Raw genomic sequence first — 61500 nt, 5'->3', positions numbered from 1 at the left:
TTTGAGGAGGATTTCCCCCCAGTCCTTCAAGAATTTTACATTCTACATTCCCAGAGAAATTAAACATTACATCCTGAAATTAAATGTTAAATCTTGGGTCCCCCTGAGTATCTGAGTACATAGAGAAAAGAAAAGTAAAAGTTTGGCAAAGTTCTATCACAAATAGGCCTACAGTATTTCATCGTACTCCTCAAAGGGGTTAGTCCTCTTAGCCTCCTGCTGGTCATAAATGGTACTGAGCATAATAGTGTTGAAGGGAAATCTCTTCACATCACTGCAAATCCCAAAACCGACATTGTTTCCTCCGTCCCCTGGCCTTGTGCCTCATTGGCCACTTGGATATAGACATAACTTTAATATTTCAAAATACATGATATATCTGAAAAAATATTCCTTGTGGATGAGGATATTGGTCTATGTTCCAGAGTGGATTTCATAAGGGTTTTCAAATACATCAGGCTTGGATTTTGAATGATAAATTAATATGAAATGGACTTCACCCAAATCCACGAGAAATGCACATTAATGGTGAATAGTAAATGGTAAATGGACTGCATTTATATATAGCACCTTTCCACTCCTTCGAGCACTCAAAGCACTTTACGTATGCCTCACATTCATCCATTCACCCTCACATTTACAGACCTGTGGCAGTGGCTGCCACGCAAGGTAGCGCTCTGCCACCAGGAGTAATTTGGGTTAAGTATCTTACTCAAGGACACGTCGATGGGGTCACAGGGCAGGGTTAATGTGTTGTATAAGGAGAAACAAGCCATGAAGGAAACAACGCAAATTTGGGGAATTGGTTTGGTGTGTTAAATTATTTATGTTCAATTGCAGCCTGGTAATTTATAGAGGCTCTAATTTCCTCTCTGATGTCTTATGCATTCACAACTGTTATTATATGGTTGTGACGTCATCTGTCGAATGCTCCATTCATTTCAACGGGGCTCCCCAACGTTCGGACGTCTGTTATTTTTCGATAACGGACGGGTTGGTCTATAACAGACCGATGTCAATGGCAACAAGACTTTTCACTGCTAAAGCGACTTTTCAACAAGACTCTAATCAGCTGCTGTGATAGACAGCACCCGTTGTCCTGGCTACCGCTGTCAATGGCAACAAGACGTTCACTACTAAAGCCACTGGCTTGTATACAAGTCAGTGGCTAAAGCGAATGTTTCATATCACTCCGCAGGGGGTCCGGTCTTTTGTCACTCTAATCAGCTGCTGTGATAGACAACACTTGTCCTGGCTAGCCTACCTAGCTGTTGCCTAGCGGTGTTCCACAACGGCACTGTTTTGTTTTGCGCAGCAACAATCTTAACATTAAATAGGTCTAAAGAAATGTCCCCGCATGTGTGAATCATTTAAGTATATCCATATAATAAGCGGGTTAACTTTCGGCGAGTCGGTCGCTTTGTGGAATAGCAGCACTTCAGAGAGAACAAGACCCCTCCGCTCCGCGTCGGGGTCTAAAGATTCTCTCTGTCGTGCTGCTATTCCACGGTAGCGACCTTCTCGCCGAACGTTAACCCTTACTTAACTAAACCCCCTTTTTAGATGCAATCTGTTAAAAGTAATGTTGCAGCTTAATACAGCAAGGAAAGGCCCGTGCATGGATCTTTCTTTTTATTTTATTTCTACTATGAATAATACCAATTGTATTGTGCATGCTACTAATACTGATGAAGATTGTTTATTTTTTCAGCACACACATAACTTTTTACAGTCAAAGGAATTGTGATATGCAGTAGCTGTCCACTGCACTGTCATACTTGCCTATATGTAGTGGTAGTCTGTGGTAAGTACTATGTCGTAATGTGTCTTACCAACATAATAGCATAGAGGAGACATATGCAGCATCACTAAATGGACACAATGTTTACTATGAACTACAATTGCACTGTGGATCTCATCCCCTATTTGTAAGATTCACTACAATTGAAGGCTATAAGCGTCCCAGTGTAACTGTGCAATATCAGCAAATGTGCAATAATTTACAATAGGAATAGGCTACCTCTTTTAACCATGTCTTCAGGGTGAATCATGTCCATTCACATTCATATGTTTTCATTGACTTTTTTCCCATGTATTCTATGTTGTAAACAATATAACACATGTTGAATGGCTGATTGAGATGCCTGATTGTCTTTGTATAATTTTATTGTGCAGTTGTTTAGTGAAAGTAAGGCATTCTAGCAGTATTGCTTTCCGTCCTATTCTAATCTATTCAATAGGTATTATTCAAACCAATCTGTTTGATTCTATTCTATTAGGCCACGCAGGGGGACTGGATGTCATTTTTTAGCATGCACAGCTAACGTTGAGTTGATTCTAGTCGATTCTATTTGTTTTGTAACAACGTTGCCAGAGGTGAGAAAAGAAAGTACCTAGGCCAAGAATGAGGAAACGTGCCATCTATAATTAACTTCTGGACTTTGATAACTTTACTTGAAAACAGAAGTAATGACCACAATTTCAACGTCAAGAGGGCACAAAGTCATCAAGGCACATCTGTGCTTAGGCCCAATATTTTTTTAAATGGCTCCCAAGAGCAATTCATCTACAATAGGCCTAGCAATTGCACCAAATATGAATCCTATAGCATTGAGTGCCTCAAATGATTCAGGTTTATCAAGCCGACAGGGTTTTCCACCATCCTGAGTGATAGAGGTTTGGTATAGTACCGTAAGCACAAGCTACTGTGCTTCAGTGCAGCATTGCAAGAGTTACTCTGGACGAATCAAAACACAGCTGCAGAGTAGAATGGAAAAGTGGGGAGACTGATTCAACACTTTAGAAAGGTGGGGAGGGAAAGTGTGTGTGTGTGTGTGTGTGTGTGTGTGTGTGTGTGTGTGTGTGTGTGTGTGTGTGTGTGTGTGTGTGTGTGTGTGTGCGTGCGTGCGTGCGTGCGTGCGTGCGTGCGTGCGTGCGTGCGTGCGTGCGTGCGTGCGTGCGTGCGTGCGTGCGTGCGTGCGTGTGTGTGTGTGTGTGTTAGGGAGGGGAGGGGGGTATAACTGTTAAAACCATTGCACAGATTTGATATGCTCCACAATGTAGGGACAGAATTATTAATTTGAGAAGTGGGCCTGCTAAATCTATCAGTCGGTTATTCTAAGAGGAATTGAAAGAACATTTGCAGTCTGCGAGTACAGGAGTGAAGGCCGACCTGTTGTTTTAACAGTTGAAAGTGGGTTTATCATCCGTTTTAAGAAGGGGGAAGTGTTACTGCAGCAATGTGGCGTAATAGTCCTTCTCACCAGAGCAGGCAGCCACAGCGCCACACAGTGGACACCTACGGGGCCTGCAAGCCCCAGGAAGGTGCTCTGCAATCTGTTTGGTGCTCACTTGAATTTTTACATCTTGAACATCATTTTTTAAAGTATTTTGGGGGGCTTAACAAGCCTTTATTGTTTTTTCTCAGACAGGACAGTGAAGCAGAGATAGGAAGTGAGTTGGGAGAGAGAGATGGGGAAGGGCCGGCAAAGGACCCAGGCCGGGAATCAAAACCTGGTCGGCCGCGTACGAGTGCCCTACCATATCTGCCACGGTAGGGCCACATCTTGAACATCTATTAAAAAAAAAAAACGTTATATTTTCCATTTCACTCCTATTTCACTTTTTTGAATATCGTATTTTTATGTTATATTTTAACACATATTGCGTTTATGTAGCCTAACCATGTGCTGTACAAATAAAATTAGACTTGATTCGACTTATAGTGGATCCACTGTGAGATCCTCATGTGTTGCCCAAAAGGTTCAGCTGGACATGGAGGTTTTGGAACTAAAAGACACATTTTACAGATGAAAACCTGCATTTGCCAGAAAAAAACCTTTAAACCTGTTTACAGTAACCAAATTAATCATTATTAAACATGACCTACTTTTTTGGCATAATTCAAGGGAATACAAATATAGCACATATAACTCATGGGCTTTACAAGGCCAATACAATAGTCTAGTAAACTAGACAACCCGTAGCAGCAAAACATTTACCTGGTAGGTTGGTCTGGCATGACACCATAGTTAACCCATTTTAGCCATAGCCCTTTTTGGGAAAAGGTGCCCCCAGCCTTTTAAAACCTAAATATTCCAGCCTCCGAAGCACATAAAAACAAAACAATGAGTTGCATTTAAAAGCTAGGATCCTCATTTTGCATTGGAATGTGTTCATTCAGCGCTAACATACCCACTTTTGAAATAAAATAACTCAAATCTCACCTAAATGCAGCGCTCCAGGCTACAATGGGTTAACCCAAGTACACAAGTTCTGTCCTCCAATCACATGCTCTGTGTCTCAGAAACCATTTAATTCCTGACCCAGTGTATGCATAATAAGTTTGAACGGCAACCAAAATATTCAACATCAATGGAGCAGGTTCATCCAAAGATGCAAGGAGTGTAAGGGAAATGTGCCAGGAGTGCAAGGGGAATGACCAAGACAATTATATTAATGCTAAAAGTAAAACTAAATTGACACTCAGAAAATGGGAACCGCCATTTCTCTTTCTGATTATAAATGTAGACCTTAAATTAGGCTATGTTCTATCCAGCAACGGTGAATGATGAAAAGAAATCCTGAAAACTAGGCCTACTAATAGGCCTATTGAGCAGCACAGACACGGCAGTCTATTTTATTCTCTCTCTCTCTCTCTCTCTCTCTCTCTCTCTCTTATGTCTTTATTTTATTTTTAGGCTGCTTTTTATTGTATTATTATGCTTTAAATACTTGTTTATTGTGAAGAATCTTAAGAAAGAATGTGCATTAAATTAAGTTTGAAAGTCAAGAAGACCAAACCAGACCAGACCAGACAATGCTCTCTCTCTCTATCGCTCTCTGTGGCAGACTCTTAATTTGAAGGACAGCAGACAGATGACGTGGCTAAATCAGCTGAAGGCTTGGGAAGCGGAAGACGGCCGAGAAGGAAACGTCACATTTCCATCAATCGTTCTTCCACAGCAAATAATAACTCATCAACACTAACGTATGTACATAATACTACTTTTTAATCTTACTTTCTAAAATGTTTTTAAATGCGTTGTGCCCATCTTCCATGCGTTATATCCGTTGTAATGAGCTTTGACATGTAGGCTACTGACCTAGCATAGTTAGCGCTTGGGTAGCCTACTGTTACTGATGCAGACAGGGCCTATTCTTGCACAAAAATTCCTACATTGTGCTTACAAAACATAACACTAAGACCGTATGCATCTCCATGGTTGACTGGATGTGTTAAAGTTATGCCTTTTTCAGAGTGATCTTGCAAGTTGCAACCAAGGTGTGACTTGGCGATGCCATTCATTCATGCTTTCTCGTTTGCCTACTGTAGCTGCCTAATGCAAGTGAAGAAGAACCTGTCTAAAATCAATCGTTATTTGATGTTGAAGGTCGTTGCCAAAAGAGATTGTTGATTTGATTTAGTAGTGGTCTCAAATTTGTGTTTCTTCCCCGTGTAGGATGGTCACAGACGTCCAGCTAGCAATATTTGCCAACATGCTTGGCGTGTCGCTGTTCCTGCTTGTGGTGCTATACCATTATGTGGCTGTGAACAACCCCAAGAAGTTAGAATAACCCCACTGCACATCCAACTGGTAAGGAAAGGCTCTGTTCTTCTCACTTTGTAATAACCGCAGTATCCCACACGTGTTTTGACGCATGTTCTCTTTCCTGATAGATCATGGGACCATCACTGCGCGCGACGGCAAGACGGAATCTTGGTGTGAATGTTTTTCAGAAAATGTTGTGAATAAACTTCATGTTTTTCTTTATATCTTTTTCATTCATTCGTACATCAAACACTGCACTGTACATTACACATATACACTTTATTTTATGTGGGGAGAAAACCTATAGCCTGCGTACAATCTTACCACAGTGGGAAATGACAAAATCAACCATTGAGATTACTCTCAATGGAATCAACAAGGAATCACAGGAAGATGTCAAACTACTGCTGTCAGAGGGTAGAACTCAAAGCATAGTAAGGGACAGACTTAACAGGTAACCGCACACAAAATAAAAACAAAACTGTCATGCAACCATTATTGAAAAGCCAAACAGTCAAATTATAACAATGAGTATCTCAGTCTGCATTTCTTTTTATGGAGGCTACTATGGTAAAGTTATAGAACTGCAGTTAAAGGTCCTGTTTCGGCTATTCAACGGCTGGCCTGTGCAAGTTTCAGCAAATCAAAGAGTTCACCTTCTTCATGTCTTCATGAAGCAAAATAATCTTCATGTGCAAAATAATAAGGGAGTGTAGTATATTGAAAAGGTGCATTGATTTTGGGGTATATTCCATGAAGCCAAAGCACATGGTAAAATGGAACACAGTTTTGTGCTCCTATAATGTCCTTTGACTAATAAATCTAATGTATAAATCACACAACCAGTTCCCTAGAATACGCCAATGTGCAAAACTGCATATGAAAAGCTCTTTTCCTAAACACAATAAAAGCCATTTAAATACAATTTTCATACATCTTTTTTTTTAAGACGGCATCAAGGCAACTTAAACTGGGTTAATGTTTTCTGATATTTACTAAATTCAAACGTCAACATACTTAAATTATATACATCTTATTTAGATAATCAGTAGTTAAAAAAAGGAATATTTTTTAAAATTGCATACAGGTTAAAAAATGAGAACAAATTCTCTGACTAAGGCACTGCAAATTAAAATGTCTATATCAATTTCACAAGTCCTACATGGACATATTAAAAAAAAAGGGCCCTGAAGGCGGCGCTCATGCCACTACGTGTGGGCCTTGTTTTTAATATGTCCATGTAAGACTTATCAAATTGATAAAGACATTTTAATTCGCAGTGACTTAGATAGTTTTTTCTCATTTTTGAGCCTGGATCTACAAAAACCTTAGACTTAAGAGCACCCAAACCCAAGAAGCCTACAAATAATCTGGATAAGAGCATGCCATACATGTTCTAACTCAAAGTATCCTGGGTATATCGCATTTCGGAAAAGAGCTCTTCATAATATCTACTGTATGTGAAAGGCGGGAAAGGGTTTATGAAGTCCTCTGCTGCTGCCGCTGCAACACCTCCATCTGTACCAGTGGGTTCCCCAACAGCATGGTGGCTGATGGCCTATGCCTCAGTCACCAAAGGCACATTCCCACACAACGCTGCTGGCTCTGAAGACACCACGTCAGGGATGATATCCTGCAAGGACTGATAAGAGAAGAGACATATTACCCCTCATTAAAGGAGGATTCCTGCCAATTTCAACATTTTGTATTGCTCACACGGCCCTTGACATTGTTGGTAGTGCCCGTCAATGCAGCTTTTTTCTCTCTCAGACGATTCTGAGATCGAGGCCAAAAAGATGCAAACCATGTCATCATTAGAATCTCATGCCCTCAACCAGAATCTCTGAAAGAGCTGAGCAAAAAAATAAAAAGGCTTGGTCATCGAGTATCGCCAAGTCAATAGTATTCTGAGCAGGATTTCTTCTTTGAGGGCTACCATAACAGGCAACTGATAACTTGTCTGGCATCACTGTGAACTGGGAATTAGGGCTACATGTAAGCTATCATGCTGAATGGACATTGAATGTGGGACAGTAATTCTACCCGGGTGCATTAGTTACCTGGATGCTGGCCACCTCCACCGTTGTATCTGCTCCTGTGTTGTCCGAGTACAGATAGTTGTGTGCAGCAGGGGTCCTGATGAGGACTCTAGATGCCAGGCGCAGGGCCGGACCCTCCTTCACAGTCACACCTGTCCCCAGCATACAACATACAGTACATACAGTCAGTTTGATGACATCTCGCATCGGTACCAATTCAAAGAAGTCTAATGTGAAAGGAACATAGACTAAGGTGATGACGATCCTGACTATAGAAACGCTTTTCATTTGACCCATTTTATGAACCCGGTCATTGTAGAGCCTGCATATAAAATACTGCTAGATTCATTTCAGTCCAACCAGAGGGGGTTGGGCTAGGTATTGCAATGACCTTGTCTGTCTGTGTCTGTCAGTCTGTGTGTTTGGCCACCTGCCGTGTGTGTGTGTGCGCGCGTGTGAGCGTGCGCACGTGCGTGTCTGTGTAGGTTTTGTGCAGGGGGCGCCACACGCACAACATCAAGTGCATCAAGCGTTGGTTAGGGGGCCAGTTTGCCATCTCTGACAGCTCTTGTTTTTACTGTCTGAAAACTAGGTCCTGTCTCTTCAGTTGGCGTTCAGGCTACTGTAAAAGACACACGAGTGTTGTGGTGGTGGTGTTGTCTTACCTGTAAAGGACAGGTGCTTCTTGATACCAGGCCTGATCAGTTTCCACACCTTCAGGGTGGCGCTGCTGGTGCTGCTGTTGACAGTGGCGTTGGTGGCTGAGTGCTTGTTTTTCTTGGGTGAAGAAGATGAGCGTGTCGGTAAGGCCAGCGTGTCATTGGATCCGGCCTGCCGCACAGGTATCCGGCTCGGTCTCTGCTTCAGCTCGCACCTAAGGTCATGACCGGAGGGCCCAGAAATGCACAGGCACAGTCAGGGCAGGATGAAGATGGGCTGGGGCCCCTAGGCTACAGGTTGCTGTGGATCCCCATAATTATGTGCTAGGAATTAAGGATCAATATTGTATCTTTCAATTCTATCAATCTATCAATTCTTCACTTTTGAGCAATCAGGGGCCCGCTGGCCTGTAGGGGCCCCTAGGCTGCAGCCATATTGTATCTAGCCTGTGCATGGTCCCTGGGCACAGTGCAACTCATTTAGCCTACCGTATTGCATGCAGTCATGTTGCGCATGCAGTAAAGCAGCGGTAATCTGGAATCATCGAAATCCAAATATTTTTCACATGTTTACCGTTTTAATTAGCTCAATTAACTGACTTGTCTGTGACCAGTGACGGGCACCCTGGATTCATTAGTTTACAATCCAATGGCACATATTCCAGCTGATCAAATAACCAGGTAATCAGCTGGTTGAATTGGGACAGGTAAAACCAGGTCCCTTGGAATATGTGGCATTGGATTGTAACTAATGGGTTACCCATCACTGTCAATAACATTCTAATATAATATAATCATCTATATACATGTGCCTGTGCAACACCATACAAAACGTAAACCAAAGCATAACGTGTATATTTTATAATTGTGCACATACAGTATATACAGTACATTTAGTATGAAAAGTCTGCAAAAATATTATTACTTGGTGAATTCAATGGAGGACAGAAGGTTGATGGGTTCGGTGGTCAAAGAGGTCTAGAGACAGAGAAAACATCAAGATAAGGCACACAACATGGTCCACTGACCCACAGACAGAGGGGTGAGGCATAGTGGCAATAAGCATTCTTACATATACAGCACTTCCTCAATTTATAGTAGCCTGCCTTTTATTAGTAGTCTGGAAAGGCCAAGGGCTACAGTACAATTTTGTTTTTCACAGAAGTATAATGGCTGTGTTTTTGTTACTTTTTGTGTCAAACTTGTAGCCTGATCTTTGTAGCTTGGTCCAAGCTGAGTTTTTGTGAATAGTAGACCCGGCTTTATGGGGAAATATGGTAAATGCCATGCAGGACTTCCTGTGCTGTGATTCACCCAAATCTGGGGAATGAATAATAATAATAATAATAATAATAATAATAATAATAATAATAATAATATAAAACCATATAATATATTATATGAGTGACGCTATGCAACATGAAAGAAAGAATGGCTGAGAGAACAGAAGAAAGGTAACAAAATGAGCAAATTTCCAGAAATGGTGGAAAGCCACTTTAACAATGATGCCGGACGCTGGATGCTGTGTATTACAACATTGACCCTAGCACCTGAGGCTGCATGACGCAGCATTCAGGCTCATGTTGGTATGTTAGAACTGAATGAATAAGTTCTAATGCAAGATGAGGGTCTTAGCTTTTCAATGCAATGTATTTATTTTTATTATGTGCTTCAGAAGTTTAGATATTTAGGTTTTTTATAGGCTGAGAGTACCGTTTCCCAAAAAATGGCTCAGGTGCAATAGCCATTAATTGATTAAACAGATAATTATTAACCTGGTCGTTGCAGGCAATTGGTATTTTTGTAGCTTGAGGACGTTTCGTCTGCTTGTCTGTGAGATTGTGATTCTGATGGGAATCAGTTATTTTTGTGTGATATTCAACTGTAGAGAGTGGAGAAGTTACTGTAGGCGAACCCCTTTCCACATGACAAGGTCTCATGTGCTGCTGTAAATTAGCTTGAGAGTCCTTGAGGTGGCCACACAATACTGAATTCAAGGTGTGAATTTTATTTTATTGTACCTTCTTGGTTGCAACCTCAAAGGAGCATGGTGCATAGCAGATGGAACGAAACGTCTGCAAAAAGAAGTCCATTTGCCTACAAGTAAACTCCTGTGACTATGATGGCCTGGATAAATGAGAATCTTCATCAACATTATGAACCTGTTTTTTGAGTGGGCTCCGCCTCTGTTGTGGTGTGTCGTGGTGGCCCGCGCCCGTCTTGACCCCTCGGCCGCACCTCGGGGTGGTGCCAGCGCGCGGCGGAAGGTCTTTGCCTTGTGACGTCGAGCCGAAGTCAGGACAGCTGTTGCCTGGGTGATGAATGATGTCACAAACAAAAATTGGGATGAGATGCCGGACGGGGCTGGATGAATTTGTTATCACAAGCTGACAATAGACTACACAGGACTACACAGATGCTGTATGGGGAGAAAAGGTTTCAAGGACTTTTTGATGCTACACTGTACTGCTACATCAATGATGTCAGCCTGCCTGATCTGAGGAATGTGAATCACAGGGGTTTAACGGTGGTGTATTGTGGTTAACGGTATTTGCTGCTAACCATATCTACAGTACATGGGCATGGGCAGAAGAAGAGTTCAATAAATTGACTTTTCTGTGATATAAAATAAGTTGACATGGGCCTGTACGGTGCCATACAAAACATAAACCAGGGCTAAACATATGGTATATATTATGCTAACCATACCTATACATATGCAGAAGGGGAACTTGACAGAGAATTTTCAAACACGCTCTCATTCATTCTTCATTTCTATTGGCTTAGGCCTTGATGACACATATGCAGATTTTTTTTAAAATGGCTATTTCTTTAACCATTTTCTAGATAGTTTGATCATTTGATCCTTGGCCCCCCTTAAGACATGGCCCCTGGTTATAAATTAGCTGTTACCTGAATGGCAATAAAATAAGTCGTAATGTATTTACCAAAGTGCCCTGCGCACTGTCATAGTGGTGTGTAGTACTATGGTAGTTACGTATTTTCAGTGACTAACAGCATGTGGTAAGGGCCTACAGGGCATGTGGATAAAACAAATCATCATTGTGACAGGTGCACTGTAGAAATCTCCACTTAAAAGTTTGGTTTTAAAACAATGTATAGAAATATAAAAATATAAAGCTAAAACTTTAAACAAAAGGCTTAAGCGTATGTGTTAACAAAAAATATTCATAGCCTACACGTGTTAACAGTGTGCTCGACTAGAGGTACAGTACATTATCTTTAACTCAATCTACTGTATGCCTGGCCCCACACTGGCTAGAAGCTACCAGCCTAAACTTGACAATTGTAATTATTACAAGTCCCAGCAGGTACTCTCTTTAACTAATAATTTATGCTTCATCAGAACCACTGGGGTGCCCCCCCCCCCAAAAAAAAAAAATATATATATAAAAAATGAACATGAATGTACATGAACAGAAGTATGAAGGAGTTTGAAGTTCTCAGTCTTACATTACCACTCACCTCATCATGGTGCAGTAACACATTAACTTATTTGAGTTATCATTGAGATAGTATTTGGGTTTCTACCACAGTTACAGCAAACAAATGATTACAGCTGAACAGTTTCAACTCTATTATCTACAATACAAATATACAGTAGGTCAGAGAAAGAGTTGACCATGGATTTAAATTTAAAATAACATGTATTTTAAAGAGTTGACCATGGATTTAAAATAACATGTAGGTAACCAGATCTGTCTACTGAAGCTAGGGGGGAAAAAGTTTAAAAATGCTTTAGCTAAAAGACCAAAAATGGGGACAAAGTAGGTTTTACAGGAGTCAGACGACCCTAAAAGATTATGTATTATGGCCTGCTTCTAAGAACTTCAACATAGAGTTGACCATTTTAGCAAGCCAGAATAAGCCAGCCAAATGATCTCTCTTGCATATTTCATGGCTGGAACACTTAACTGTTCAATGAGAGCCACAACAATCCCTATCCCAATAGATTGAAGTGATATGAGAAACGGGAGGCTCACGTTTGCCAGCCTGATCACGGAATTCTGAGAGATGATGTTGCAGCACTTTGCACATTGTCTAAGATGAAATATAATCCAATGTTGTGTGTTTTTTTTCTACCAAAAGAAGTATCATTACAGTACAAGACTATTTTTCTCAACTTTTTGCACATGGAAGCGTTTTTTCACAGAATGATCCTACAACATATCAATCCTGTACCCTTGTAACACCAATACAGGTACCATTTTTGTGGGACTCCCCGAACAACACAGCATTTCGCTTGGATGGGCACAACCTCCAAATCTAATGTCTTGTCCTATTACGTCACTGTCACTGCAAGCTTTAAGCTTAACCTAACTGGCAGCTTTGTCCATGTGCATTCTACACCCTGCTACTCTTAATGTGATCCTTCTCTTCAACATCAGGATACAGTTAGGGTAAGCAGTGTGTGTGTGTGTGTGTGTGTGTATGTGTCTGTGTGCTACTACTGCTGCAAAACAATTGCCCAACTGGGACAAATAAAAGCTACTTGAACTTGAACTTGAACAGTTAGGGTAAGCAGTAAGGGCAGGGGGCTGGTAGGTAGGTTGACAGATACTACTAGTGACATGAGCGATGCAGGACATGACAAGACCTTAGACTGTGAAGTCCCCTCCGTTCCAAGCGGAGCCCTCTAATCTTTCATATGCCTCTTTTCCACTGTTGCTTTTATGGTAGGCCTACAGCTCAACACACAGCGACTCGGCCGGCACTTTTTTATTAAGCAAATAGTGGCGGCCGAGTCGCGCTATGTCGAGCTGTAGGTCAAACGGCAGTGGAAAAGAGGCTTTCAGCTACCTAGTCCTAGTCTTTCAGCTAATATCCTTTTTTTTGGGGGGGGGTCCTTGGATGGCTCATTAGATGTATTGCTGATGCAGAAATGAATAACAAAAAGATTTACGAAATAATAAAACATGCAATGGTTCAATAGCATAATCAAAGCCTTGATGTGATTTCATCTCAGGCCTTTGAAGAGTATGTGAGGAGGAATCAGGAGCAGACTTCAGGGAAAAAAGGGGAATTCTTGCATAGTCAGGCATTGCCATGCAATATCATCCATGACAGACTAAGGAACATTGTAAGATGTCCACGTAGACGTAAAATTGTTGTTTTTTTCCCTATCACTTCTGCATAGCGCCATGCCTTTCTTTGCAAACAAACTATGTGCTTGTTTGACTTGGCTGTCTATAGACTGTTTGGCAGCATGACTACAAGACATGAGTTCAGATGAAATTTGTGAAAATTGTGGATCGATAGGCATCAAATCAGTAAGCAACTGGCAACACTTTATGCCTGCAGCTTACTGATTTGTCAAAAAAGCGAATCCTGTCCACCCTCCTTTCACGTCATTTTAGAGCAGCCAGTCCAAGTCAAACGAGCCAATTAACACTACAGGTGACACACAGGAAAATGATATCAGAGAAACTCACCACACACAGGAAGGAGATTGGAGGAGGGTTTTTAAAAAATGCAGAAAAAAGAGTGAAAGTCACAAACCACTTCAGTTCAACCATTAGAGGAATATTTATTAGAGAAAAGATCAGACATCTGAAATGTTACTCCACGTTACATTATCAAAGTTTCTATGTTGTATATATATATATGTATATATATATATAGCCATATGCATGTGTATAACAATAATAAAGATGTGAACGACATTGACAAGCACAAATGTGGTAAGTCGCACTTGAGAACGGCGAATAAGGAGTTGTGCAAGTTTTACTTCATGAAATGCATTTCATCTTCCAAATCCCAACACTACTAGAGACCTTCTGAAGAGTGTGTTTTTTCAAAAGGCATCAAATAATCTAGAATGTCTTTATATAAAATACATGTGAAAATAAACACTAGACAAACGACAAGTAGGCACAGCATGGACATACATCCTTTGTTTATATTACAACAAACACGCTAAATATAACTAGCTCTCCCCTAACACATCATTGGTGTATAAAATGGCGACCACAATAAGGTGGGCTATACGACCACAAGACTACTATAACCGTACTGAATGTCAGAACACCTGTATTGGCAAACATCACAGACCACCTACACAACACTGAGCCAGAGCCCAAACCGTTTCTGCAGACTCAACTTCAAAAGCAGCGTCTTTAGTACATGTTATTAGGATGTTAGATACTCCGCCCTCTAACTCCTAACATTTATGTATGCATTAACGTGTTCGGCAGTATGTACGTTATCTAACCTGTTGGATGCGTGTCGGGGGGCACCACTTACCTGGGGAATCGGGCATCGGTGCATCGATCGCAGATGCCGCCAGCGCAAGCGGTTTCCCGTCGACCTACGGGCTTTCCTCCACGTTCAAAGGTAAGGGGGGGAAACACGGTGCACTCCTGGAAATCCCGTAAAGTCCATTGTACCTGGGCTTAATCCCAGACCTGAGTTTTCCGGCGAAAGATCTTCTGCGTTGCCAACGCTCTCAGGCTAACTTCTGTTAGCCTACCTGCCGACCCGGAAAGGTCTAGTTCGCTGACCTTTGACTCACCCCGTGACCCCTTTTATGGGAGCCACATTCCAAACGGTCAAGCAGTGCCCCCGTGTGGATTGAAAGGGTTAGTGTGATGTCTAGTCTGTGACCTAGCATCTTAACATCCTTCCCCCCTTACAAGAGAAAAAAAACAAAAAAAATAAATCTACCCCCTTTTTTTTTTTTTTCTTCCTAACTTTTGTAATTTTTTATTTATTTTTCCCCTTTTTCCCCCCAATCAAAAGACTACTATGCACCTAGGTCCTGAGACCCATCAACACCTCAAGTATCTCCCTTCGGAAGCAGCCTAGACAAGGAATCGGCCACCACATTTGCCCTACCAGCCACATGCTTGATGACCAGGCTAAACGGCTGGAGTACCAAGCCCCACCTAAACACCCTCTGATTTGCAGTCTTGAACTTGGCCAGAAACGTAAGCGGGTTGTGGTCAGTATAAACCACCACATCTGCAGGCGACCCCGACAAGTAAACCTCAAAATGTTGTACCGCCGACACCAGAGCCAATGCCTCCTTCTCAATGGTAGAGTAAGCTCTCTGATGCCGGTTCAATTTCTTGGAATAGTATGCGACAGGCTTGTCCAGCCCCGCTGAATCAGCTTGCAACAGCACGCCCTATTCCCACGTCACAGGCGTCCACTGCTAAACTTGAAGGGAACACTGAAATTCGGGGCCGCCAGCACAGGTTCACATGACAGAATAGCCTTAATCTGATTAAATGCCTTCTCACACCCCACTTGTCCACACAAACATCACCCCTTTCTTCAAAAGACTCGTCAATGTTCTGCCACAGTGGAGAAATTTGGAACAAAACGTCGGTAAAACCCACACATCCCCAACACCTGCATCACTTGCCGTCGTGTGTTAGGAGTGGGTAGATCCACAATCGCCTGAATCTTTGCCCTTCTCGGCAGCACCTGCCCTTGCCCCACTACATGCCCCAAATAGGTGACCTGAGCCTTCCCAATCTCACACTTCTCGAGATTCGCCACCAACCCCGCCTGTTGTAGCCGCTCCAATACCTGCTGCAAAAGTCCCACATGCTCGGGCCAGCTGTCACTGTAGGCCACAGCATCATCAATGTACACAACCACATTGGTTAGCCCCGCTATAACCCTCCCCATCAACCTTTGAAAGGTAGCGGGTGCATTCTTCATTCCAAATGGCAGAACATTACACACATACAGACCGTCTGGGGTGGTGAACGCAGAAACTTGCTTGGCCGACACAGAAAGTGGTACCTGCCAGTAACCCTTCAGTAGGTCAATCTTTGACACGTACCGAGCCTGGCCTATGCGGTCAATGCAATCCTCTAGCCGAGGTATGGGAAAAGCATCAGTCTGGGTTACCTGATTTACCTTGCGATAATCAATACACAACCGCCATGATTGATCCGGTTTAGGAACCAGCACCACCGGTGAACTCCACTCACTCTGCCCTGGCTCCACCGCCCCAATCTCCTGCATGTATGTCAGCTCCTCCTTAACCAGTGACAGCTTATATGGAGAGAGCCTATATGGATGCTGTTTGATAGGCACCGCTCCACCCACCTGAACCTCATGCTCGACCAGAGCAGTGCGCCCGGGCGATCCCTAAAGACGTCACTAAACTGGCGGAAAAGAGTGCAGACCTCATCTCGCTGGTCAGAAGACAAATGCCCCAGGTTCTCTTCCAGCTTACTTAAGGCTGCCACATTACCCAAGTGTGCAGACACCGGCTCCACCTCAATCATGTCGTCTTCTTCCCCCCCCCCTAGGTCCGAAGACACACACACAGCCACACTTGCCCCGTCCCGGCCATGGTAGGGTTTCAACAGATTGATATGGCAAAGCCTCGTCTTCCTGCGACCATCAGGAGTATTTAGGACATAGTTTCGATCCCCTACTTTCTTCGCCACAGTGTAAGGCCCCACAAACGCTGCACCCAGACCCCCTCCTCTCATCGGTTTCAGCACTAACACCTTTTCCCCCACTTTAAATGACTGACATACTGCCTTTCTGTCATATTGCTCTTTCATACGGGCCTGGGCCACTTCCAAATTCTCCCGGGCTACCTCACATGCAGCTGTCAAACGCTCCTTAAAACAAGATACGTACTGCAACAAATCATCCTCCCCTCCTGCCCCAAGAAACTGCTCTTTAACCATCTTTAGCGGCCCCCGCACCCTCATGCCCGTAAAAGCAGCTCAAAAGGAGTAAACCCTGTAGAGACATTTACAGAATCCCGGATGGCAAAAAGGAGAAACGGAATAGCACAGTCCCAGTCACCCGGGAATTGTACACAGTAAGCCCGTATCATTGCTTTCAAGGTTTGATGATATCTCTCAATAGCCCCTTGGGATTGGGGATGATAAGCAGAAGACAAGACCTGCTCTATTCCCAACTCCACCATAGCCTGCTGGAACACCCCTGACGTGAAGTTTGTGCCCCGGTCCGACTGCACCTCTCTCGGTAGTCCAAAACGCGAAAAAAACTGGAGCAGTGCCTCCACCACCGGTCTTGTTTTAATATTCCGCAAGGGCACTGCTTCGGGAAAGCGAGTGGTTGCATCCATGATCGTAAGCAAGTATTCATTTCCCTTTTTAGTCTTTGGTAAGGGCCCCACACAGTCGATAACAACACGAGAAAAAGGTTCGACCACAACAGGTAAAGGGCTAAGGGGTGCAACAGGTATCTTCTGGTTTGGTTTCCCCGACACCTGGCACGCATGACAAGAACGCACAAACTCAACTACATCCCTATGCATGCAAGGCCAATGGAAATGTCTCATAATTTTCTCCTCCGTTTTCCCCACACCTTAATGTCCAGCCATAGCAGCTTCATGAGCCAGACGCATCACCTCCTTACGGTACCTAAGGGGCAGCACTACCTGCTCGACTACCGTCCAGTCCTCTGAGGCTGGCCTGCCTGGGGGGCGCCACTTACGCATCAGGACATCGTCTTGTATGTAGAATCCTTCCGCCATCATCTTAATTTCTTCAACATCTGCAGCTCCCTCCCTTAACTGAGACAGCGCCAGGTCCTCCTTCTGGGCAGTGATAAGAGCTGTCGCACTCAACTCACAAGGACCAGGTCCATCTTCTTGAATCCCTAGCACGCCGCCAGATTTTGTCTCGACCACCTTCGGTGCGTGCTGCTGCCTTTGCCCTGGCCCGCGTCACCACACATGCCGGAAACACAGACGGAAAACTCCCTCTCCAATGCCTCAGTTTCAGGGCTAACACAAGGCGAGACACATACCACCGCGCCACCCTGACCTGACTACCCGCTAGGTCATTTCCCAACAACAGTGTAACTCCTTTAATTGGAAGAGAGGTCATTATCCCAATTGTAACAACACCAGTCACCAATGGGGACTTCAGAAACACCTATGAAGTGGGACGGCACCATATTCCCCGCCCACTCCTCAACGAGGACAGCTGCCTTCCAATGATGAGCTCTCAGGTAATTCCAGGACCCCGCAAGCAGTAAAGACTGAGCCGCCCCAGTGTCTCTTAGTATAGTCACCCTTGACTCAGGCTCCCCATCCGCTAGCGCCACTGAGCCTTCAGACACAAACGCTTTGAACAGAGGATCGGTTACTGTTGACACCTCATTGCTTGTCTCCTCCTGTTTCTGCATGAGCCTGGCAGGACGAGAGTCACTGGTTTACCAGTACCTTCCTCTTTCCTATACAGGAGTGGGCAGCGTGACTTAATGTGGCCCAATTGCTTACAGTAATGACACCTGATTTCGTCAGTGGCAAACGACGCCCTACCAACCGAGGGCTCACCTGTGTCCTAGCAGAGCCTGGTGGGTCAATCCTTGGCCGAGCTGCCGAAGCACCAGGCCGCCACGAAGCTGCCCCCATGAACTTCTATCCTGTCCCGCCTCCCTATGGATTAACACATTAGTTATCTGCTACCTCTGCAGCCTTAGAGGCGTTGTTACCATCTGCTCATTGAGATGTACTTCAATATGGCGTGGTACACTCGCTTTAAATTGCTCCAAAAGCATAAGCTGCCTAATCTCCTGATAGGTGTATACTTCACTTGCTCTGAGCCATTTATCCAACAGCAATTCTTGTTGCCTGGCCAGGTCCCCATTACGTATGCCCAGATTGTAATTTTTCAGACCTAAATTGCTGCCTGTAAGCTTCAGGCGACAAGTTCATATGCTCGCAATATAGCTTTTTTCACGGAGGCATAATCGTTCACAGTAGCATTTAACGCTGCATATGCTTCTTGGGCCTTACCCGTAGTTCTCTACGCACCAATGTTACCCACTCGTCTTCGGGCCACTGTCGCTCTGCCGCAATGCGTTCAAAAGTATCAAAAAATGCATCCACTTGCTCAGGACAGAACCGCGGCATTAGTTTGAAACATTTCTCAAGATCGAACCTGACCTCGTGTGCGCGCTGACGCTGACTTTCCTGCTGCTTTATTTTGGAATGTTCAATCTCCATTAGCACTAATTTTTGTTTCTCCTCTCTCTCCCTCTGGGCTAGCTCAAACTCTCTGGCCCTTCGCTGTGCCTCGCGTTCCAACCGGGCATCTTCTTCTTCGCGTAGTTGTTTTTCTCTTGCATATTGTTCTTCACGCAACAGTTTCTCCCTTGCTGCTTTCACTTCCTGGTCGTCCACTCCAAACTCCACCAGCAGTTTATTAACAAGATCGCCCTTCCGAATATCAGGCTCAACTTCAATTTCGTAAAATTCCGCCAGCTTCAGCAATTTCGGCCTCGTTAACTTAACCAGTCTTGGTCGCGACACATCTTCCTCCATAAAGGCCTCCGCGTCAAACACGGACATTTTCAAATGCTTTTCCTCTGGTACTCAACGCACCCACGCTCTAGTAACCAAACAACAACAATAACCAGGACGTAACCGCACGTACTATCCAAAAGTTCACACCGTTTCCCCTGACCGCTAACCCAAACACCAGCTGGCTAGCTACCAAATGCTACAAACAGTAACTCATTGACCGAACAACGCATGCTACACAAAACCAACGACCCCAAAACAAACATTCAAATCCCGGCATGAGCCCCCACACTATTAGGATGTTAGATACTCCGCCCTCTAACTCCTAACATTTATGTATGCATTAACGTGTTCGGCAGTATGTACGTTATCTAACCTGTTGGATGCGTGTCGGGGGGCACCACTTACCTGGGGAATCGGGCATCGGTGCATCGATCGCAGATGCCGCCAGCGCAAGCGGTTTCCCGTCGACCTACGGGCTTTCCTCCACGTTCAAAGGTAAGGGGGGGAAACACGGTGCACTCCTGGAAATCCCGTAAAGTCCATTGTACCTGGGCTTAATCCCAGACCTGAGTTTTCCGGCGAAAGATCTTCTGCGTTGCCAACGCTCTCAGGCTAACTTCTGTTAGCCTACCTGCCGACCCGGAAAGGTCTAGTTCGCTGACCTTTGACTCACCCCGTGACCCCTTTTATGGGAGCCACATTCCAAACGGTCAAGCAGTGCCCCCGTGTGGATTGAAAGGGTTAGTGTGATGTCTAGTCTGTGACCTAGCATCTTAACATGTCTTGACGTCATATTCAGTAGAGTGTTCATTATGTATCATCACTGCTCTGTAGAACATTGCCTAGAAGCTCCACAAAATTACTACAAGATCATCAGAACAAGTTCAAAAAGCACCTCTGTTCTTAAACCCAGATCCACAGACTAAGTTCCTCAACCAAAGGAACCTTCTACATGCACATTTATTTAAGCCAATTCATAGACCAAGCCTATTTCAAATGGCACAGCTCGCTGCAGTCAACTTTCAGGAGGGAGCTGGACTCTACACCTTGCTGCATCTAACGTCAGATCTTTCACCTGCTGCTTGCACTGGAGATGGTTTGTGAGAAGAGGCAGGGCGAGACACTTGGCAGCATCGCAGTTTCGAGGCTTCTGCGACTCTACAGCAACTAGCCGAGGCCCACAACCTGACTACAGTATATTGTGGTCCTACTCTAGAAGCCATCAGCGGTTACCAAAAAGGCAGTGACAGAGGATGTGAACACATGGTTTACAGTTGGATCACAAATACATACGTATACACACAACGCATGGACTGTCATGTAGACAGGTTAGATACACACCAATGTGATCGCTGAATTTGGTTAGTGTTTGCTTAAAAAATATGTATAGGTGATAGAAACGTTGAAATGTAATCATCCATTATTTTTTTTAAAGAACAGTTTGTGTGTGTACTGCTCATGATCAAGCGTCCATGTGTTAGTGCAGGTCTCCAGCAAACAGGATTTTTATAGACTGAAATTCGGAAAGGGAAGATACAAATCTTAGCAGTGATGGGTGGGGGGTGGGTGGCGTAGGCCTGGAATAGAATACATGAAAGGCTGTAAATGTCCACACACACACACACACACACACACACACACACACACACACACACACACACACACACACACACACACACACACACACACACACACACACACACACACACACACACACACACACACATATCAACTGTCTTCCCATGATTACCACTGCATACTCTCAAAATAAAAAAAAATCTTTTTACATTATTACGAGTGCAACACAGCAAAAATAAAGACATTTGGCATGTCGTCGTGAAGAAATTCACACAATAAAAATCACGTCGTATTAAAGTGACATAAAACTTTCAGTAACTTAACGATTATATATAATTAAAAAAAAAAAACGTTGGTCACAGGTAGGTCATGGTTCCGTTTCGCATGTGTTAATAAAAAGCCGTGTTGGGTTTAAATTATAACGTTGCATAATAGTTCTACAGTGCAACAGAAAGTTATCATAATCGTGTACTATCATGATTACATGTCAATGCTTTCAAAGACGCATTTGTACGGTACAGAATGGACCTCCAAGGTTTGCTTCCGAAACGAAAAATTCTCAACCCGACAGGTCATAGTACATTGCAAATTTTTCTTTTTTGATTCCCAAAAATACATCAACTTCTTGCCTCTGGCTGTACTCAGGCTGGCCAGAACTGTACCAGTGCCGGTTCAAGCACCAGTTATGTTCAGAAACCAAAGTGCTAAACACTGAAAAGACGTGCGTTCATATTGGGTGTACTTTGAACCTACTGAGGCCAATATTACCGTCACAGTTCGCCGATAGAAAAAAAAAAGAATTTGGTGCGCATCACAAGTCTGTCTGGTTCCTGAACGCTCTGATTTTCGACATGAACATAGCAGTCGGTGCCACATTAGGTGCGAGCCACGGCACGGTTTTCGGTCAGCCTGAACACGCCTTTAAAGAAATTTGTCATAAATTATGAGTTATAATTTTCAAATTATCGTCTTAAATAGCTGCTACTGGGAAAGACATCACAAAAAGTAAAAATAACAGAGAAACATGATAAGGTGCTAGAGAGCAGTTTGTTAATTAAATCATTTGCTTGTTTTGCGCAGGTGCATTCCATGTGATTCAAAATAATAATAATTATGTATTACAATCTGAAATTTGAGACACTCGTTATGGGTTTAGCACCACGCTTGTGCAGTTCACATATCCAAACACGCACGCACACATGCATGCACGCGCACACATATGCACGCACACACACATACCTACACACACACACACACACACACACACACACACACACACACACACACACACACACACACACGCACACACACACACACACACAGTGTGTTGTTATCATTGCTTTCTCTCAATCCTGGGTAGGTTGTGGTTGCGTGGCCTGACCCTGCCCTGACGACTGATGCTGACCGCTGCTCGTGGCTTCACCGCTGCTGAGGAAAGTAAGCGGGGGCAGGCCCTGGTTGATCAGGGGACTCAATTTGGTGAGGAGCCCCGCACGGGGCATGACCTGCAGGGAAGGCAGCAGCTGTGCCAGGCTGGGGGGCTGGAGGGTGTACAGACCTGCCATACTGATGGAGCAGGTGCCGGGGGGGTGCGGGGGGCCGCAGGTGGTGGAGGAGGAGGAGGAGGACGAGGAGGAGGAGGGCGAGGAGGACAACGACGAGGAGTTAGAGGGAGGGGGGCGGCAGAGGAGGGCGGAGGAGGCCTGGCCGGAGGAGGAGGTGGCGGTGTTAGCAGAGCGCAACAAGGGGCGGTGGTGGTGGGAGCGCCTCTTCTCCTGCGCTTTGGACTCTACAGGGGGGACACACAACACACATAGAGAAACACACATCTCAGTCACACATCACACACGCATAAACTCGCGAACGAACTTGTGCACACACATGAGCGCACGCATACACACACACACACACACACACACAGAAACGAACGCGTGCACACTTACACACGGACACGCTCACTGTCTCACACATTCATTTCTTATGCAGGTGCAATTTGACCACATCATCTATGGGTTTCTATCATTATGGGAATCTGTACACAAAGTTGTCTCTTTAGCAGAAGACAGAAGCTCGGAGTCTATACACAAAGCTCCGTGAGGGAATTGCAAGGGGCATGTCTAGGTCGCATTCATGAAGTGACTATGCTACTGGCTGAAGTAACAATCGATAAGACCACCGTTTATTCCGCTCAGCTGCTAACTGAACTGGTGCATCATTGCCTTAAACACACCCCATCGAGCTCTTGGTAATGCTCAAAATCGTTTGATTCCCCATCTCGATGGAATTTGAAATGTTTCTAAATCGTGCAAGTGGCCAGACTAAATGAGAAGCGAAACTGTGCAGCGTCAGTTAGCATGGCCAGGCCCAGGCTGCTTCAGAATTGTTAAAGGGGTATGCCACTATTTTGGAGCTTAATACAGTTGAAATCGTTGGCCAGGGTTTATAAAGGTGGTAAAGTGTCTTATTTTTCATGTAATCCGTTGTCTTGCTTTAAGACAAGTTAAAAGAGGGAATATGTCGCTAAGCTAGTGAAAGTCAATGGATCCGTGTAGCATGCTACAATGCTACACAGATCCATTGACTTTCACTAGCTTAGCGACATATTTACCAGAGTTACTTTGTAGCGCCTTTGTGCAGTAGCAGAAGCAATAGCTGTGGTGTGACTCTAATTATGGCGCTTTCTTGGTCACTGTTACCACAGTAGAGTGAAGTACAGAGGGCTAGAAGACACAGAAGGGCAAACGCAGAGACAAAGCAGCTACGTGGCCACCTGAAGTTTTAGCACAACTTAGGAGCATCAAAGGTTCACTTCACACCGATGCAAATAATAAGAAAAAGAAGCCGTCTCCATGTGTCTGTCTCCTTGACAAAGCACACTGACTTGAAGTGGAAAGGGCTCATCAGTTCAATTGAAGAGCGTGTTAGGGCGCTAACGTTAGGGCACTCGTCTACTACGCGGCCGACTCGGGTTCGATTACGACCCGGGCCCTTTGTCAACCCTTCCCCGTCTCTCTCTCCCAACTGGCTTCTTGTCACCACCTTCACTGTCCTGTCGTATAAAAGTAAAAATGAAGGCTTGAAAAGCCCAAAACATTTTTTTTGAAAGAGTGTGTTAAGTTGAGGCTAAAAAGACACTGACCCTCACAATATAGCATGCATGCTTGTGATCAACTGTTCTGTGAAGTGAAAGCCCACCCGGGAAACTCCCATTGTCCTTGTGACACAGCATTCAACAGCACACAGTGCTTACAGCACACAATAAAATTGCATTCATGCCTCACCCGTGCAAGGGTACTTCAGTCATAGAGGAGGATGGGGGAGAGCACTGGTTAGTTACTGGTTAATTACCCACCAAGGACGGGAGTTGAACCGGCAACCTTTGGGCTGAAACCATGACCGCTTATCCATGACTGCCCCTTAAATTCTGGTCGCTAAGAATCTTAAATCTCACCGTGTCCCAAATGCACAATACACCATACTTTAACGCCAGGGACACATGGAGGCAAAATGAGCATTGCAAAACAAGGCAGGTCGGTAACAGTTACTAGTGGCGAATCAAATACAATGAAACATTTATTTAGTTGATTTGCTTGGCCACCGTGGCAAAATTTGCTCCTTCAATCATTTGATGTCTTCCTTTGCTTTCCTTCACCCACAGAGATGAAAGGCGAATTTTGCGTTGCCTTGCTAAACTCCTGCCTGTGTGCCTAGCATAAGTACTGTCCTCATGACCCCCTTTTTGGTACACCATGTACCATTAAATCCTTGTCCCCATGGCATTCTTCAGACGGTGGTGAAAAGGCACACACAAGTAAGACCGGGGACATGCTTGCTGGGTGCCTTGAATTACCCATGCAACTGTGTGCGACCGAGTGGACATACTATCTTCAGGGCGACTGGAGCACTTTGCACAATACTGGAGGTATCATCTAGGGCGCAGATAGCCAACGGAGCTCTCATTAATGTTTCCCACCATCGTTTGACTACCACAACCTCAACATGGAAGGTTGCAAGATTGCCACGGTTTTGTCAAAAAATGCTCAACAAAAATGCTCAACAGGCAGTGTTTTGCACTTTAAGACCTCTTCTCCTCTTTTTCTTGTCTTTTTTTGATGTACTATTCACATCAGGGGAATTGGAACAAGATTAAAGGAGAATTCCGGCCAATTTCAACATGCAGTTGTATTGGTCACGCTACCCTTGACTTATCTGTACCCATCAACACAGTCATTTCTGAGATCCTAGCCATTCAAATCGGGGAATGGATTATTTGTTTTTTTTTCTTACCAAATTCCAAACATCAATGCCGTGATTTTATGAAAATTAACAGAGAAGCACAATAAATGAACACATCATCACAAGGCCAGCTCTGCCGTCACCCCAGACTAGGCATGAGACGCGAGTGGTGCATCGTCCCCCATGTGTTGCTGTTCTTACCTCTGACTGGTCCCAGGGATCTGTGGCCGTGTGGCCTGTGTGTTGTGCCAGAGGTGGAGGAGGAGGAGGAAGGGGCGGCAGCAGCAGGGCTGAAGCCGAAGGTGAAGCTGGGGGAGCTCTTCAGCTGCAGCGGCCCCTGCTGGTGGCCTCCGTGCGGTGCGCTCACGCCCGTGCTGCAGTTGCGCACGCGATTCAGGGCGTTCTCAGAGGCAGACGTGCTGAGACCACTGCGGAAGCAACAACAGCAACAACAAAAAATCCAGCCACTTAGTTTATTTTTAATATGGGCAATATACAATTTCAACATAAATAATTAATGCATCGTACCAGAGTATCATGCATCGTACTCGTACCATACTTTTGTTTCCTTGGCTCTTCTTCCGTGAAAGTCACACAAAAAATGGATCTAGCAACAATGTGCCTCAACAAAACCTTGCCATGCTTTCAAAAGCCTCCACGTACATTACTCTATCAGCTCACCTGCTTTTGGGCGGGCTGCCATTTTTGAAGCCGTTCCTGCGGGAGGCCATGTTGACGCCTTTGCTGTTGCGCACGTGTTTGAGCAGCGAGGCGCGCAGGTTGGGCAGGCAGCTGTGCTCGGACAGGATGAGCCGCGGCCAGGGGTTGCACTCTGCCATGTCCAGGGCGGCCACGGCAATCGCACGCCCCACCTGACAAAACACACATTTAGGGATCATGCAAATTATCGATGAATTCATTAATTGCTAGTTGACTGACCTTATCGATAGACTTACGATGAATTGATAAGCAAATCAAAAAATTTTAATTACCAGTTGAGGTAAAATGCAAAATTTAAATTAATTAATTATATTTATATTCTTTGATCCAAAGGTGATTTAAACGTGCCCACTATTCACACCCCTCTTCACACGCCAATTTCACCTGGCTCTCTCTCGACAGTCGAATTGGCAATTAATTGCATTTTTTTAAATTGATGAATGCATTAATCAATTTAATTTAATTCATCAATTATCATGACATCCCTAAGCATCCTCATGATTCACACACACAAACATTTCATATTCCTCACTGGCATACTATGATGTTTCTCTGAAGCATGCCTTTACCTGCTCAAAAATGTCTGGAGTGTATTTTGGTGGGAAGGTGGGAGGTGGTGGTGGGGTGGCGCGTCCGTTGTCATGGCAGGCCGGTGGGACGGTGTTAACGGAGCGGCCTGTGTTGTAGTTACACTCCAGAGTGTAACTACGCGCAGAGGGGAAACAAAACACGTGTGATCAGATGACCTAAACACTTCTATAGAGGTATAGTAGTACATGTTACAAAGGTAAGAAAATAGCCACGTTTTACACAGGCACTTATAGCCTCTCTGTGGAGATGGGCCCGTTCACTATTTGCTGAAAAGACTCAACTGCATCATAACAACATTGATATGACATTACCGAGAGCCTTCAGTAACAGAGAAAGAGTTGGACATTACAATTTTGGTGACAGTAGGGCTGTTACATATAGGGCCCTGCGCAAAGGGGTTAATCCGATTAAATGTGTAAACCAATTAAATAAATATTGCCTTAAATATATGCCGCTCTTAGGTGGCTTAGAACCGATTAAACAAGGAATCTGCCCATGTAAACAATTAGTTTAAGCCGCTCATATTAAAGCGGTTTAAATGAAAAGTGCCCATGTAAACACGCTAATGGCAAGTAGCAACCATTCTTCTCTGTCGTACCAATGCACAAGTCCGATAGCTTTGTGGATGGCCACTCTCCCACTGCCCTCTTTGGACTGTCCGTCACGCTTGTCCCTCGCATACATGTTCTTCTCCGAGAAGTTACACCCCAAGAAGTCAAAGTGAGCAGAGTTGACTGCAATGAGCTTTGGATAGAGCAGATTTTCCACCTACGGAAGAGATGCAAAAAGGAGAGAGAGGGAGAGAGAAATGGGGCACTATTGAGCATCAAAGTAGCGAATAATAAAATTAGATAACAAAAGAGTCATTCCATGTGCTTCTGCGTTCTCCTCTGAGGCATCAATGGGAGGAAGACAAAAGTTCTTGAATCTGCAGAGAACAAAGCCAGAGCAACACAGATGCAATTCTGTTCTTCTTTAATCAGGTACACAGCAAAGGGACTAACATTTTGAAGATCAAACCATCTTCATGAGAGTTGGCAAAGACCGTTTTCCCATCAAATTGCTGACGAAGATTGTTTGCCCAAGCCTGGTTCCCACCAGACCTCTATATGTGTATCTCGCGGAGCCCCCCGGGCGGAGCTGTGCTTAACTATGCGACACAGAGGTCTAGACTACTGAGAATCTCTGTAGCAAGGAACTGGCTGAAGCATTTGCTGTTTCAGTAACAATGGCAGCTCACATTGAGGAGTCACACGACAGATTGCAGACTATATTTGTATTGAGACAAGTAGCTGTAGGCCACTCCAACTACCTGTAGGCCCCTCCAACATACAGCATACCGAAACAAACACACAGACACAGACACAGACACAGACACAGACACAGACACACACAAACGCACCTGATCATTTTCGTCCGCCAGGCTGTTCCCGTACATGAAGCACCCCCGCTTAGAGGCGTGGCCGTGCAGGTCCACATAATAGGCCACCCCGCTGTCCTGCGGCGGGACTTTCTCTACTGCTGTGGTGGCGGCTGCGGTGGTGGTGGTGGTGGTGGGGGTCGGGACAGCGGAGCCTGGTGTGGAGGCCACCGACGACGCTGCAGAGCTGGCCACCACCGACTCATTCTCATCGCAGGGGCCTTCCTCGCGCTCCACCACCGCCTCCTTCTCCCAGCTGCCGCCCCCCACCTCGCTGCCGCCCCCCTCCTGCAGCTGCCGAATGGGCAGGCCTCGGGGAGCGCCGGAGCTCCCGATACCCAAGCCGTCCCCTAGGGCTGCTCCATCACGGATAAAGATCGTTATAATCACCATGATTATTTAGTATTGTTTTTGTTTAGTATTGTTTATTTAAATCGCAATATTTTGTGCATAACATGCAGCACTTCTTTCAACATAAAAACTCTTTATCATTTTAAAAACTCAACACAAAGTGTTTTAAACTGATGCAATTGTCCTACTTCACTCCAGACCTTTCCTTTTTCCCTTTAAAAGGAAAAAGTTGAACATTTACAATTTCGTGTCAGAAATTGTGTTCAAAAATTCTTTCAACTTGATCTATGGAGGTCGTATGGAGATCGATTAACAGGAATATGCTAATCAATCAAAATCTGTGCAAATATACTGTATACAGTACAGACACGCCCATTGGAGTGCAAACTGGGTCATTTTCCGGCCCTACTCCCATCTTTCTCGCACTCACTTCCTGTCATCTCTTCACGGTCACTTTAAAACATGTATAACTGGATGAATTGCCTTACCGATCCCCAGGACGTCCCCGCTGCGCTCGGCCTGGTTCCTCCGGTTGAGCTGCTCCAGCTCGGAGCTGGGCTGCTGATTGGTCCCTGGGTTGGAGGACGAGGAGCTGTTGGGGCTGTGGGCGTGGTGATGATGGTGGTGGGGGGCGGCGGTGGCGGTGGTGTTGGCCAGGTTGGAGATCTTGGCACTGAGGGGGCCGCCGTGCTGCGCGGGCGAGCTGATGGGGGGCTTCCAGCATGTGGGGTGGGGGCCCTGGTTGTTCTGGTGGTAGTAGAGCAGCAGGGACTTGGCCCCATAGATGGAGGGGTGCAGCTCCGGGCTGGGGTTCAAGTACTGCCGGTTCAGGTTGACGCCACGCGAGTCGGTCCTGCCGGGGGAAGAGAAGGGAAGAGGGATCAGGTCAGCGGCTGTATGTGTGCGGCGTGCTTTTTGGCCGGACGCACACTGTAGGGTTTTTAGTGGGTGCAAAACTCTGCACTAAAAACTCGTCCTGTGGATAACTTATTTGGGTATTGTATTTTGTAATTGTATTTTGTATTATTTATTTTAAAATGTGTGCAATATCTTTGATTTTCAATTTTACAACGGTGTGCAATAACTGTGTATTTTTCGTTTTGTTTTAATTTTGTCTATTTTTAAGGAAAATCAAACCTGTCAAGGGACAAAAGATGGAAATTAGCCTCATGGCTATAATTTTGTATATTTAGCATTTTGCTTAAATGCTGGTAATATATGCTGTCGCTTTGTTAAATAAATAAACTTGAAACTTGGATTGGGTGTGGATACGTTTCTTTTTTTCTGCTGCTAAAAACACCACAAAGAAAAGTAGCTAAAAGATGAAGTTTAAAGTGTGATCCATGTCCCTTTTTCATACTCCTTTCACTGGAGACACACCAAAGGAGAGTGCGGGGCACTTACATGATTACCAGTGCAGATAGAGTGTCAAGACTCACATTACACGTGTGATGTGTTACACGTGTGCAGAAACAGAAACAGGCACACTGTAGACACTCACTCACACACCGACACAAATCCATATCCTACTGTATATCCACCAACCCAACATTTGTGTCCTGATCTGGTCTGTTCTACGTGGCTGTGTCAATTATGTAATCTGAAAATGTGACGATATGAGGAGACCCCCAAAAAAAGATTGGACATGTTCATTGTTACTTTCTCAAAAGTTCTCACTTGAAAAGAAATGCCAAACGTAGGCAGACTCAAACTCAGGGATAGTTGTTGTTGTCTTTGGGTGTGTGTATCCAATAAAAGTCATCAGATAGAGTCGAAAAGGCAGCATTCTCTTGCTAGAAGAGTTTAGTGAAGGGAACAAGCAAGCAAGAGAGCGTCCTCTTCTTCTACTTTGTCTGATTCCTTCCAAAGAAAACCAAGGATAACCTGTGAACACCTCAATGACCTTTGACCTCCCAGACTAACCTGTAGTGACCCCTGACGACACCGTCAGGGTTGAGCATGGGAATGAGTTTGAAGACAAACATCCTGCGCAGCATCTGGGCCCGCGGGTCCTCGCGGTTCAGGATGAACTTCAGGAAGCCGTTGAAGACAAAACTGGACGGCGTCTCGCCAGGATGCACTCGACTGCTCAGAAAAAACACCTAATAAAAATAAAATCACAGACACAGCAATCAGTGTTTAGCTATGTGTCACATATTCTATGACAAAAAGCGTACAAAAAAAACGTACTGTGCCCACGGTGCCCCCTACCCACCTCAACTAAACTAGACTGCCTGTGCAGTCGCCTTCGACTGCTTAAGGTATATCCCCGAAACGCGACGCTTCCAGTCCCCCATCATTCCTACCACTCCCGTCCACCATTTCGTAAACGTATATGATACATACAGACGTGACATGACGTGCATAGGCTTAAAACCAAACAACTATTGTGAAAATGAAGCAAAAAATGGGGCAAATGGTAATACTCTTTTAATGGTTCAGTGGATATACCACATTAGGTACAGTGTAATAACCAGTGTAACAATATTTAATACAATGTAATTGTTTTACTTACATCATGTGTTTGTGCGTAAGTGGTATTACATGGTATTGCATATTGTTACACTGGTATTACACTATATTAAATGGTATTGCATACTGTTACACTCGTTATTACACTGTACCTGATATTGCATATTGTTACACTGGTATTACACTAGTATTACATGGTATTAAATATTGTTACACTCGTTATTACACTGTACCTGATATTGCATATTGTTACACTGGTATTACACTAGTATTACATGGTATTAAATATTGTTACATTGGTTATTACACTGTACCTAATATGGTAGATGTACTGAAATGGTGAACCATTAAAATAAGGTGTTACCGGGCAAATCAATCCACCCAGTCAGAAGTTATGGGCCAAATGAAGATTCCGCCATTTTGAAAGTTTTGTCTTCCATACTCGACTCAGTTCATGAACCTACCCTAGAGCATTCACACACAAAATCTGGGACAAATCCATCCACCCGGTCAGTAGTTATGGGCCAAACAATAATTCGGCCATCTTGAATTCAGCCATCTTGAAAGTGTTGACCTCCAAACTCGAATCAGTTCATGAACCTACCCTAGAGCATTCACACACCAAATCTGGGACAAATCCATCCACCCGGTCAGAAGTTATGGACCAAACAAAAATTCGGCCATCTTGAATTCAGCCATCTTGAAAGTGTTGACCTCCTAACTCGAAGCAGTTCATGAACCTACCCTAGAGCATTCACACACCAAATCTGGGACAAATCCATCTACCCGGTCAGAAGTTATGGACCAAACAAAAATTCGGCCATCTTGAATTCAGCCATCTTGAAAGTGTTGACCTCCAAACTCGAATCAGTGCATGAACCTGCCCTAGAGCATTCACCCAAAAAATCTGGGACAAATCCAAACATCGGTTTAAAAGTTATCGCGTTAACACGAAAGACCTTACGCGGCGGCGGCGGCGGCGCACGCAAAACCATTACATCCCCGACGCTCCGCGTTTCGGGGATATAATTACCATGGAAAGAACAACTAGAGAGCAAAAAGGGATGCATCTACAGGAAGGTTAAAAAAATGACAATAAAAAGTACAATAGCCTTCCATTTATACCAGCTGATAAGAACAAGTACAAAAAATGATGGCGAGAACTGAGTTTGACGAGATTGAATTGAACTGAGCAATTTTGTTAGACTTAACGGCACCCTTCAGACTGATTGCAGTAATAAACAGAGACCAGAGAGGTTCACATGACCTCATCTCAGATCAAAGATCGAAAAATAAAATTCAATGCGGAAATAGTGAACTGCTCATTTGATGAGCGATACAGTATATATGCTAGATCTATGTAATGTGTATTAAAGTATGTGTATGCTGCTGGACAGGACACCATCGTTTCCCTCTGAGAATAAAAATAAACTTTTCCTTCTCTATACTTAAGTCTTCATCACAACTTGCACACACAAAAAACCAATGAGTGTGTGGACGGTAGACCAATGTGTGACGGGCTACCTGGATACATTAGTTAAAATTCAGTGCACTGCCATATATTCCAAATAACCTGGCTTCACCCATTGCACCTGATTGCATAATGAATCTAGGTTGCCTATCACTGGTATCCAATGGCCCAATGTGTGTGTGGACAGGAGTGCACTAGTACCCGTTTCCCTGTGAAGCGGTGTGGCCTGGGGGTGTCGTGGTCAGGGAAGAGCTTGTCGAGCCGGGGCTCCCTCTCGTCCTGGATGCCGTGGCAGGAGGAGACGGTGAGCAGGTCCACCCGGTGGCCGTCCAGGGAGTGGCACAGCAGCTCCCGATGGTAGTACACAGAGTCCACAGGACTGGCAAAGACACACACACACACTGCAATTACTCATCATGTAATCATATCACTAATCGTATAATCATATAACATATAATGGCCCAACCGTGGCTCAATTGGCTGGGCACTCGACTACTACACCGGCGACCCAGGTTCCTTTCTGGCCTGAAGTCATTTGCCATTGAGCCCTCCCTGTGTCTCCCGCTAATTTCCTGTCGCTCTTCACTGTTGCTATTATAATTAAGGCATAAAAAGCCCAAAAAATATATTTAAAAAAAATACTAATCATCAATAATGTCCAAACTCCAGCAGTGAGGAAGTTTAGGAGAACATTTTGTGAATAAAATACCATTCAATTGAAAATAATTGACCAATTTAAAACATTCGGTTCATACATTTTAAGGAGAATAGTGAGATGACAATACATAAACCTGAGCAAAATAATTTCATTGGTGGACATACAGTGCCCTCCATAATTATTGGCACCCCTGGTTGAGATGTGTTTTTTAGCTTCCAATTATTAGTATGCTTGCCATGCGGCAAGCATACTATTGTTATTCCCCCGTTTCCGACGTAATATTTTTATTCTTCCGGCTACGAACGGTTCGTTTTGAAGAACCGCTCAAGATAGAAAATCCGTTCAAAGACCGAAACGTTCGGCTCGGTCAGACGACCAGGTTTTGTATTTTTCACGGGGGTACCTCGAACTCTCTAGCGCCACCAACAGGAAAACGGTAACTTTTGAACCGTAGGTCCAAATTTCAAAAACTTGGTATCACTGGAATCCTTGGACCAAGACGAATCCAACGCACCCTATGACGTCATTTTCCGCCTGGATAGTTTTCCCGCCATTTTGAATTTTGTAAAAATAAAATAAAAATGATGCCCTGCCTACAATTTATGGCGGATCGTCCCGAAATTTTACACAAAGCATGTTCCGACTGATATACATCTACCCTTAAAGTTGCGGAGTGATTGATTGAACCGTCTTCGAACAGGAACCAATCGAATTTGCCGGCGAAGACGCCAAACAGGAAGTGAGCTTATATCTCGGTAACGCCTACTCGTATCACAACAAAAATTCAAACACATTACCCTCACTATAGCCAGAGACTACATATCAATTTTCGTGAACATTGGAACATGGGGGGCTTCACAATTACTGAAAATGTGTTTTAGCTCATATTGAAGTCGCCAAACAGGAAGTTAGCTCATATCTCGGTAACGACATGTCAGATCACAACTTAATTTGATACACATGACTGACATCACCCCTAGAGGTCAAATGACAAATTTGAGGATAATTGGCCACTGGGGGGCGCCACAATTGACGAAACTGTGTTTTGGCCATATTGAAGAGGCAAAACAGGAAGTTAGCTTATATTTCAGAAACGCCCATATGTATTACAACCAAAATGGTATTCACATTATCCTTGGACCAAGCCGAATCCAACGCACCCTTTGGCAAAATTTTGGACCTCAGAAAGTTTTCCCGCAATTTTGAATGTTGTAAAAATCAATAAAAATGACGCCCCTCCCACATTTTTTGTGAGAGTGTCCCAAAAAATAAGTCAGATCATGCTCAGACTGAGATACATCTACCCTAAAAGTTGCGGACTGATTTCTTGAACCGTCTTTGAACAGGAGCCAATCAAATTTGGCGGCGAAGACGCCAAACAGGAAGTGAGCTCATATCTCGGCAACGCCTACTCGTATCACAACAAAAATGAGTACACATTATCTTCACTATAGCCAAAGGCTACATACCGATTTTTGTGAAAATTGGCCCCTGGGGGGCGCCACAATTAGCGAAATTGTTTTAGGTCAATATCAGCCCCATTTACACTATGGGCCAATGGCCTCAATGTATTGGCCCAGGAACTTCAGCCAAGTAATTTAAATCTATTTGGTGCTCTTACCTTTCCCTTAGCCCAAAGGGTGCACAACAAAGAATATGCAAATGTACAATATGGTCTCCAGGGGGCGGTACACAAAAAAGAACATGTTTTTGACCTTTCCCTTATGGGGTGTTTGTGTTAGATTGTGTGTGTGTGTGTGTGTGTGTGTGTGTGTGTGTGTGTGTGTGTGTGTGTGTGTGTGTGTGTGTGTGTGCGCTGAACATGGATGAAGAGCAATGCATGAAGGGAAATCTCCACGAAGGGCAAGGCATGCATGAAGGGCAACGAATGCAAGACGGGCAAGCATACTCCAGCATTTTCTGTGAGGAAATGCAATCTAGTTTTAGTTTTTTTCTAAATAATATGGGACCTTAATGGAAAAAAAGAGAAAAATCCAACCTTCAATACAAGTGCATTTATTCAGTGGGGAAAAAATCCCACATAAAGAAATAATTATTTGACATCAAATAATGTGTGTCACAATTATTAGCACCCCTGGTGTTAATATTTTGTACAACCCCCTTTTGCCAACAAAACAGCACCTAATCTTCTCCTATAATGTTTCACAAGATGGGAAAAGACAGAAAGAGGGATCTTCAGCCATTCCTCTTTGCAGAATCTCTCTAAATCATCCAGAGACCTGGGTCCTCTCCTCTGTACTCTCCTCTTCAGCTCACCCCACAGGTTCTCAATGGGGTTGAGGTCAGGGGACTGAGATGGCCATGGGAGGAGCTTGATTTTGTGTCTGGTGAACCATTTCTGTGTAGATTTGGCCATACTTTTAGGGTCATTGTCTTGCTGAAAGACCCAGTGACGACCCAGCTTCAGCTTTCGGGCAGAGGGCAACAGATTTTGATTTAAAATGTCCTGGTATTTCAAAGCATTCATGATGCCATGCACCCTAACAAGGTTCCCAGGGCCTTTGGAAGCGAAACAGCCCCACAGCATCACTGACCCACCCCCATACTTCACAGTGGGTATGAGGTGCTTTTCAGCATGCGCATCTTTCGTGGTACACCACTTAGAGTGTTTGTTGCCAAAAAGCTCAATCTTGGTCTCATCTGACCAAAGCACACGGTGCCAGTTGAAGCCCCAATACCGCTTGGCGAACTCCAGACGCTTGCGTTTATGATTGTGAGTGAGGAAAGGTTTTCTCCGTGCATGCCTCCCAAACAGCTTGTTGGCGTGTAGACAGCGCCTGATTTGGAGACTTTGTGACCCCAGGATGCTACCATTTGTTGTAATTCTGTAACAGTGAGCTTTGGAGATCTTTTAATTTCTCTTACCATCCTCCTCACTGTGCGTGGTGGCAAAATAAACTTGGGTCCTCGTCCAGGCTTGTTTACCACTGTTCCAGTTGTTTTGAACTTCTTAATTATTCCTCTCACAGTGGATATGGGCAGCTGCAGTTGAGTGGCAATCTTCTTGTAGCCTCTGCCTGACCCTGTGAAGGTCGACGCACATCTGCCTCACTTGTATGCTGTGTTCCTTTGTCTTTCCCATGTTTAAGAGTGGATAAGAGAAATGGCCTCGGTGTCACGTCATATTTATACCCCAGGGAAACAGGAAGTGATGAATTACTAATTAAATGTTCCTACATACTCTGGTAAACTTTGTAAACTACTGTAGAAATGACATAAATGCTTCAATTATATTTATTTCCTGGGAATTGTTAAGGGTGCCAATAATTGTGGAACAGGTGATTTAATGAAAAATAATTATTTTTTAGTCAGGGATTTTTTTATTTTCTTACAATTCATTTGAGTTGAAGGCTACATTTTCCTACAATTTTCAGTGTGACAGTATTCTTCTGCAATAAACACTGAATTTATTTTAAGGCTTTTAACACATCTCAACCAGGGGTGCCAATAATTATGGAGGGCACTGTATGTGCTTCGACGGAAATGTTTTGTACAAAATTGAATAAATTTCGCTTTGAATAAATCCGCCTGCTAAGTGTAATGTTATTTATAAGCAGTCAGTCCTGTGGACTCAGAGGACAACCACTGGGAGTTAAGAGAAATTGTATTTGTTACTATTTTTAAAATTTTCAGATAGGACAGTGGAGGAAAGACAGGAAGAGAGGTGGGAGAGAGAGACGGGGAAGGATCGGGAAATGACCCGGGCCAGGAATCGAACCCGGGTCGTCCTCATAGCAGTCCAGTGCCCAACCTTTAGAGCCACGGCTGTGCCAAGCTAAGAGAAACTGAAATGGGGTTTCTACTGTAAGTGAAACTTAAAATTCCCCAGATCCATTCCATTATACAAACTTCTGTCCTTGACTTGTGCTGGTGGCCTCACGCTTTGCGGACAAAACACTAACGTTTCCCAGCTGTCAGCCTGGGCACAACAACTTCTGGGGAAATTTCAACATCCCTTTTGCGAGTGAGACAATGACCTTTGAATCATGCTTTTGCAGGATATTGAATTAACGTCTTTCGTCGATGACGTCTTGCAAGGTCATCACGAAGCCACAAGCACAAGCACAAGGGAGGACGGGAGTTTGAGTAACGGTGCCCCAGACTCTTCTATGACCTCCCCTGTAACACAAAATGTCCATGAGCTTTACAATAGAAAGACACAAGACTGACACAGTATTTGCTAATACATTTTTTTTTACTTACAGATAGTCGGCCTACTTGATTTGAATTGACTGAGGCATTATACTGTATGTATGTACAATGCGGTCCAACTCTTTTCCATGCAACACCACATTTTAAATAGCCACTGGTTATTCGCTATTCGGTTGCCGCTGATCTTTTCTTCCTTGACCTCTGGGGTGTCCATGTTCAGTAAGCAGGTTTCTGTGTGTGTGTGTGTGTGTGTGTGTGTGTGTGTGTGTGTGTGTGTGTGTGTGTGTGTGTGTGTGTGTGTGTGTGTGTGTGTGTGTGTGTGTGTGTGTGTGTGTGTGTGTGCGTGCCCTGTCATGTTAGTGTCTGTACCTGCATGGCCCCAGAGACTGTGCGTTACTGAGCAGCCTCTGGTCCAGCTGCTGAAGCATGTCCTGACACTCGGAGTAGGAGAACGGGTAGCAGAAGGCAAAGTAGGTGGTGGCCCCCTGCACCTCTAGCAGCCGGTGGACAAACGACAGGGTGAACTGGTTCTCCGACAGCTTGGGGGGGAGATTGCATTGCATTACATTACTACACTTTAGCAGACAACAGTATGCAATATGATGGACAAACGACAGGGTGAGCAGGTTCTCCGACAGCTTGGGGGGGAGATTGCATTGCATTACATTACTACACTTTAGCAGACAACAGTATGCAATATGATGGACAAACGACAGGGTGAGCAGGTTCTCAGACAGCTTGAGGGGAGATTGCATTCCACCTGCATTACATTATTACACCTTGGCCAACAATATTATGCATTATGATGGACAAACGACAGGGTGAACAAGTTCTCAGACAACCAAGGTAGCATCCTATTACATTATTATTAGACATTAAAAAAGTTGCAGAGCTAATTCAACACTTAGAGAGTACTCTCGGTCAAAAAACACACACAAGATGTTAAGTGGACACTGTAAGTGTTGAATCAATACTGCATTTTTGACGGTGTACACTTAACAGACAGTATTAGATAATATAATGACCAAGCAATAGGTTGAAGAGGTTCTTAGACAGCAGGTGGGAGAGTACATTGCATTACACTGAATAGTAGACGCTATTACCCAATAACAATATTGATTTACAAACAACGGGGTGAACTGACTGTCAGACAGCTGAAGGGAGATTAGATTACAAAGCAATACACTTAGCAGACACTTTTATCCACAGCGAATTGCCGTTATTTAGGTGGTAGAGGGCTCAGGTTACAGTGTCTGAAGCAATGTAGAGTAGGGTTGTGTGCCCTAATCGACACACTAGCCTGGTTAACGCGACTATAAATCCGTTGGCCAGTATTAACGGGAATATCTTTTTAGTTATAAGTGTTGCTACAGATATGAACACGCTTTTACAGTTAATTTGGCACAGGGTATTGGTTACAATCCCTGGCACAATGTACTGTAGGGTTAGGTGCCTTAAGCCAGGATCAAACTACACAACTATTCGCCCGATTCTTGGCTGAAAACCGCCCTTATGACAATCGATGGAACATTACCCCCCAGGACCACCGCAAGTGATTGTCGGGCAGGATTTCCTCTTCGTGTGCGACATTCTGAGATAGAATTTTGCCAGTTCAAAGACTCGCAGACTGAGAATCGTAGATATCAAACACTGTTTGATATGTACGACTTGAAGAACATCTTGTCTTGTCCCTGCATTTAAGTTGTGTAGTTTGAGCCCGGCTCTACTCTGGGCATTTCAGGCATGAGAAGGAGGACAACGACAACAAACAATTTGTCAGTCAGGACAAAAGTTCTGTTACTAATCAGTTAACCTAGAAGGTCTCCAATAGGAAATTGCATTACAACCAAGTAAGTTGCTAAGAATGTTTTGCTGTACCTCAAACGTTGGCCGCTCTCGAACCCTTTCCCAACGTGTCTTCACAGGCAGTGTACGCACAAATGGAGCCATGCCCTGAGAGTAGAGCTTGCTCTGCTTGTTCATGTTCATGACGTTAATCTTCAGCAGCTTTCCAGGGGCTGCGCCACGCACACTGAAGTAGAACCAGGACCTAAACACAACAAGCCCATGACTGTAAATTCTATGTAGCCTATACAGCACGATACAACAGATTTGAAGCATTTTCAACAAGGTGTATTGATCTCTGTGTTTCTCGTAGGACATTTTTAGTGGGGGTGGGTGGGGGGATAGCCAGCATCAGAGACATGAACTATCATGATTGGAAAGGGTATGTTGTGCAGCGTCATATTAAATATGATATTAAACCCACCCAAAATAAAGAGCTCATAAAATGTTGTGTTCACCAATGTTAGAGATTTCATCTGCAATACAGAATCTTAACCTTGTCAGGGGACCTACTCAAGATGGGAGATCAGTGTTTCCCATACATTGAGGAAACTATGGCGGCCCGCTATAGCTTAAATTTGGCCGCCGTAGTTTACGAAAATGTAAAAAAAAAAAAAAAAAAATAAAAAAAAATTTTTTACTTTTTTTTTTTTTTTTACGATATCCGTTTTTGTTAAAAACGATTTGAATTACGATTTCCTTCGCATTTTCCTCCTGGAGTAAATACATCCTATAGAGAAAACCACAAGTGCTTGAAAGACAGAGGGATCAAAAGCCTAGTCAAGTTGTTGTAGTTAACTTGGGTTTGGGAGCAATATAAAAAACCTTCAGAGAAGGGACAGTTGGGATGAGTTTACTAACACTCCCTAGGCTTTGTTTTACAGTTGTAATGAGTTTGGTGACAGGCCTTCATTGACACAGCAGAGGAGACATCGGGCTGCATATAGAAATTAATGTGTATTGAATGTGAATATAGACATAAATGTGTAATATGTTGTTCAGCCCTTTTAATGGGAGGAATTTGGAAAAAACTGGCCCTGTGACCAGCACCCCTCATGTAGAATGTGTACGCCTACAGATATGTGTGGGGGAAAAGGCATAGCCTACCCTCTAAGACCCTTTTTGTCTATGCGTTAACAATTTCACAGTGCTCTTAAATTCTTATCTCTGCTCCTATTTTGTTTTATTATTGTTTTCATTACCTAGACCCCTGCATGAGGGACGAATGAAACTGTGTTGTAAACAGAAATTATTCACTGTACTGCATTTTTTGACAATGACAATGTACTACTATTATACAAGTCATGGGTAAAATCTTATGTAGCCTTATTTCTCAAAATATAAATGGCTGAAATATAGGCCCAGGCCTACAGTTTCTCCATGCGCCAATGTTATACTGTAGTCATTGTTTTGCCGTTTTGCATTTACGCTGCGTGAATACAAGCCCTTGGTGGCCCTTGACTTTTAAGTGCTGGGGTAAAGCCTGGATTTTGCAACAACAATATTGTTGAGATTCCCTGGTTGGAACTGCCAATCATAAATCCCCACTTGACATCATGGCAGGACATAAAACCGAATGGGCGTTTCTGATGGGCAATTCCAGCCAGGAAATCCTGTGCTTTTTTGAGTTGCAAATCGTCAAGCCAATCAACAGAAAGGTAGTGTCAGTGTGACACGGTTGGGTACAGGAGTGCATTTCCCAAAATCGTAGTTGCTAACTATGTTGGTTATTTTGTTGTTTGTAATGCGATTCCCCAACACCCCACTACCCAAGTTGATGACTGGCTAGCAACTACGCTTTCAGTTGTACTTCCGTTTGACTCTGTGTGTAAATATTCATATTTACTGCAAATGTTGTTTAATACCACATTGTCATGTTGCAAAACACCATGGTATTAAAAAATGTGACTGTCTATTTAAACGACCAACAACAATCCAATACTGCCACTCACCGGTTGCCATTCTCAAACTCTGTGTTTGCACAATCGGGTTTGGTCCAGACGTTGAACTCGTAGTCTGGGGTGGAGAGAGAACCACCGGTGCCGTTCGTCCCCACAGCTTCACCGCCCGACCCAGTCCGGTTCACCCTCTCCACCCGGGCCAGGTTGCCGGAGTCGAACCGTGAGCTGAACACCACAGGCCCAAACCGGACCTCCATGTTGGCGTTCCCAAGTCCCACAGTCAACCAACCGGTGATCCGATCACATCAGCCCACATCATCATCTATTTCTTCAAGAGACTGTGAAGAGAAATGGGCATAAATGAAGTATAGTATAGACAGAATAGCAGACTCACTGGTATGACAGATAAAATGTAGAATTGCTGTTATGTATTAGCAAACACAGGTTGATTGATATTACATGGTAGCACATATTTAATGTCAGTGCTTCTGGTTCTGCCAAATGAAGAATTCTATTAAAAAACAAATCAAGTGGTTACAAAGTAGCAGTAGTATTAGTCAGTCATACAGTAGCCAATTAGGCCTAAGCTTACAGCTTATGTTGTCATGACATGAAGGGGTGAATCTGCGTTTTGTCAGCCTAGCGTACATGTACACTGTATCGTTCATGCATCACATAGTTCGTCTCAACACAATAGCTAGGGTAAATAACCAACAAAAACAATCGAAAGGGCCCGTGGTGTATACTTTGCGAAACAACATCGATTGAAAAGACTGCTAAACCAAGTAGGCTGCGGTCGTCGAGACTACATGACAACATTGATACTATTCGTCAGTCTCAGTATGTTAATGTTGGGTGGGCGTATGTTTTATATTGAGATGGTTATAACGCAGTAACTCTAATGGTACTATGCCGTATTCTTGCCACAGATGGCTAACAGGCTTACTACTGCGGCGCAAGTAGAACTAGAACACTTGCTATCGCTACAGCTAGAGCGCAGGGGTTGTTTTGGGTTGTGAATGAACTATTGACGTCCTTGACAATGTCAACAGTACTTGACATGTGTGTTGAAAGATAAACTACATGTATAAAGAACAGGTAGAAGACCACAACCACACATATGAAGGTCATCAAACTGGTTATTTCCTCTGAACTAGGTTCTGATAACTGTGCAGTTGGCTAGGTTGCTAATGACTACAACACAAAACATTCAACACAAGTCTCAGCCTTGGGTGCCAAATACATGGCAAGGCTATTTGAAACAAAACGAATAGAAGCTGCTACGGCGCTTATAATATAACTACTCAGACATCCGAGTGGTACATTTACTTTGAAGAGTAGAGTAAATAGCAGTACGTGTGCATAATCTTCCAGACATTTGGTGTCTTTAGCTAAGCTAAACATACAAGCAGAGGTTACGGTTTGCTAATATTACTGTATTGCAATGATAGCCTACTGTAGATGTACAGTATAATACCTATGCGGCATTTCATAGTTGTGAACAACTGTCAAGATTGCAAATAGCAGATGAGAGGATGGCTTGTAAAAATGTAAAGACCTATCTGTCCCGTTTCCTCCTCCACCTCCACTCCAACACTGTGGTCTTTAAACCCAAACAAACACAGTCAACCAAGACACGATACACTAGTGATGCTCCAGTCAAGTGATGACGCCTTCTTCCTGTTTCGTCAGGACTGATGAAAAAAATCCTGCCTAGGCCGACTAGATTCTGAATCACTGACTTCTATAAACTATACAAGTCAGTGTTCTGAATGCTTGTTTTCACTGAATCGTAGGCCTATTCCACAGCTAACATAATCCAATTTAATGCAGTGCGCAATGTGGTCAGATTGAGACACGAAAACAATTAATTTAGGCCTAGCCTACTGAAAAAAACACCCTTGCCTGCAGGTGCAGGTTTTTTCCACAGGTGCCCTATTTTTTTTTTGGTAACCACGGTTGTAAGATTACGTTTGCCTGCCTCTTGTCCGACCTGTAGTTTCATGCAGCTTCCTGAGCTCCACTACTAGACGTGGTGGAGTGTTTCTCGACGTATGTGTTTGGAGCGTGCGTCACCAGGGGGCTCCAGAGCTATAGGGCCTACACCATTGACAGTAACACACACTCACACACACACAGGCCTGGTAGAAACCAGGCTAGGATGAAGTAGGCCTAGAAGTAGAATTAGACTAGGCTAGGGCTACTGCCTCTTAATTGCCTTCATATGTTGCATACCTATTTACAACAGGGGCAGGCCTATGATAATAACCTATCATACTTGCCTACATCTGTAAGAGTAGCCTGTTGCTTCTACTTCTTTATCATAGCCTACAACTCCTGATGGCAGCACTTGTGAGTAGTCTTTATTAACGTTTAGTAAATAAGTAATTATGAACACTTTATCAATAACAAACTAATTAAAAAAAAAATTGAGTGTTTATAAATGAGCAAGGATAACGAAGGCCGACTGTGTCTGTTGTGTTAACATAGCCTATTACAAGTTTACAAACATTTATCCTATGATCCAATTGTTAATAGCTTTATAAATAAAAGTGCTATCCCAAAATAGTCTTCAAAGATCTGGAACTCCTATGCACAGCCAGGTTCCAGGTGCTGGTGAAGTGCAGTCATCAGTAATCCATAGTAAAGAAGAAAGAATTTGTGGGGTCTGAAGAAGAACTGATGAAGTTTAATGACTACATAAATGGAACTTACCCCTCGCTGAAATTTACCATGGATTCAGAGAAAATCCATTTCCTGGACTTGCTCATATCAGTGAATGCTGAAAAAAGGTTGGAAACCTCTATCTACAGAGGGGTCACAGATAGGAACACGATTTTACATGCATCAAGCTTCCATCCTGACCATACTATTAAAAATATTCCTTATGGACAGTTTGTCAGGCTCAGAAGAATATGCAGCAACGAAAACGATTTTAATACCAAAGCTAATGAAATGGCCCAACGTTTTCAACAAAGGGGGTATGATCCAACAATCATTGATGAAGCTATTGAAAAAGCCCATGGAAGAGACAGAATGTCACTACTTGATCCTAGACCCAAGCATGGTAACGACAGAATTATTTGTGACTGAATATTCCACGGCATCAAAACAAGTCAAAAACATTATCAAAAAAGCTTACAACATCTCTCATCATCACCACCAAGGTTCTGCTTTAAAAGAGACTAGAACACAAGAGACATTGTGGTCAGCTCTACATACATGGAAAACCCTTAAAACAACTTGGCTTGATAGAGGACTGAATGGCAATTTCAGATGTGGGAAATGCGCATGTTGCTCTCACACCTTTGACACCAAAGTTTTTAATCATCCCCACTCTGGCAAAAAATACTATATACAAGAATTTATCAATTGCCAGTCCACACACGTTGTTTACATGTTGAAGTGTCCTTGTGGATTAATGTATGTAGGTCAAACAAAACGCAACCTAAAGATGAGAATTGCAGAGCACAAAGGGGCGATAAGAAATGGCAATATGGACTACGCCATAGCCAGATATTATAAGCTATAAACCATCGATCAGCCTCCACTTTAAGATTCATTGGCGGGTACACGGGTACGGGTACAACCTAGCCCACGAGGGGGCAACCTAATTAAACAGCTTTTACAGAGAGAGGCTTTCCGGATAAATGAACTTAACACTGTGGAACCACATGGCCTGAATGAACTACAAGATTTAAGTGTATTTTTGTGATTCTGTTGACTTTTTAATATAGGCCCCTACTGATACATATGGATGTTGACTGTTTTGATGATACTAGGCAATGGATTGAGATTAAGGGATATAACATGCTTTGTTGATGTATAGATTTTAATGTATATATATATATATATTACACATTGCATCTTTGCACATTGGGTTTTGCACTATGCACTTTTACACAGAGGTTATTAAGAGCAACATGACCCTAAATCAGGGGTGTCAAACTCAAATTGACAGAGGTCCGAAATCAAAAGCTGGAGTGAAGTCGCAGGCCAAACTCAATATATATATTGTTTTAACAAAAATGGACTAAAATTGCTCATGTTTAAAATCAACCAAATAGTTCAAATGTGCCTGCACATATTCTGTTGAATTTGAGTGTGAGCTGCAATGGCCTGGGCCCACTCATATTCCTGTGATATAAGCATTTTCATGTTCAACTCTTAATAAAATACACAGTTGTGGTGTATGAGGGCCAACTGTAATACACATTTGAAATGATCTCGCGGGTCAAATAAAATGGCTCCACGGGTCAAATTTGGCCCCCGGGCCTGAGTTTGACATCCCTGCCCTAAATGAACGATGTGAAGTCCTTCTGATAAGTATTGTATATTTCTAAAATAATTTTCTTGTCTGGCTAAATGGGAGTTAATGTAACAAATGTATCCCTATGGAAAGTGGCTGTAGTGTTATGAAATGTGAATTTCTATTTGTAATTTTATTGTGATCTGTCACGTTATTCTGGTGAGGTCATGTGACCCGGTAATCACCTATTTCACCTGTGGGAGGTATGCGAATGACAAAGTGAACCTGATGAAGCGCAATGCGAAACACGTTGTTCACCTAAATAAAAAACAGCAAAACTAAGTCCACCAGTGTGCGGTGATCCTTCCTCTTTACTATGCTATCCCAAAGTGTTACCATTAATCACACATTTTGCAAGAGTCACAACAAGTAAATTCAACCAAAACCTAGCCTACAAAATTTGTCTACATGCCTACTCAATACTTGTGTGATGTACAGTACAATATCTACGCGGCATTTCATATTTGTGGACAACTGTCAAGATTGCAAATAGCAGATAAGAGGATGGCCTAAGATGGATGGTTTCATAACAGTCTCATACTACCCTACATCTGTAGGAGTAGCCTACTTCTAGCTACTTTTAATTTTGCTTCTAGCTACTATTGTGGGCACAGAAGGCCTAATAGGCTATCTGTCCAACCAACCCTATCTCACTCATTTCGTGAAGTATTCACGAAAAAAATAGAGTCATTTTCGTGGTGCATTCACGCTATTGCCCGCCTTTCGTAAAGTCTTCACGAAAATTCACGGACTAAGACTTAAAAAGTCAGCCTACCTAACTATTAGGCTATAATTTGTTTTGTCATCACTTAAACTAGGCCGATGATGGTGATGATGGTGATGATGGTGATGATGATGATGATGATGATTATTAATTAATTAATTAATTTATTTTTTTCTTTTGTTTTTTCCTTTTTTCCTCATGTACTCCAAAAAAGAATATTTAAGGGGTAGCAATGGGCATTGGAGACTCACTTTTGTGTTTTATGTTGATTTTTTTTGTTTTTGGGTGGGGATTTTTGTTTCTAAATGGGGGAGGGAAGGATTGGGGAGAGGGGAGGAGGGAAATACCCGACAGGAAATATTTGAGAAAGGAATGGTCTGATAGCTTTAGTTGGATATATTTTTACTTTTTTCCTAGGTTTAAGCCTATGGATAATGATATTGAACCACCTTTTAGGCTATAGAATAAGAAAAGTAAAACAAAATGTCAAGTGGAGAATATAGAATAGCAAGCTATAATACAAATGGGCTAGCTGACAAGAAAAAGCGTAATCAAGTTTTTACTTGGCTCAAAGAAAAACACTTTAGTTTAATTTGCTTACAAGAGACTCATTCAGAATCAGCTGATGAACATCTCTGGAGAGAGGAATGGGGGAGGCCAGTAATATTTTCACATGGTTCCAAAAACAAACGGGGGGTGATGGTACTACTTGGAAAACACTTAACAATTACAATACATGGATATGACTCTGACCCTCAAGGGAGATGGTTAATCCTAAGAATGGCTGTAGAGGACAAATTTATCTGCTTAGTTAATGTATATGGGCCAAATTCTGATGATCCAACTTTTTTTGGAAGCATACATGATAAAATTAATGAAGATTCTTATAAGTGTGATTATTATATCATGGTCGGAGATCACAATGTGGTTCAAAATGGGGAAATTGACCGTAAAGGGGGTATTAGAACCGAGTACCATCCCCAAAGTCAGAAAGAAATTAAAGCAATAATGAATGGTAAAGACATGGTGGATATCTGGAGATTAAAGAATCCTAAATTACGGAACTATACATGGAGAAGACAAAATCAAGCAAGCCGTATTGACTATTTTTTAATTTCCTTTTCTCTGGTTTCAAAGGTTAAAAAAGCAATGATAGAAGATAAAATAAGATCAGACCATCAATTAATTTCTCTGCACTTAGATATAGCAGATCATCCTAGAGGTAAATCCTATTGGAAATTTAACCAGAAACTGCTGGAGGATTCTGTCTTTATAGACAAAACTAAACTTTTCATCAATAACTTTTTCTTAGATAATGTAGGCTCAGCAGACCCTCAAATTGTATGGGATACATTTAAGTGTGTTCTGAGAGGACACACAATAAAAATGGCATCATTTACAAAAAAACAAAATAAATTAAAAGAATTGAACATAAAAAATGAGATTGACACGTTAACCGCACTTGTGGACAAAGCTAATGCTACACAAAGTATGTTTGATAGACTGGAACAGAAACAACAAGAATACGAACAATTAATGCAAGAAAAAATAAATAATACATATTATTCAAATAAAGCTGAATGGATGGAAAAAGGAGAAAAATTTAATAAATTATTCTTGAGCTTACAACGAAATAATGTATCCAAGAAAAATATCCATCGACTAATAGATAGTAAAAATATTATAAAAACCACAACAGAAGAAATCATGGAAGACATTGAGAATTATTTTACTGACATATTTACACCAGATCATATAGATGAACATGATGACACCTTTTTTCAAAAGCAAGTTCAAATTGATGAAGAATCAAAACAATCATGTGAAGGTCCCATCACAGAGGAGGAACTCAAAGAGGCAATTTTTTCATTTAAAAAAGGAAAAACACCAGGGCTAGATGGGATCCCCATTGAAGTTTACCAGGATTTTTATGACTTGATTAAAAACCCTTTACTGGAGTGTTTTAATTTCTCTTATGAAAAAGGTACACTTTCAGATACACAAAAGCAAAGCGTAATCTCTTTGCTCCTCAAACAAGACCCTAATGGAAAATATAAAGACCCCACTCAACTTAAAAACTGGAGACCTCTCACCTTACAGGGGTATGACTCCAAAATACTGGCAAAATGTATTGCAACAAGAATTAAAAAAGTACTACCATCAATAATACATAATGACCAAACAGGTTTCATACAAGGACGGAACATATCAAATAGTATCAGACAAATAATAGAAATAATTGAACACTATGATAACAAAAACAAAGCAGGATTAATATTTATTGCTGATTTTGAGAAGGCCTTCGATAAAATCAGTTGGGGCTTCATTAACAAATGTTTAAAACACTTTAACTTTGGTGACTCTTTAATAGAGTGGGTCAAAGTGATGTATGAAGGCGCTATCTGCAAAGTTCTAAATAATGGGCATTTATCCAAGTCAATAGCAATACGAAGGGGAGTCAAGCAAGGCTGTCCTTTGTCTCCCTATCTTTTTATCATTGCAATTGAGATCTTGGCAATAAAAATAAGATTTAACAGAGGGATAAAAGGTTTAGAATTAAATGGTATTAATAATAAAGTATGTATGTATGCAGATGACTCCAGTTTCATGATAAAACCAGACAATGAATCGCTTTATAATCTGATTAGTGACCTGAATAACTTTTCAAAAATATCAGGGCTTAAACCCAATTATGAGAAATGTAGGATATTGCGACTTGGTTATTTGAAGAGTAGTGATTTCTGTCTTCCATGTGATCTTCCGGTGGAATGGGTAGATGGAGCCGTCAACATTCTTGGTATCCATATACCCCACAATATTGAAGAAATATCCTTAATTAATTATAAATGCAAGTTGGGTAAATTAAATTCCATTTTACAGCCATGGCAAGGTAATCATCTGACTATTTATGGTAAAGTAACACTTATAAATTCCTTAGTTGTGTCTCAATTTACGTATTTAATGTTAGCACTCCCTTCACCTCCTGAAATCTTTTTTAAAGAATATGAACAACAAATATTTAAGTTTATCTGGAATGGCAAAAAAGATAAAGTTAGACGAGCATAACGATTATGAGGTAGGTGGTACGCAACTGTTAAACCTGAGAGCAATGAATAAATCATTAAAAGCATCTCTCATACAAAATTTTTATTTTAATCCAGACTGGTTTTCAAGCAAATTGCTCAGAAACATCCATCCGTTGTTTGAGAAAAAAATGTACCCATTTTTACAGATTAGTCCAACACACTTTAATAAGATGGAAAGCATTATACAGAAAGCTTCTAGCTTCTTGATGGAGGCACTGCAAAGTTGGCTTCACTTTCAGTATTATCCGCCAGAAAAGGCTGAAGATATATTGCAACAAATCTTGTGGCTTAACTCTAACATTTTGAGTGGAGGCAAAGTTATTTTCTTTAAACAAATGTTCATTAAAGGAATTACTTTTGTGAATGACATTGTAAACGAGAAACATCAAATCCTCTCATATAAACAGTTAAGAGACAGGTATGGGGAGGTATGTACAACTCAACAATACAATCAGTTGACTTCTTCTCTATCATCAAGGTGGAAGCAAAAAATTAAAACGAGCAGTGAGAGTAATTTAGTGTGTAGACCAAATATAAAGCAGAACAAATGGCTAAATCAAACAAAAATAAACAAGGAAATATATAAGTTTTATTTACATACAGATAAATTGGTTGAGATCCCATGTAATATTTTTGATAGCTGGGAAAAAATGATGGATTCTCCTCTCTTATGGAAGGAAATCTTCAATAGTTTGTATGAATCATCATTAGATATAAAAATGTTTTTTTCAATACAAATTAATTTTTAAATACTTAAACACCAAGAAAATGCTTCACATTTGGGGTATAGAAACAAATACATTGTGTCGCTTCTGTTTAGAATAAGAGGAAACTGCACAACACTTATTGTGGTATTGTCCTTTAACTGTTACACTTTGGTTTGAAATAGAACGTTGGCTGTTAAAATACAACATCAGTCTATGCTTGGATCTCCCTACAGTGCTCCTGGGCGATGTGGCAAATGAAAGCCAAGCAATACAAAATATAATCATTTTGTTGGGTAAAGTATTTATACATAAAACGATGGATTTAAAAAAGTTGAAAATAAGAGTCTTTAAAAATTATGTCAGATATTATTGTAAAATAGAGTGTATAATGGCTTGTGAAACAGGTAAAACAATGTATGCAGATAGGTGGTCTAAGATAAAACATGGAGAAGGATGGCTTTAGGTACCTTCATTTTATTTTATTTTTCTTCCTTTCTTCTTTTTTTCCCTTTCTGTTTAGTTCAAAAATGAATAAGGTATAATTTCTAAGCATATCAGCGCAAAAGTAAATTATAATTCCTTCCTGGGATGGGGGCGGGGGGTTTGGGGGGGAGGGGGGGTAGTAGTGTTGTTTAATTAATATATAGTTTGACGTGTTGGGGGACACTCATGTTTGGTTTGTATTTTTTTTCCCTGTCTTTATCCTTTTATTATCCTTTATTGTATATTACATTTTGCTTTTAAAAGGAAAAAATGAAGAGAAATTAAAAAAAAAAAGGAAGACAATATAGGTCCCCCATAAGGGGGGATGGTGGATGGGTTCACGAAAATAATAGATTAATTTTCACGCTGCCTATTCACTTGAATTGCCCGACTTTCGGTAGCCTACCGTCACATGGTAATCAAACATTTCAAACAAGCAATTTAGGGTTAGGTTTAGGGTTAAGGTTAGGGTTAAGGTTAGGGTTAAGGTTAGGGTTAGGGTTAGGTTTAGGGTTAAGGTTAGGGTTAGGTTTAGGTTTAGGTTTAGGGGACATAAGGCGTAAGTACCGAAAGGGCGTCGAATTAGTGAGTCCCGAGTGTATCAGCAGTGTTCTGTCAGCACCCCCTCCCCGCCCCTGCAGACGTTTGGATAATCATAGCAGCAGTGGGGCAATTCAAGTGAATAGGCAGCGTGAAAATTAATCTATTATTTTTGTGAAGACTTTACGAAAGGCGGGCAATAACGTGAATGCACCACGAAAATTACTCTATTTTTTTCGTGAAGACTTTACGAAAGGCGTGAGATAGGGCTCCCAACAAATGTATATATTATAGTAAACAAACAAATGCCTGTTATAACAAAAGCTAAATTTGACATTCAGTTTCTCTGCAGGTTAACTCTTAAATGCCTGTGCTCAGTACTCAGCAGCCATGTAGCCTCCTTACGCAGATTAAGTGAAGTGAAAGCCCAATTGGGAAACTCCAACTCCCATTGTCATTATGACACAGCACTCCACAGCACACAAGTGAACACTGCACACAACGGAATTGCATTTATGCCTCACCCATGCAAGGGGGCAGCCTCCAATGGCGCCTCATGGAGCAGTGCGGCGGGACGGTACCATGCTCAGGGTCGGGTCGGGAGCAACATTGTTATGACATTACCAGGAGTTATGAATAACAAATTAAGACTTGGTCATTAGGATTTTGGTGAAAGTAAGGCTATAACATAGGTTCTGCGCAAAGGGGTTGATGGCCTATACTCCACTCTACCCTTCCTGACCATACCCTACACTACGCTGTCGTTCCATTTTGCCATCACTTGTCACGGTCAAAATCCAAATCCACCAAATCCACCAAATCCACCGGGATGCCACCTCTGACTTTTTGGTTATGCTGCCAGAGTGATTTCCCTGTGAAGCCCACACAGCCATCTTCCACCAGCTGGTTCCAGGCTTTCCATCCATTTAGCTGCCACTGGATGATGAGGGCTTGGTATTTCTGGCGCTTGAACTCATGTGCCTCATCCTTTCTTCCCAAGGCAAAGTTAGTTTCACAAGTAGCCTCTGACCTGCTTGGTGCCTTTTGACCAGGGGTCAACATCTGACCTAAATATGGTGCCAGCTACAGTGGTGCTCATATGTTTACATACCCCAGCAGAATATACGCTTTCTTGACAATTTCTCACAAAATATGAAGGATTACACAAAACCTTTTTTTCACTCATTGCTAGTGACTGGCTTAAGATCTTTATTAACAATCTTCTGTGTTTACTCTTTCAAAAGCATGATCAAAACCCAAACTACCCAAATGACCCTGTTCAAAAGTTTACATACCCTAGTTTCTGATGCTGAATATGGCCCTGTTTAACATCAGGGACCACTCTAAATTGTTTGTGGTAGTTGTGGATAAGGCTCTTAAAGGGACAGTTTGGTCAATTTCAACATGCAGTTGTATTGCTCACGCTACCCTTGACTTGTCAGTACCTGGTGATGACACATTTTTCGGCTCAGCCCTTTCCGAGATATGAGCAATTCTAATGGGGGCAGCGTTTGTTTACATTTTTTAAAAATGAAACATAGACCAACTCCAAATATTTTCCCAAAAGGTACTGCTGTTTGCTAGTTGTCTGCTGATGTTTTATAACCTTTTGGATTTTTTTGGGAATAAATAAAAATGTTTTTTTGAAATGTAAACAAAGAGCTGCCCCCATTACAATGACCAGGATCTCGGAAACGGCTGAAGAAGAAAAAAAAAAAATCTCAGGCACTGACAAGTCCAGGGTAGTGTGAGCATTACAACTGCATGTTGAAATTGACCAAACTGTCCCTTTAAACTTCTCAGATGACAAAACAGCACATTCTTCCTGGCAGAATGGTTTTTTCCTATAATATTTTGGGTGTCTTGCTGGAACCTCACATTTGAGGTTTCCCCTGAATGGCTCAATGATGTTGAGATCAGGAGAGTGAGATGGTCGCTCAAAAACTTCATTTTATTCTTTCTGAAGCTAATGACGGGTTGATTTGGCTTTCTGTGTTGAAATATTGTCATGTTGGCATGTCCAAACAATGGACCATGTGCAGTTTCAAGGCTGATGTGTGTCAAGTTTCCTCCAGTATTTTTCACAGGGCAATGTATTCATCATTCTGCGAGTATGGACCAAAAGTATAGTGCATTTGTAACTCAAATGTCCCCATGACATCAGTGGTCCATGACCATGTTTCACAGAAGGGATGGTGTAACTTTCATCATTGCCTCCGTTGACTGTTCTCCAGATGGTACTAATAATAGTGGCTGAAAAAAGTTCCATATTAATCTCATTTTTCCAAATGACTTTGTCACAGGCATTCTGATGCTTCTCTCTATCCTATTTGGTGTATCATATGCAAAATAACATGTTTGGATTTTTGTAGTAATGGCTTTCTCCTGGCAACCCCCAACAGTCCATCTTTCCTCAAGTGCCTCTTTGCTGTACAGTTTAAAACATTTTTTCATGTTGTCCTCAGGACTTTGAACTGTTATTTTTTTCCAAACGTTCCGTTCCGAACAGAAACAGAATTATAACATTTCTGGTTATGAGTTCCACCAATAAATTGACGTTCCCGAACCGGTTAGAACAAAAAAAATATTGTTCCCGGAACGGTTAATTTCGTTCCTGTCAGCTGATTACTCCCCATAGGCCTAACTGACGACAGAAGTGCAAATGAGCCAAACAGTTTATTCAAGCGGATGAAATGAATATCATCAAGAATTTTGTCATTCAGGGACGACCTAAGCGGAGAAGCGGACAATAAACCTCAATGATGAAAATGCACGCTCCACCCTGCCTTGGGTCACGGGGAGCGCTATGATGGACATTGTGAGTTTGTGATTTGAAGCGGCCAAGGATGCCCAATAACCAGGGCTTGACACTGGCACCTGCCAACCGGCCAAATGCTGGTAAAACTTGTCTGTGGCTGGTAACAATTTCAGTGTCACTAGCCAATTTGGCAGGTAGCTTATTATATGGTATGGCATATCAGAATAGCGTATATTCTGCAAATCAATTGTTTGTATTTAAGTTCAAGAAAAAACTCAGTTACTCAGTTTCTATTTCTTCCATGTAGAAACCCATGCACTCATCTTCTTGCTTTTAAGCACCTATCTTCTGAGGTTAGATGTACAGCATCAAAAAAAAAAAAAACAACAAATGTGGCTAGTAGAATAGCTGGATGGCTAATGACTCGGGAAAACCACTAGCCACAGTGGCCGGACAGCAAAAAAGTTAATGTCAAGCCCTGCCAATAACGTAGACCATTCTCTGTGCGCTTTACACGCGCTTCTCTGCAATGTCTTACAATGATGCAATGGAAACACTGTCCCCAAAACTGATTGGCACACACAAAATTCTAGAAGACACATGAGGGAGTGGGGAACAACATTCACGCACACAGATACACACACATTCACCATTCACACATACAGATAGACAGAGGGAGAATCCTATGGGGAAACACACACACAGTCCACTCAAGGGGCTCGGCGCTACAATATTTTGTGAGAAATTGCCAAGAAAGCGTATATTCTGCTGGGGTATGTAAACGTATGAGCACCACTGTACCTCCTCTGGGAGTTTGAGCTGTTTTCGTCGGTCTACCCGCATCCCGGTGGTGTACGGGGTGAACAGCACCAGGGAGAGCACTGTTCCTTGTGGCGCTCCCGTAATGCTGTGAAATGTGAGGTCCCTCAGCCTGAAGAACTGGGGCCTTCCAGTAAGGTAGCCAGGTATCCATGTCACCAGTCCCGTATCAACTCCCATCTGCAGCAGATTGCCTCTCAGTAGTGACTAGTGAGTGACTGAATGGTGGTAGCAGTTCGCTGTTTTGGAATTAAGTCAAACTCTGTTTTGAAGGAAAGCAACTTGTGTCTACTTCAAAATTGATTGAATTGAAGGTGTTTGACACCATGAAAAAAGGATAGTAGAGAACAGATCTTCTTCAGGCATCTTTGGTTGAAATGTTGCTATATCTCAATAAATTTAGCCTAACTTTTAAAAAAGATCCCATTCAGGGAGCTAAAACGTTTATATATATTTTTTTTTATTATTTTTTTTATTATAATTATATTTATTTATTATTTTATCCCCATGTCCCATTTACACCTATCAGGAAAGAATTATCCACATTTTAAAATATCAGGATATGTGTAAACAGCACCATGCATTCCATTGTCCTTCTCCACACCTTGCCAAGTCAGTTACCTGTTTCTTATTTACATCCTGATATGATTCTGTGGGGAACACAAAAAGGCAACACAATTATGAGGATCTATCCTAACATCTTTGAAGAGTAGATTTGACAGGACACTTGGGCACGTCATATGCTACACTGGCGTGCACCAAGGATAACGGCATTACTCATGAACGGCCATCTGGGTAGCCTAGAAATCTAGAAAGCTTTTTGCTGTACGGGTCTGGCTGCGCTAGGCTACCATCTGGGTACTTTGCTCCTAAATGTGCGTTACGCCCCTTTATGGGTGAAAACAAACCGAGTGCCTCATCTACTTACATGCTACATCGGCTACCCTAAATGAACACAGTACATGCTTCAGTCACGGCTGTTTGGCAATATTATTTCAACAGCCGGCAACACAACATGTTTTCGGCATGTTGCGCTTGAACAACGCTTGTCTATAGGTCCTTATCTTTCGTTTATTAAACCTCAACACCACCAATTGACTTGCATTGCCTGTTGTCCCCCACAAATGGGCGTAACGCACATGGGAAATGTCACGCCGTTCATGAGTATTGCAGGGCACCTCTGACTCCACCCAACAAAACACATATTATTCAAATTGCCATTTTCACAGTGACACAGGACACCGTCCATCTTTGAAGACATAGAAATGTTCAGTGTTTGAAGGTGTCAGACGACAAATGAGCAGGGAGCTTATCTCTGGGAGGGTGGTTAGATCATCCAGGGCAAATTAGAAACAGTGACCTCTCCTGGTGAAAAGCATAGCCTGCGACTAAAAGGTAACTAGACAGTGCAAGCATATCCCTATAATGACTGGCTGCGGCTTGCGGCCATTTCAATGGTGACGTCACCATTGAAATGGTCGCAAGCCTGCAGCCAGACCCCTCTCGCATATCCTAGAAATCCAGACGCCCCTAAAGGCCGCAACAGCTTTGCTGTAGGGGTTTGGCTCGCCAGGCTAGGCATATCCCCCAACAGGCAGACAGACCCGTGCATGCAAACACCCCCCCCACACACACACACACACACACACCTATACAGAGATTATTAATAATGAAAAATAAGCATAGTTTTCAATTGTGTTATTTGGGAGAGACTGCTTTAGGACATTATGGAGAAACCAGGGGAGGGTAACCAGGGGGATCTTGGGTAGGGAGCATGCAAATTTAGCTACTGACTGAGAGTATAGACCCTTTTGCCTCATTGGTTGTTTTTCACTCTTGAGCAGGGCTCTAAATTAACACACGCCAACCCGCCAAACACGGGTGAAAATTCATTTTGGCTAGTAGAAAAAAATACCTACCCGCCAATTTGACTAGTAACGCCCGAGTACAGTAAATTATGAACGGTAAACCGCTGCTATGACAAACGTTAGACGGCGAGATTTCCTACATTACCCATGGACACTAGCGTCACGACGTAGCCTCCCACCGTGGGCTTTCCAGTGCAGCGAGCGGCAACTCCATGCTGTTGCGCGCGCCAGGATTGAAAACATCCTTCTGTCAGCTACGCTCACACTATTCTGACAGGCAGCTCTCCTCCTATGTTCTCGTCGCTTTCGCTACAACCTTTTTAATGTCACTACTGGGTCATTCCACGCCAAATCAACAGGAGCCTGCGCACATAGGTCTCAAAAAATTCTGAAAATATTACCAAGTGTACTCATGGTACTTAAGAGAAACACTGTACATTTATTTGAATGTAAGATGTATACTCTCCGTGTTACAGCCAATTTTACTGGGGGAGGGGGGGGTGCCCATTTTGTTCACACTCTTTTTTTGTCAAAGTTCACTTGTAGAGACAAGTAGGAATACTCTCATAAAAAGCTATAAATAGAAAGGAAACCACATCAGTGTTTGACCAGAAGACCTCACAAGTCTGACAAATCATTTTGGGTGACATTTTCAGAGCTCCAGAACCCCTTGTGGGATTGTCCACAGATTTTTATTTTATTTTTTTCTTCATTCTCCATGAAGTCTTCTTTTTAAAATTGCAATGAGACTTGTCTAATGTGATGTTTTCTTGAGCTGACCAACCACAAACTTGAAGAAGTTTACTGGTGTCACAACTCAACTTCTGTAACGAGGGTATGACATTTTTATGTGTTTATTCCCATACAGGTCAGAGGCCTATTTCCTGATGTGTGCAGACACAGGCCCAAATGTTAAGCTCAGACTTGGTGTAGGCTAATGGGTAATATGATGGCAGCACTAAGACTAACCCGCGCGCTCTGAAAGTAGATTTCGTGTTGTAAGTTTTCCACTGTTCACTGTACTATTAGTCCAACGGTCATTATCATATTTTATTTAGGCCTACTCTCTTTGATTCAATTTCACACGATATGCAGATTGTGTTGCCAATAAACACATTGGCCAATACGGGGATCGAACCCGCGACCTTGGCGTTATTAGCACCACGCTCTAACCAACTGAGCTAATCGGCCATGTTCAGATATTCTTATAGCCTAGTGTTTAGTCAGTACAAGACTTTTTTAACACGAGGGTTGGATATTTTGAACTAGAACTAGGTCTCTGGGCATATGTCTATAGCCTACAGGACGCCTATTCCCAAAGCGGCCAGACACAGACATGTTATAGCCAATAGTTAGAGGGTGTGGTGCCCTCACCGAACAGTAGGAGACGCGCGCTCTGAGGGCAAGTAGGCTAGATTTTGGGTCCTCTCTAATATCCGATCTCCCTTCCTCCCTTGCTCACTTGGCTCATTGTGGTCTCGTGATGACGTCACTGACGACGGACGTGTAATTTTCCCACTTGCAATCGGTTTGGTGGATGAAGGAGTCCCCCAAAAGGTAGTTCTAGGGTAACTGGGCTGAAAGCGGGGAAACATTGGGCATTTCTCAATAGTGCGCACACTTTCAAGTGTATTCAGCCTAATCGGTCACGCCCAGTGATTGGATATAGTTCACCAACGAGTATCCAATCTAATTAGGCTGATACACTTGGAAATGCGCGCACGAGGTTTCGATAAATGCCCATTGTTTTCTCCACGGGGGGGTTGCGAAATGCCACATGGCCTACTCCACAAGCACGTGCCTAGGACGAGAGTCGGCGTACTGTAAAGAACCCTGCGATGTAGCAATGTAGGCCTAGTTGATTCTTTCTAATCACTTTTAGCGCAGCCCGGCCATACAGGCCACATTTCGTTGCCAAGAAGATCATTGGCCAGTACGGGGATCGAACCCGCGACCTTGGCGTTATTAGCACAACGCTCTAACCAACTGAGCTAACCGGCCATAATTTTGTGGAAAAGTGCTGGCGTCTTGGAACTTCAGTTTTATGATAGACCTAGTATGTGACCACATAGGCCTTCTATGAATAATGGTTTGTTCCAACTGTTCCAGTTAGTGCGAGGCAGGGGTTTCTCTTGAAGCGGAAATTTACTGAAACTAGCCTAATATCTATATTTTGCACAATAACTTGCTTATAGCCTCATATATTGTCATGGAGCCCCGTCCATCCATGTGGTATCCATGTCACGCCCCACTGCGTAACAGTGTATGAAGCTGTACACTGTTTGGGAGAGCGCATCTGCATTTCTCTGGAGCGCTGAAGGGGAGCGCACGAACATCTTCGAACTAAAAACACGCATTGGACTTTCCAGGTTGAACCTCCGAGGAACGATACGCTACAATACGCAAGATAGAGGTAATGCTCATCTCCTAAAACAATGACGCAACTAAATATGTCAAAGTCAGAAGAAACTTGTGAATACCTCGATGAAGCCTATCCAGGCACTCCAGCGGTGTCAGCATCCATGTTCGCAGCTGGAGTGTTGGGCAACATCTTTGCTTTATTCTTGTTGGAGATACGACGCCGGAGGAAAAACCGCTCTCTTTTCCACGTGTTGGTTACCACTTTGGTGATCACGGATTTACTTGGGACTCTTGCGGTGAGTCCACTGGTTCTAGCTGCGTATATCAAGAGACAGACGTTGGAAGAGATCGGTGGCAGAGCTCTATGCAATCACTTTGGCTTCAGTATGACATTTTTTAGCCTGGCCACAATGTCCATTCTGCTTGCCATGGCCGTGGAGCGCTGGCTCTCCATTGGGCACGCGTACATTTACGAGAAGTACACGAGAAAGCGTTGCGGATACTTTGCAGGGCCTGTCATCTACTTATTTTGTTTCGCGTTCTGTACCCTACCTTTCGCTGGTGTCGGGAAATATGTGATGTACTGTCCCGGTACGTGGTGTTTCTTTGACATGCATCCGTCTGATCGCCGTGGCCAAATTTACGCGGGAGTTTACGCGTCAGTGATGCTGGTGATGATTGTGTGCACGGTGCTGTGCAACGGCTCTGTGAGCCACCATTTACTTAGCATGTATCGGAGGAGAAAAAACAACCACGGTTCGTTTCGAGGACCCCGTGGTCAAAAGAGATACAAGTCAATTACCAAGGAGGTAGAACATCTTACTCTGCTCATTGTAATGACCGTCTGTTTTGTGGTGTTTTCTCTTCCACTTGTGGTAAGTTTTTAAGTCAATATTTACATCTACTGACACCTGTTTATCAGAATTCATCTTATCCTGCACAGCCTATATTTGCAGTGTTAAGTCAACATAGCTTAAGTTAAATTTAACTGTCAAATAAAATTATGCCTTTAGCCTTCTAAGAATACAATGTAGGTCACAGAAGTGAGTAGGCTACACCTCTCACATTTCTGCAGATGTATCTTTTCATGGACAATATTAAATAAATTCCTATTCGACACAAGGAAAGGTAGTATACAGCAAGCTAACCTTTTCAATTTATTATTCACTCAAAATAGTTCAAAATGCAGCATTAATATTGCATCCTCTGTCAACAAAAGTTAGTAGCCCCCATGTAAAGAGTGCTTATGGCTTGTGAGGGATGAGTTTGAGTAGTCACAGTACATGTTGACATGCATATTCCTTTAGGTGAACTTCAGCTTTCCAATGTTGATGCAGCCCCAAAACATGTCAGTCCCATGCTTAACTCTAAGCATGGGGCACATTCGCACATAGTACAAAGCATAGTACAAAGGGAGGAAATATTACAAAGAAAAGTGTTCCACGCATGCTTACAATCAACCATGGTAGTGGTACTGACATGGTTTGAGGCTGCCTAAATGCCATCAACAAGGAACCTGAAGTTCACCAAAAGACACATGCATGTGACTCCTGAAGCAGATCACAACCCTCTCTATTTTACATGGTACTTTTACATTTTCATTGCAAATTTACATTGTAAATTTAAATTTCTTTAATGTTGTCCCATGAAAAGACAAACTTTCAAACCTGCAGACATGTGAGGGGGTGTACTCACTTCTATGATACTCTCTACATGACTGGCATTTATTTTGTCCACTGTGTCTGTCTATAACAGGTCCAGGTGTACACAAACTTCACCCGCGTTGAGAAGTGTGATCGACAGGACCTGCGCATGCTGCGCCTGCTCTCCTTCAACTCCATCGTGGACCCCTGGGTCTTCATCATCCTCAGCCCCTCCGTCCTGCGCTTCCTCTGGGCCAAGCTGCTCCGGCAGCCCACGCCCACCAGCATGGAGAGGGTCTTCCAGAACGCCAGGCCACCGGCTGGCATCCGCCCCCCACCACTGGCGGACGCCCACAAACACGCAGTGTCGCCTCAAACACCGATTGCCCTCTGTCCCTGACTGACTTAACACTCACTACATGTGACAGATGACCCTGTGTTGCCATGTGTGCACTGAGTGGGCATGGGGAGAGCCAATCAGGTTGCAGGATCCACTTCTCCTGGACTGTCTCAGAGGTCAGGGCCAGGGGGTGTGGGCAGCGGATGCCTAATGGATAGAGAATTGGTCATGGGAAGGTTGCAGGTTCAAATCTCGTACCAATAGGAAGAATGTGGATAGTATCTCCTATACACCAAATGACATTTTCATTCAGCAACAATGATTTATGTTCAGCATATTCAGCACCCCAGTCTCTTTGAAGTCTCCTATACACCATAGTAGTTGATGGCTGAAATTCTCACATTGTTCCAAGGACAAATACCATGTTCCTGATATAACTTTAAGTTGGACTGGATTAAAGTGTCGTGTGGTCACATGGGCCTCGCTCCGTGATGAGGTCAAAGGTCACTCGAAAGTGGAGACGAGGGACAGACGCACTGCAGGATCCTCTGTGAATGTGACTCCAAGCACTGGACCTACACCTACGCTGCATTGACACATTAAGCATGTTACGGTATCAATATGAGGCGTGAATCACAAGCTTGTTCCAGTGTAAAACTAAGTGTAAACAAGTTTACACTGTGCCATTGGTTGCCCTCAAATAGTCAACCATAGCAGGTAGCAGGCTTTATTCAGGGTTTCTTGATTAATTGTAAGGGTTCTGGCCCAAATGAATCACTTAAAATTCAACAGAAAGGGCCGCACCTTGCATTAAAGTGTTTTTTCATTATTTTATGTGCACAGAAGCGTTTTGGCATGCGCCTTCCTCAGTGTGCAAGGCACAGGCACGCTAAGGAAGGCACACCCCGAAACGTGTCTGTG

The 61500-nt window shown here is 43.0% G+C and overlaps 3 protein-coding genes and 2 non-coding genes across 7 annotated transcripts; 2 read left to right on the top strand and 3 right to left on the bottom strand.

Annotated features, from left to right (window-relative positions):
* The first annotated feature begins 4862 nt into the window (after positions 1-4862).
* Positions 4863-5774, top strand: ost4 (oligosaccharyltransferase complex subunit 4 (non-catalytic)). The gene is made up of 3 exons (XM_063222868.1): positions 4863-4990; positions 5463-5597; positions 5681-5774. Exon 2 carries the CDS (start codon positions 5464-5466, stop codon positions 5575-5577), a length of 114 nt encoding a protein of 37 aa, XP_063078938.1. The 5' UTR covers positions 4863-4990; position 5463; the 3' UTR covers positions 5578-5597; positions 5681-5774.
* Positions 5775-6023: 249 nt separating this feature from the next.
* On the bottom strand, positions 6024-42607 carry agbl5 (AGBL carboxypeptidase 5). 3 transcript variants are annotated; one of them, XM_063222864.1, is made up of 17 exons: positions 42500-42607; positions 40993-41279; positions 39074-39245; positions 37565-37734; positions 32566-32743; positions 30345-30523; positions 28910-29274; positions 28053-28426; positions 27249-27418; positions 26629-26764; positions 26021-26211; positions 25541-25767; positions 10413-10561; positions 9176-9228; positions 8257-8465; positions 7613-7743; positions 6024-7194 (listed from the first exon to the last, which is right to left on the bottom strand). In XM_063222864.1, the coding sequence occupies exons 2-17, from the start codon at positions 41196-41198 to the stop codon at positions 7111-7113; spliced, it is 2994 nt and encodes a 997-aa protein (XP_063078934.1). In that variant the 5' UTR covers positions 41199-41279; positions 42500-42607; the 3' UTR covers positions 6024-7110. The 3 variants fall into 3 exon arrangements, with proteins under 3 accessions (XP_063078934.1, XP_063078936.1, XP_063078937.1); XM_063222866.1 differs by having other exon boundaries at positions 42419-42516; XM_063222867.1 differs by lacking the exons at positions 6024-7194; positions 7613-7743; positions 8257-8465; positions 9176-9228; positions 10413-10561 and adding an exon at positions 22132-22892.
* A 14745-nt stretch (positions 42608-57352) lies between these two features.
* Positions 57353-57426, bottom strand: trnai-aau (transfer RNA isoleucine (anticodon AAU)). Its single transcript has one exon. It is a non-coding gene; the product is annotated as a tRNA-Ile (tRNA).
* Positions 57427-58162: 736 nt separating this feature from the next.
* Positions 58163-58236, bottom strand: trnai-aau (transfer RNA isoleucine (anticodon AAU)). Its single transcript has one exon. It is a non-coding gene; the product is annotated as a tRNA-Ile (tRNA).
* A 449-nt stretch (positions 58237-58685) lies between these two features.
* Positions 58686-61347, top strand: ptger2b (prostaglandin E receptor 2b (subtype EP2)). The gene is made up of 2 exons (XM_063222630.1): positions 58686-59471; positions 60352-61347. Exons 1-2 carry the CDS (start codon positions 58686-58688, stop codon positions 60637-60639), a joined length of 1074 nt encoding a protein of 357 aa, XP_063078700.1. The 3' UTR covers positions 60640-61347.
* Positions 61348-61500: the final 153 nt, after the last annotated feature.

This window comes from Engraulis encrasicolus, chromosome 18 (assembly GCF_034702125.1).
Source record: "Engraulis encrasicolus isolate BLACKSEA-1 chromosome 18, IST_EnEncr_1.0, whole genome shotgun sequence".
In the NCBI taxonomy this organism is placed as follows: domain Eukaryota; kingdom Metazoa; phylum Chordata; class Actinopteri; order Clupeiformes; family Engraulidae; genus Engraulis; species Engraulis encrasicolus.
Note: the sequence above shows the minus strand (reverse complement) of the source record. Positions and strands in the feature narration are given on the sequence as shown.

What these genes read in the sequence shown, in the direction of transcription:
- ptger2b (XM_063222630.1), top strand. Translation starts at nt 58,686, where the DNA reads ATGTCAAAGTCAGAAGAAACTTGTGAATACCTCGATGAAGCCTATCCA. An exon ending in TGTTTTCTCTTCCACTTGTG is followed by an intron (nt 59,472 to 60,351) that starts GTAAGTTTTTAA and finishes TGTCTATAACAG; the next exon opens with GTCCAGGTGTACACAAACTT.
- agbl5 (XM_063222864.1), bottom strand. Translation starts at nt 41,198, where the DNA reads ATGGAGGTCCGGTTTGGGCCTGTGGTGTTCAGCTCACGGTTCGACTCC. An exon ending in CAGTCTCTGGGGCCATGCAG is followed by an intron (nt 32,744 to 37,564) that starts GTACAGACACTA and finishes TGTCTTTGCCAG; the next exon opens with TCCTGTGGACTCTGTGTACT. An exon ending in GAAGCACCTGTCCTTTACAG is followed by an intron (nt 7,744 to 8,256) that starts GTAAGACAACAC and finishes TGCTGGGGACAG; the next exon opens with GTGTGACTGTGAAGGAGGGT.
- ost4 (XM_063222868.1), top strand. Translation starts at nt 5,464, where the DNA reads ATGGTCACAGACGTCCAGCTAGCAATATTTGCCAACATGCTTGGCGTG.